The sequence below is a fragment of the Camelus ferus genome, chromosome 3, assembly GCF_009834535.1.
Source record: "Camelus ferus isolate YT-003-E chromosome 3, BCGSAC_Cfer_1.0, whole genome shotgun sequence".
Lineage (NCBI taxonomy): Eukaryota > Metazoa > Chordata > Mammalia > Artiodactyla > Camelidae > Camelus > Camelus ferus.
Genome location: NC_045698.1, coordinates 79,690,130 through 79,749,853, shown reverse-complemented (window position 1 = coordinate 79,749,853; position 59,724 = coordinate 79,690,130). Strand labels below are relative to the sequence as shown.

General features: G+C 39.6%; 1 protein-coding gene across 1 annotated transcript; it reads right to left on the bottom strand.

Annotated features, from left to right (window-relative positions):
* Window positions 1-238: 238 nt before the first annotated feature.
* Window positions 239-57,654, bottom strand: LVRN (laeverin). Its single transcript, XM_032476543.1, has 20 exons — window positions 56,666-57,654; window positions 39,520-39,662; window positions 37,739-37,878; window positions 34,138-34,264; window positions 30,088-30,242; window positions 28,543-28,656; window positions 24,679-24,822; window positions 23,649-23,714; window positions 23,489-23,554; window positions 22,866-23,038; window positions 21,217-21,293; window positions 20,717-20,856; window positions 18,572-18,627; window positions 15,407-15,557; window positions 13,977-14,071; window positions 11,951-12,058; window positions 10,965-11,132; window positions 10,605-10,742; window positions 5,689-5,764; window positions 239-1,888 (listed from the first exon to the last, which is right to left on the bottom strand). The coding sequence occupies exons 1-20, from the start codon at window positions 57,361-57,363 to the stop codon at window positions 1,748-1,750; spliced, it is 2,976 nt and encodes a 991-aa protein (XP_032332434.1). The 5' UTR covers window positions 57,364-57,654; the 3' UTR covers window positions 239-1,747.
* Window positions 57,655-59,724: the final 2,070 nt, after the last annotated feature.

Here is a 59,724-nt window from a genome sequence, read left to right as displayed (position 1 = left end):
AGAATGAGAGCACAGGAGACTGGGATGATCAAAAATAGGGGACCGGGACAGCCAGGCAGAAGGAAGGTAGAGGTTACTGGAAAGGGAGAAAGAAGACAGGGGAGCCCAAAGGAGAGGGAGGGGAAAGCAGCAGAGAGGACACGTGACATGGCTTTCTAAAGATAAGACTGATGGGAGGAAATACAGGAAACACAGAACAAACGTGTAAGAAAACACAGGAAGAAATCACACATAACCATTTGAAGACATGGGGCTATTTTATTGCTTAAATTTTAAATTGCCAAATTTAAAGAAAAATCTCTCTGACCTATGATCAAAGGTCAAGTCTGAACAGACTGTGCTTTGATTTGTCCTCATGGCCAAGTCCCGTGGCCTCCCAGCCCCACTCAGGGAGTATCTTCTTGTGAAGTGAATATGGAAGTGAGCTTTGGTATTGCATTTTAATTTGTGGCTGCATTAACTTACACAAGACAGAGGGGGAAAAAAAGCGTTAGATCATATTAGTGCCTTGAGTTTATATAACATATTAAAGGCTTTTAATTGATATATTCCTTAAGCTTTACAATTTTACTTTGAGGTAGATAGGAGATCTGTAGTTTTTATTTCCATTCTATAAAAGCAAAATCAAAATTAAAACAAGAATTAAATTGTAAACACACAAAATCGAGTTGGATGATTTGCCTTAGCTGTCCTGATTAATTCAGGGGTGACAAAACTGAGCTAATTCCACACATTGTGATTGATGAAAAGGTTTAACGTTGTCCAAACTACAAGCAGCTTCAATCTGGCCAAATGAAACCACATTTCGAACTTAATGCCCTGAGTGCAAAGCTGTAAAGATCATGCTCTGGTGAGTCTTTTAGTTCTATTTCTATTTGACCATTTCCATTTGCGTTGGAAATTAGCCCATAATTGCTATTGTCTGTTGACATCATTATTTTTGCTGCTAAATTTTGGCTGAAAGAGTGTCCTTCCCACAGGTGATCTGCATAGTCAAGAGCTTTCAGGGCACAGCCTTGCTCTCCATCTGACCTCTGCAGCAGTGACCCTAAGGGCACTTCGTGGATCCTATAGTCCTGGGCCTCTCTGTGACACCTTAAAGTTCAGTAGCCAGAAAAGTGTGGCACGTGGAAGCAGGCACTGGGGAGAGGTGGGTGGGAAAGGAGAAGACACATTTCTTGCCTTTGGGGCACTTAACATGGCTCATACAATTGTCTGTTTCTTCTTTTTCAAACCTGCATGTCTTTGGCTTTTCTGTCTTCTAGCGATTGCTGCTTTTCTAGTCTCTGTTTCTTTATACTGTTGTGTTATTTGTACATTACTCTTTTAAATAAACCCTAGAGTATTGCAAATCGGTATTTCCCTCAGAGAAGAATGTGCTTATTTAGCCAATGATGTAATATTCCACTGGCCTTCACAACAGAAAAAGCAAGGCTCTCTAAGGTAAATTTGTTTTTACAAGGCATTTAAAGTAAATTATGTGGTTTATAGCCCAACGTGAAGCAAAATCTCCCCCAGAAATACAGCAATGTTGGCAAAATCCTCAGCCATCACTCAGCCTCCCCCTCTCACCCAGAGAGTGCCTCACAGCCAAGTGTGACAACATGGGGAGAACGGGACTCTGAGTAGTAAATGTGACTGAAATACAATCACAAAACGTGTGCTTTTCCAGACTCACAGGGGATTGGAGGATAACACTGTGAGCACATTATAATACGCCAGAGGAGTGCCGAGAGTCCCCGCTAAGTTAGGTGTTTTTCCGGAGCCACGCAGCTATCCTGGCATTTCGCTCTTTGCTTTTCAGATTGTCCTTCTTTATTGTCTGTAATTGGGCGTGAACTGTGAGTCTCTGGTGCTCCTCCAACATATGACTACAAAACTGCTGCAGCTGGAAGGACAAAGAGACAGTCAGTGCCATCGAACTTCTCACTCAGACACAGCAAGACAAGGTTCATGTCAATGACAGGCTCGTGCAAATGGGTGGTAACAGTTGGGATAAGTAGAAATGTGTCTATTTTACTCACTGCTCTATTCCCCAAAGCACATAGTACGTGCTCAGTAAACATTTACTGAATGCATATTAGATATACAAGACTTGTGGACAGCAATAGAGTGAGATCTATTATCTCAAAAGAAACTTTGCAGGGGGTGGAGGGGAGGGTGGACTATAGCTCAGTAGTAGAGTGCATGCTTAGCATGCTGGAGGTCCTGGGTTCAATCACCAGTACCTCTATTTAAAAAAAAAAAGAAAGAAAAGAGAAAAAAAACTCAATAAAATAAAAAAATTTTAAATGAAAACAATGTATATATATAAAAGAAACTTTGCAACTTCCAAAGCCCAAAACTGGTACCCAATATCCATGTCTTCACAAATGTTATCCTTTATTTAAGAATGTTTATAGTGGATTCACCCATTGGCTGAATTCCTTCATGGAATCAGGTCATTCAGCTACTGGAACATCTGCTGCAATATTACATACAAGCCAGACCCCAAGTGATGAATAAGTTACATTCCAAAAGTCTATTGTGCTGTCATTGGATTAGAACTCAGAACACATATTACCATAAAATGATAGTGTACCCTACCGTCCCATGAAAGGTCACTTAAACCGTAATGTACTTGAAATTAAGTAGTAATAGGGCTGGCAAGCCTAACAACAATGCAAAAGAAAATTCTGCGAATTCTGCAATTCTGCGAAAAAGTAGGTTAAGGAACCAGGAACAAACCTCCCACGCTCTCCCACACCTGCCAGGCAGTGGGAGCCACAGGTCAGCCGCACCATTCTGGTCCTGTGCCCACGATCGTGTACCTACCGTGGGTGGGAGGGGAGCGCTGGCTTGTGGGACTGTGGGTGGGGCTTCACGAGTGCTTGAGAGCATGAGTGAAGCCAGGCTCCAGCAGGGGGCAGTATAAAGAGCAGAGTAAGAGATTCGGAGACTGTCTTAAGACTGTGCTGGTGTGGAGGGAGAAGGGATTCATGTGACTCTTTTCATTTTCTTTTTTAGTAATTATTTTCGTTATTATCATGGGAACTGATACACTCTAGTAGAACTATTGGACATTAATAGTTTTTTGACAAGGATATTCACAGTAGCTAATCTACTTGTTTTCGAAGTTGCAATAATTTAACCACTGCTAAATCCATTTTTTCATTTAAAAATTTAAAAAAGTTTTTTTATTGTATTTATGTTTTAATTGGAGATACCGAGGATTGAACATAGGATTTCGTGCATGCTAAGCATGTGCTCTACCAATGAGCATTTTTCCATTTTTTTAATGAACTATCAGTGAGTATAAAGTTTTGGAACTTTGAGGATTGCTTAAGTCATACAAACTTCATTCATTAAACACCAACAATAAAACTTTACTGGGTTCTGTAGGGACAGAGATGAACTACTGTACTTTTGAAGATATCAGCACAAACTCAATTTTGATCCTTGGAGCTTTTGTTCTGATATTTTTGGGTGTGCCCCTCACTCTGTCCAGGGAATCCCTGATAAAAACCCAAATAAAGGTAATTCTTTCAGGAATTTCCAGTTCTTTGTCCGTCTCCTAGTAACAGCTCCATAACTGTTTCTCCTTTTTTTGCTAAGGTCAAATTTCAGGCATTTACCACCTAAACATCTATTTGTTCACTTGCTGGGGTTGGGGAGTTGATTTTCCGTTCTTATTACACAGGCCATTTCTGATCTTATTAATATAGTTCTAGGCGCTGGTGTTTCATTTTCACTCATGTAATTTTCTTAAAAATTTTAATCAACATCAGCAAGACATAATCAGGTATAACTAACTGTATCCACTTAAAGTGTACAAGTCAGTGAGTTTTGACCACTGTATACGCCTGGAAAACCACAGCCACAATCAAGAAACAGGGTATTTCCATCACCCACAAAAAGTTCTTCAGGCCCTTTTGCAGTTCATCCCTCCCTCTGTCCCCCCAACCACTGACCTGCCTCTTGTCACTATAGATTAATTTGCATTTCCTAGAATGCGTCCAGTTTCTTTTATTCATCAGAACCATCTTGAGATTCATCCATGTTGCTACACGAACCTGTGCCCTTTTTTTTTTTTTTTTTAATTGCGGGGTAGTAGTCCCTGTGTGGATATATTACGTTTTCCTTATCCATTCACCAACTGATGGACATTTGGATGGTTTCCAGTTCTCGCTAATGTGAATAAAGTTGCTATGAACACTCAAGCACAAGTCTTTGTGTGGATGTAGGTTTTCATTTCTCTTGAGTAAAAACTTAAAAAATAGACTTATTAGGTCCTATGTGTCTAGCGTTAAAAAAGACCAACCGACCAACCTGCCTGTGTCCAAACGTGGTTGTACCACTTTACATTCCCACCAGCAGGATAAGAGAGTCCCAGTTTCTTCCCGTCTTGGCCAGTGTTCGGTATTGTGAATCTTTCTAATTTTACCCATGCCACTGGGTGTGTAGAGGTTACATTTGTGTTTTATTCTTGTTTTACTTTGTGTGTGGCTTTTTTGCAGACATTTGCTCTTGCCTCAGTCTAATTTCTGGTTATACGATCCTTCTTTCCTTTCCAGAACTATCCCTCCCCTATTCCCGGTGCCTGTGGTTTGCATGGGGCGGGCACACGACTCAGGCCAGGCCAATCAGAGTTCGTCAGTTCTTCTGGACACGGTGATTGGTGCATGTGACTCAAGTCGAACCAGTCAGAGTCCTGTCTTCAGGTCCGGAAGTTGAGGCTGGGTGAGAAGGGGTTCCTCCCTCGGCCTCTGAGGGTGGGAAGGGTCACACAAGCCTGCAGCTGTGCTTAGCTTGATGTGGGGAAAGCCTGCCTAAGAGGAGGTTCAGCCTGAAGAAAGCAGAGCCTAGAAATGGCGAACCCCATGTGAGGTTCTCCAAGAGATATGTGACTAAATTAGGGTGTCGGTCCTCAGGGAGCTCATTATAGCCTCAGAGCACAGACATATTCACGCAGTGATTACAGTATAATGTGGTCGGCGCTATGATAAAGCTCTTCATAGGATGATTTGGGAGCGTGGAGGAGGAGAGTGTGTAAGTCAGTTAATCGAAACATTCCTAGACTATGTGGTAGGAGCAAGGTCTTGAAGGATGATGAGGAATTTTCCAGGCAAGGACAGGCAGGAGGTGGACACCCGAGATAGAAGGTAGAGAGTTTCTGAAATCTGGAGAATGTGCAATAACACAATAATTTAGGAAATTCTGTAAGTGGCACAGTATAGCTAGAGGAAGAGTGTGCCTGTCTCTCTTACCCTCTGACAGCTGGTTGTGAAGTGGGCACAAGTGAAGCTAGGAAGTAAGGCAAGGGCCGGATTATGAAGGGCCTCATGTGCCGAGGAAAAGATTTTTAAATTTCTTCTAAAAACAATGAGTTACGGAAGCTCTGGGGGCAAGGCAGCAAAGAGAGGAATGGGATGGAGGGAAGACCAGCCTGGGCCAGGGAGCCGGGGCCATAGTCTCCTGCAGTGATTTAGGTGAGAAAGGGTGAAGTCCAACCCTCCATGAACCAGAATGGTCTCTATTTCAGGAGCAAGATAGAATGAAGAAATATTTCCTGCACAGTGATAATAGCACCAGTGGAGCCCAGAATGTAACAATTCAGATAAGCATATTGTTTTTAATTTTAGCAAATTGAATTACACAAAAAATCATTTCTAAATTACCATTATAATTCACAATATCTGTAGTACTTACCTCTGTGATCTGTAAATCTGTGCTTATGGTTCTTCCTATTACATATACTAGAGAAACCAACAACTTTGTTCCATACCTACAAAGCAACAAGATGCTAATCAGGGGTGGGAAATGTTTTGCAAGATAAAGCCACACAGCAGATAAATGCTGAGTACACAATCCCTATTATTCCTTCCTCCCAAATCTAAGCAAAATCACTTACGAACTAGGTTAGCTTCATCTTTTAATAGAAAAATCTTTTCTGTAGAAAAGCCTATTAGCACAAAGAAATATTTGTAGTTACTGATTTGTGAAACACATAGTTCTAAAAGTTTTATTTAAATGTAAAAAGTTCTTAAAACAGTAACAACTTTTTAAAATCTTTTTACGTGAGATAGAATAGATGTCACATACCCCAGATTAAGAACATTATAAGAGAATAAGGAAATATTCAAAGTATGCCCCTTAAAAAAATGCAGTTAATAGACAACCAATTTCAGAAACTCTAAAATACTCTAAAAACTTATTTGAAATTTTGTATTTGTATATGCTTTTTGGAAAGAGGATCCATGTCTTCAGAGATTCTCAAAATGTTGGTGCTCCCTGAAGGCTGAGTACTCTGGCCTTCTTTAAGTGCCCTCAAATGGGTACCATAACTGAAATTTCCCCTTTAGCTTAGTGACCTCGAATATTCAACGAGAATGTCTGAAAACCAGCCATGAAGTGTTGCTGTGGAAAAACAGCAGATACATACCTGCTCAAAGCGTTGCTGTAGTTAAAAAAGTAAAGAAAGATTTTTGGATGCATTGAAAAAGAAAGAAAATTAAAATAGGGTTAATATAATGGGCTGAACAAGAAAGGGTTGAAAAACTACCATTCTGTCTTGGGGATAGTTGATAGTTAATACACACAATTGATTTACTTCAAAAATGTGCACTTGAATTTAAAAATTATAAGAGTTATTGTTGGCATAATATGCAGACAAAGGTGAGGGCATGTTTGCTTTTGTCCTTTTTAAGCTCCCAGCTGTAACTCAGGCTGTGTCTGCTTCAGCAAAGTGGAGGACAAGAGACAGTCTACATCTAATTCAGGCAAGCAAATCTGTTTCTATGGGGAAAGAGGAAATATTTCTTAGTGCTTCATTTTTGTTGGCCAGGTATAAAAAGCTTGGGAAATGACTCAAGAAATTTGACAGAATTGGCAAAGAAACTGAGTTCCAAATTAAAAAAAAAAAAAAAAAGTAGAAAACAGAAGAAAACTACCTACATTGCTAAACGTGTGATTTTTCTACCAGATATGGGAGAAAGATTACCCTAGAGGCAGGGCTGGGTTTGAGGTCATCTTGGGGAAACTTATAAATTGTAAAAATGGGGGAAAACATATAGTTAGAAGCATTGGTGTAGAGATTAAATGAGGTGATGTATGTTGAAGCCCCTATCAGGATGCCTGGCACAGTTCATTCTTTCTTGTTCTCAAAGGTTTCAAGAGGAGGTACTTTTGAGACAGATGATGTGTCGTTCAGACAACAATCTCTTTGAAATAGTACTGAACAAAAGGAAAGCAAGGCCTAAATGTTAATAGGCACATGATAACCAGGTGTTGGTCTGGCTCCAGTTCCAGATGAGAGGGCTGGAGAATTTAGGTTCTCATCTGTGTTTCTCTTGGAACAAGTGATCTCCTGGCAGAATGACATTTTGTTTACATCAGCATATACAGTACATAGTAGGACTACAGCTATTAGATGCTGGGCTAGATGCTAGATTTCCTTCTGAAGGGCTTCTTAAAGCTTTATGATGCTAACATATCCTGTGAATTTACAAAAGCGGAAGTTAAAATGGACAGTTTCCAAACTGGCTGGGCTACTTGTTCACAGAAGAGTTATCAGTGTCTTCCATGAATAATGTTCAGCAGAACATACTGGAAAAACACCAATTTCAAAGTTAACTTGCTAGTAATCAGTCACATTTTAGCAAATTCAGAATACATCCTTTTCACTTAAATCATATAAAATTTAATTTGTCATAGCATGTGTTTACTTATACTTTCATACCATCTTTATCATTTTATGAAGACTGGTGACATACAGATATTCATGCCAGATATAACTGTTTAATAAATGATAAGTAAATATTCTGATGTACAAAGAATAAAGTAAGCATTCCTGTGCCATTTTAAATGTATAGAACAGTTTAATTATTAATCTGAACTTTTATTTCCTCTTAACAACCTGTATATATTATCATTGTCTATTCAAAATCATTTGCAAAATTCAGCAAGACTGGTGACTAGAAATTGAATCCTAAAAATAAAAAAGGATTATTTGTAGAAAGGAAATTTATTTAAGTCTCAAAGACTTCTTTTAGCAGAATGTCCAAGAGGAGTGAACTGAGATGAACTTACCATTAACAGAGAAGGCATCTATTTTATGAGCATGGCATTTTGTCGATAAAAGATAAAAAAATTTAAGCCAGGGTTAATAGTGAATGCATATATAATTCTAAGAACTTCTTGGGGATAATTAAATACCCATTTAAAGTGTTCTTTTTTTTTTTTTTTTAAAGGAATTCCTTCTATATTCTTGTTTAATACACCTAGATCATTTACATAAGTTGCTAGACAATGGACTTTTTAGAGAGCGTTGCAAACATGTTCCTGCTCTCTAAAGGCAGAAAAAAATTCTTCTGAGGAATAAAAATTAAAGTACACTTAAATTAAGAGCAATCTTTCCCATGGGTTGTTCAAAGCCATTTGGAGGGCTTAATTACTTACATGTGCTGTGTATGGTATAAAAAGAGAGGAAAGATGAGCTGAGGGGCTGTTTTACCCCTTAGAACAGTGCAGCCCAGCTAAATTCTCTCAATGATAGAAATGTTCTCGACCTGAGCTGTCCAAGATGGTAGCTACTGGCCACAATGAGCACTTAAAACAAGGTGAGCACAACTGAGGAACCGAATTTTAAATTTTATTTCATTGTAATTCATTTAAATTTAAATGGCCATATGTTAGCCAGTAGCTATCATGTTGAGCAATGCAGCCTTAGGTAATTTTTTAATCCAATGTCAACTGGTTCCATGTTAAACTATACTGGAGTCATCTGGGGGGCCAGTGAAAGGTATAGATTTTGCTCTCTATTCTGTCAGATTTTGATTTTCAAGGGGTAGGTGGGCTTGAGAGTCTTGAGGTGTATTAGCCACTCCAAGTGACTGCAAAGCTCTGCTATATTAGAAAGTGTCTGAGGTGCACTTAGGCTCACCTGTCTGAGTGTGGATGAGGTCTAGGACTGACAGGTGCCATGTCACCTTGAGCCACAACAACAATATGAACAATCCTTAACACATACAAGTGCACACCAAGGGCCAGGCACTACTGAGCACTGAGCCTGGGACGGCTGTGAAGCTGGGTCTCCCTCAGGGCCAGGCAGTGCATCAGAAGGAGCAGAGGTGCCAGCCTGTGGTGATTACAGGCTGGGTCCTCAGGCAGATCATCACACTTTTCTTAAAGAACTTGTTCTCTCATCATTTTAATTTCAGAATTGCTACTAGATTGTTCAGCAGGATGCTCTGGAAGAAGACAGTCAAGGAGTGTAGCTAAAGTGAACAACCTCGGGCACAATGATTCCAGGAGCAAGAAGGCAGATGGCTTCCAGTCCAGGCCACACCAGGCACATCAGACCGAGAAGGGGCAGGGGACAGAGCCTTTGATACAAGCTCCAGCGAGAGAGAACAGAGACTAACAGACAGACCTATGAGGCTGGAATCTCTGAAACCTCATGGAACAAGGGAACCTCTGTAAATAATTCTGATTTCTACCCAACTCCCAAATTCCCACTGTGAAGCTGGACCTGGAGAGGAGGGCACCACCTTGAATGAGTTAATAAGCAAAAATGGAAGACACCATTTACCCCCAAGGCCTTAGGGATCCCAGGAAATTTAAGGAATTCATAAGACTCTCTGAAGCAAGGAGCCTAGAAAAATCATTTAAAACAAGAGATAAGGACATTTTTTTTTGACACTGAGTATTCTATGCATATTCCACTGATGAGCCAGAAGAATGTTACTATACAAATGAGCTCTTACCTACATATTTATAATTTTTTATTTAAAAACACATTTTTGTGTGTTATAAAAGTGTTCAATAAATGGCTATACAAGAAAAACATGCTATTATTCTGCTCTATAAGAGAATTATATTCACTTTCTTAAATATTTATAGTCTAAATATAGTTTCTGTTCCAAAGAGGTGAGCCTATTTACAAAACGTGTCTTCCAACTCTATAGGCATGTGGACTTCAACTGTTGACTACTTCGTACCTGCCAACGCTCCAGTACGTGAGTAGTTGTAGGACAGATTATTCTAGGCTTTTAAGAATGTACGTTAAATACTGTTATAGAAAGAGCAGCTATCAAGGGCATGCTGTCTGATTTTTGTATTTCAATGGATATTTTACCAAACAGGCTGAGAAGTTAGTAGACTTAATCTTAAGAAGTTGAAGAATACAGAACCCAGATCTATAAAGGGTATCTGATAAATAAAAGGCACGGGCAACATCCAGGCTTATGTAGTAATGAGCGTTGCTGCTTCTTAAGGACACGGTGATGCACTTCACAAAATAAATGTGTGCATGCCGTACACTCACACCAAAAAGCATGACTTGCTCTAGTCTGTGTCTCTGAAGACAAGGTTCTTAGCAAGCGTAACGGGGAAACTGAGGTAGATAGGTATCCTGTGCAAATCTCTACTCACACAGAAAACCAAAACTAGGTAAGTGACCTTATCTTCCGTAACACTGCCAGTTTGTGGTGAGACTAAATGCACAAAAAACGATCATTTTTCTAGTCAATGCAAAGGACATTAGTGGAACTAGCCAGACTACAGTTGAGCCACTAGCACCAAACCAATGACCTAAATGAAAAAGACATCTCACATTTCCTTCTTACCTTTCAATCACGGCTTGCCAATTGTTGATTAAAAAGTCCTTTGCAATGTATCGCCCAACTTCAGATGCTGCCACAACTTCGATTATATTTGTTTCATTAAAAGAGAACAGAGATGTAGTGACGGCATACTCCATGTATCTGCAAAAGTGCATTTGGCAGAAAATAAGCATGGAAAAATTACTCAGTGGAAAAAGTTAATTTAAATAAATGGAGTTAAAATCCCATATGGTTCTAAGTTAGTGACACACAAATACGCTTTGTATTTATTCTTATATTAGTTCATTTCTGTTTTTCTCCCTTTGGTTTATCAATCGCATTCCTGTACCAGGAACCCTTTCCAGGTAAGTTGATAATAATCACCTGTTAAGTATCCATGGGTCCTTACTGCAGCTCATTGCATAAGCAAGTTGAATCCTTTCTTCTTCCTTTGTTTTATTATTGTAGATGCTTAATAGAAAATCCCATTCTTTATCATTTCCCAAGGCAATGCCATAACACAAAATCACAGTTTTAATCGGATAAGGTATTCTGAAAGGTATAAGATGCAATGATACTTTTCATAGCAGTTAAGTCATATGTTTTTCTAGGTTGTCACATACTTAGAAGTATAAGCCTAGAAAAAACAATGTTTGCAATCTCAGATATAAATATCAAAAGTAGAATCTAGAAAAGCAATTGTGAAAACTGTTATTCACATTACTCTCTTGAGATCATCAAATTAGTTTAGCAGCTAAAGAGTTTTGAGGAAGAAGTAAGTTAGAATAATACAGTGTATGTTGATATCTTCATTTAGTTTCATATCTTATCACATTTCTAACAGTCCATCATAGGTGATACATTAATGGTAATATAATAACACCAAAATGACGGAGTCTTGGTCTCAGCTCTCAATGAGACTGCAAACTCGGAGAGAAAGATGCTGTGATGCACTTAAATGTACATAATAAGAATAAATAATCAGTACACCAGAAGTTGACACAACATTGTAAACTGATGATACTTCAATTTAAAAAAGTAAAAAAAAAAAAAAAAAAGGAATAAATAATCGTAAGTAACAACCTAAGAAAGACTCAAAATAAGCACTGGTGAATAGGGAATGCTTTGGCGATGAGTTCCTGGGTGAGAATTCAATGTATAAATTCTAATCTATTGTTATTCACATACCTACATGAGATAACTGGTTGGCTTTTTTTTTTTTTTAAGGATATTTGAAAAAAAAATAGTAAAAGAGAGAGATTAACCAAGTGAGAACAGAATGATCACTCCCAGAGTAAGAGCATCAAAAAGGTAGAGAAATTGGTGCCAAAACAGGCCAAAGAGCAGGACAATTACAATATTACTCTTACTCATTCTCTGGGTGGTTCATCCAGTTTCTGAAGAGCTCTCGTGACAGCTGAAGACAGTCCTCGAGACCCAACCAACATGCCGTTTCGAAAAGTTTTTCCAGTGATATTCTTGAAGGAAAAGTAAAAGAAAAACATTTATTTTTCATTACTACTTTTACTTGTTCTACCTCCAAGAATATGTGCTTCATGAAAAGATGGGTATTTAAAAACATCCTTCCAATAATATCAGGTTTGTTTAAAAAAAAATAGACTCTGTGGATGGCAACTGTATTTAAGGTTCAGAGAAATAATTGCTGAGAGGCTCTCAGGCACCAGCTCTAAGACTGGTATTTTTTGAAAGTAAGAAATGAATTACTGCCATCCTTCATCTCCCTCAAATACACATGAATGTACACATACTCCACATCTGTTATCAATTTATTTTCCCTCCTTTTATGATTTTAATTGCCTTATGGATTCAAAACACAACGACTTTAGTTTATCTGATCTAATACACTGAACAACAAAGTTCTTCCCCTACACACGAGAACGAGAGGGAACGGTTTGTTTCTCTTCCTCAACAGTGTGCCTTCCCTCACTTAAGCTTCTGTTTCTTCCTCTGCTCCGACTGGCTATTAAAGTCGGGTTCTGGAAAAAGAATGGAGGTTTCTCTTTTGTTTTTGTAGCTGAGCAGATGTACACATTATGATTCCAAACAAAATAATTTCAAAATACAGTGAAGAACAATGATAAAACCAGATGCATGGTCCCTTGAGTTGTGTCTCCTGACACCCTCCAGTTTGGAGTCAGAGGTAAAGAAATTCAAATGGGCCAGAAGTTTCCAGCAAATGCAAGAGCCAAATCTCTATTGCTCCACCCTCCCTCCAGTTTCACCCCAGCTTGCCCTGACCTTCTGACAAGCAGCAGTATGATGTCCAGGGGTGGAGGCCCTCTGATAGACAGTTCTGAGCACTCATTCACACATTCACTCTCTCTCCCCACCCATTCCAAGCTGGCGGCAGCAAGATGGAATGCTCTGGAAGCACAGTCGAACTCCCCAAGGTTGCTCTGAAAAAACTGGCCCAAGGAGGCCACAAAAAGCACACCACTTCAGTCCAATTTAGGAGAGCCAAGGCCACGGCTGGGCACAGGTGCAGCCTGGTTGGGCTTTCCGTGCACTCACACAACCTGCCCACCCACTTCCCACCCCAGCTCGTCCTCACTGCCTTCCATCCATTTGCACGTAAACCCTATGTCTTTCCAGTCACACGCCCCAGCACTGAAGTCTCTCCCCTCTCAGAAGGGTACTCCTGAGAGACAGTAATCACCTTGTGTATATTTTGTATTCCTCGCTTGGTCTAATTGATGACCTGATGCTGACTAGAGCTGCAAATATAATCCCTGTGCCATTCACTGTTCACAAACTCCCTCCCTAAATCTGGAAGCCCAGCCCACACTCACAATCCTTTCGTCAGTGGCCCTGCAGCCCCATTTGCCTTTTACCCCTTCCCAGCGCAGCATGCTCCCCTCACCAAACCAACGATGGGAAAATCATTTGCAGTACTTAGTCATGCTCACACACAGTGACAGGTAAGAGTTCACTGTCAACCTCTCGTCGTATTTGCATGATGTTAGAATTTCTGTCTGACATAAATAATCGAACTTTTCCCTGTTGTCAGTAATATACAGAGGGGAGTTTTGTCCCCTGTGGCCTTCCCGTGCCCTTCAATTCATGTGTATAGGCCGGTTTTGCTTGGCACAACCCTTCACCAGTAGTACAACATACTTAAGATTTCAACCAGGAGCCTAAGATTTGAGAGTATAAAGCTATACGTTCTTGTGTGCACGTGCATGTGCTTTGCAGGTGAACTAAGGTCCAAACCTATTATTTTACAATAGGACACATGTAGCTCACCAGCCCCAAAGTGACTATTCTGTAACTGCACACAAATCTCTCAATCATCAATATTAGGATCTTAGAATCCAGAAACTTATCCGAAAATAGGAATCATTTTATTCAATTATCACTGCTCAAAAAAATACTTACAGAGCTAAATAGTCATCCTGCAATGCTGCCACATTTTCACGAATTATAGTTGAATAAATATTCCATATAGAGGTAAGTCTCTTTAACAGATACTTCTATAAACAATACAGAAAGTATATGGTTAGTTCTGCTCACCACACTCAATTTGCACTGCTTTTCTCTTTGTCTGAAAAGACATTAACAGAGAGGTGGTAGATATTTCTTTAGAAATAATCTTTGTTAGTAAATGTATAACTGTTCTTTTAACCTCTAGAGTCAGTTCCCTCATATGTAAGCAATATGTAATATGAAGTGTAAGCACACTGCCTGGCACGTAGAAGGAGCTCAATAAATGTTAACTGTTCTCATCATTTAATATCACCCAAATGTTTCTAGTTGTCTTTAAAATATTTATGCCTTGGACAAATTTAAGCCCTGAGTCTGAAGTAAAGTTTCTTCAGCTGAGCCATCGGCTGATAGATAGTAGGATTATAACAGTTATACATTTACCAGTACATTTCTCAGAATAATAAACTAATGCTATTCATTGAAATTCTTTAAAAACAAACATTAGCTTTTACTTCTTTCCTCAGAACCAGTGATCAGATGTTATCAGTGAGCCACCTCGACCCTCCGGACATTCGAGTGCCTCCTTCTGTTGGTTGTCAGGCCCACATTGAAGTAAGTTCCCATCAGCACTTTGGACAGTAGATAAAGGAAAGGCTGGAACCCCAAGGTGCTTGTGATCTTGTCCTCAAACTGCCCTGGAAACTCACTTGGGATCCTCACCGAACACAATCGTCATTTCGTTCGTGGCCACTAACTCGTCACTGCTCTCAGAATTTTGCTTCTCCTGTGCCATCTTTCTTATGATCACTGTTTAAGATCTACTAACAGAAATTTCCCCTTTAGAGATGTTGCTTTCCCCTTTTATAAGGACATGATAGTATCTCACTTCTTCATTCATTAATTCTAATTTCCCTGTCTCTCTTCCCAGTATCAAAAAAAGCTTCAAAATGTTTACTTTTTCTGGAATATAACTCTCTGATTTTAAGTGCTGGCCCTGTAAATCAGAGTATTTCAATCATGAATATATAGGGTAGTTAAAAGTCCTTCCGTCTGACTAACAATCTTTTAGGGGAACAGCTGCTAATAGGCATTATCTTTTTTGTTTAATAAGAAAAAAAGGCATGCTACTTCCATCCATTTCTGGTTTCTTAAGACATATTGACACTTGACCAAGAATTAAGCACCTTTCCAAACTTTCTCATATTTGTCTCCAAGACCAGATCAATGACTAAGGTATTTTCTTCTAAGAATCCTTTCCTAAGAAAATGAATAGATACAGAATGAATGAGGAAAGACCTGTTTCATAGATGCTGTCTAAAATACGGAAAGAGGGAGAAAAGGACTTTTTTTTAAAAAAACTACCTAACAAAGAATAAAATTACCTTTAATAATGTGTATATATCATGGTTCACATCAGAAATAAGATCCTTGGTCACTAGGTTCACCAAAACTGCATGCCATACTATGATTTCATCTTCTTCAGCAAGGTACTTGGTTAAATCAAGTGCTGTTTCAATCTCGATATACTTGTTTCTGTTTGGTTTAAAAAACACAAACTCAAAAATCCTTCCCTTGCTAGATGATTTGTACACTTTCCATATTTGTTCCATGTTTTGATGCCTGACTTCAGTAAGGTATATGGAATCAAGAAGCTAGAGGGTAAAGGACCTATGTCATTGATAAGGTGGAACCCAAGCAATGTTGACAGACCCTCTTTTTCAGTTTGACAGGTTCAAGTGCCCAAATTCTTGGAGACTGTAGAAAATCCAGGCCAAATGTTGGACTGTTGAAAGGCACTAGAATATCTGTGCATTCAGCATGCATTTTTAAGAGAGTATAATTTCCATTCAACAAGTATTAATTAGAAGTCATTCTCTTTCTAATGCTCTACCAGCTACCAGTGGGAACACAAACTAGTGAACACAAACAGGACGCTACTCTTGCTTACCGCTGAGGAACTTACTACTTAGTGAGGAGCTGAGATTCACACATAAGAAGCTATTAACGGAAGCCTCTAGCAAAGGCAATGAATATAAGAAAGTAGTGAAGAAGAAAAGCATACACGTGTGATGGGACAGTCAGGGAAGGCCTTCTGGAGGAGGAACTTAAGGGCAACGAAGGGTGGGTAGGATGGAATGGGTGCAGAGATAGAGGAAGGCAGCTTAGGATAAAGAAGATAAAGTGGGAGGGAATCAGTGTGGTGGGCAGACCAAGCTAATGGAGGCAGGGGATTTCTTTTATGTACAGTTGGAGCTGGGGGCTAAGGGGGTAAAGGGAGCCTGAAAACTGTGGGGAGCCTTGAATATCAGGATGAAGAGTTTACATATAGTGGGAAGGTGTTTAAACAACTAGGGTACTATCATGAAATTGATGCCTTAAAATTTTGTTGCAACCATGCTGCAGAAGACAGAAGGGAATGCTAAAGGACTGAAGGCTGGAAGCCAATGCAATAGGCCGGCTGAAGGGTGATGAAAGCTTGACGTAGTACAGAAATAGTGAAGGTGGCAGGTAAAGTGAGAAACCAAAAGACACTCCCCAGATCCCCAAAATGAATAGGTAAGACAAGGTGACTTGATGGAAGATGAAGAGAGAGGGAAAAGTCAAGGTTATTGCTGATGTTTCAAGTTTGGGGGATGGGAAGAATAGTAGTACCTTTGACAGGAAGAGAGAAATTAATAGCAGGAGCAATTTAGACTCAGAAGTAACAGTGTTTAAGGTACTGGATTTAAATGACCGCAGGATAAACAGAAGATGGAGGAGACAAGGAGAAATGTAGATTTAGAAGTCACCAACATATCCTTCCACAGACATTTACTGAGCACCTTGTATCTGCTGGGCGCTGTACATATACATAATAAATGATCCCTGAAACCATCAGTGTGTGAATTATCCAAAGGAAGGATAGATGAAAATAACATCACCATAATTGGTCTCAAGGATGCTCACAGCAGCAGGAAGAAAAGTTATACTTGAGGAGAACCAGGTGTGCATATTAGAGTCTCAGGAAACCAAAAAACAGGTTTGCAGGAGGATGTGGTTAACAGTATCAAAGTCATTGTAATCTTAAGAGAAATGTTTCAGCAAAGCAGTTGGCAGGGGAATGTGCTGTACGTCACGGAGGAAAAGCGTAATAACAAAATGAAGGATGAAATGAACAGACAGTCATTCAGGAAACATGACAGGCCAAAGAAGGAGAGAACACACTGGATAATTAATTATGTATACTCCTTAATTTCATTGTCTGCAAATTTAAAATCTCCCTAGTTAAAAATTTAGCAGCACAGCTTATACTGAGTAAATCCAATGGAAGTGAAATCAATGATGTTAGTATATTATATTATTTAGTACATTATACTAAAATTCAGGCTCATTAAAATTATACCTGCAGCCATCACCCTTGCGTAAAAGAATCACTTCAAAATCTTAATTGATAGTCTATTTATTTCCAGAAAATTTTTTTTTTGGTTATGTCAGTTACTTTATTTCGTTAACTTCCAATGTCTTAGAAAATATAAAGATGTCTTCTACAATCTTCCTAAATTTATCCATTTTAATGTTTAACAGTCTTTACAAAAGCAAGTCTGAATCACTTGGATTTTACCTGAGTTTTCATTCTTGATTGAGACATTAAAAGTCATGATTCTTATACATTGTACGATAATCCTATAAATATTTAAATACTATTATTTCTGTTTTATTTACATCTTCTCTGTCGCATCCTTTTAAAAGTTTTCCTTTAAGGGCTTCCTTTTAAAACGCTGAATTTTCTTTGCTGCTCTTTTAAGATTCTCTTAAAAATTCTCCATAATCAGTTAAAATCTTATTAAACCAAAGTTAATTTGATTGAAAATATGTAGGACTTTCAAATAACTGACCACCAGGTTTTGACTTGAGGAAGAACATACTCCTTCCTCTCAAACTGTTGTGAAAAACACTATTTTCTGGAGCTTTCATTTCTCACAGCAGTAGGTAGGTGGTGTTGCTCTTCCCCAATAATGACTTCCTTTGAATTGTCTTTTTTCTTATTTTTTATTGTTGCAAAACACATGCAACATAAAATTTGTCATCGTGACCATTTTTAGGTGTACAGTTCAGTGGAATTAAATACATTCCTAAAGTTGTGTAACCACCACCACCATCTATGTCCATAATTCTTTCTGTCTTGTGAAACTGAAACTCTGTACCCATTAAACACCACCTCCGCATCCTCCCGCCTCCACCTCTGTCCAGCCCTTGGCAACCACCGATTTTTTGTCTCTCTGATTTGACTGCTGCGGTACCTCACATAGATGGAATCAGACAGGATCTGTCTTTTTGTGACGGGCTATGTCACATAGCATAACGTCCTCAAGGTTCATCCATGTTGTTGCATATAGTGCAGTAACTTTTACAGTATAAAATTCCACAATAACCACAGAACTTGATCCTAATCTTATTAAGTTAGGGTCTGTAGATAATAAAGAACCAACTTCAGAGTGATGAGGTTATTATTTTTATAAATTTCTCAAGGTACATTCTAAAACCATAAGAGAAGAAAATATACTCACTTAGACAAGGAAAAAACGTCATCGACCAACTGCAGTCTGTGAATGACAGGAATAGCCTGCACACGAGATCCAAAAACGTGCAGGAAAAGATGGGAGCATTCTTTAATAAAAAATCATTTTCAAAATAATAATGACATTTAATGATGACATTTCAAAATGACAAATGACATTTGCTGCTGACAAAGCATTTTCACGTGAAATACCTCATGGGCAGAGAAATGGTAATTTCTAAGGATAGTTCCCATAACTTGTTTATTATACATCTGTTTTTGATAAGTGGTCCCTCTGGACATAAATCATAAGGCTTAAATATGGCTGAGAGTTTTGCCAAAATATTCTGCGAAAAACAGCATGTTAAAAAATAAAACAGGAAGCCAAGTGTACAGGGCCTCTGCAAAACAAAGAGTATACATTAACTTGTATTACAATGTCCAAATTACTGTCAGGGGAATTTTTGGCATAGAAAGCCTTAAATAGCACTATTTTGCCAATACTGAGGTACTCTTTTGAATGGTATCTTCTCCAGATTTTATTGATTCAACACACGACCAACAGAGCCCTTTGAATCATGGAAAGGCAGGAATCAATTGTCAATCTCCCTCCTCAGGCTTCTGTTTGAGCTCCCTGGCACTGCCAGGCCACAGGACTCTGTCTCAGCTTGTGCCCTAAGGCTGCCAGCGTTTCCTACAGCATTATTTCAACATCCCCCAGCATGTTCACGTATGTGGTCCCAGAAAATGTATTTTTCCAACATCCCTTTGAGCAGCTGAACAAGCCAAGCTTAATTCTTTCCTTGGTAGCAGTCTCCTATCTCTCCTGGCAGTAATAACACATTTTCTAGATTAATATTAATAATAGAAATGTTTTATTTGCTCACCAGTTATGTTATAGGAATAGCTGACCTCAGCTTTTCAATAAGTAAATCTACAATGGTTTCAAGAAATCATTGCTCTAATGGCATGACCCAGTGCTTCCATGGCTAAGAGCGCTCTTAGAAATTAAAAAGAATTTAGCTAGTATGAAAAAGATTTTAAAATAAAATACTATTATAACTGGATTTTATACCTTTATTCCAAAGCCCTATAATAATTTATTTTTGAAAAGTTACAGAACATGTTGTGAATGCCAGAATTGTGTTGGGCCTTTGTTAAATATAATGCACCCACCACCTTATTTAACCTTCACAACCACCCTTTTTAAGGCTGGTCTATTATACTCATTATTATACAGATAAGGAAACCAAGGCATGACAAAATAAGAGGCCCAAGGTCACGCATCTGGTAAATGATGAACAAAAACATGAACACAAGTCTATGTGACCCAGAGCCCAAGCTCTGGACCAATACACTGTGCACTGCCTCTTCTGCTGTGTGACTCAGAACCTTCAAAGAGACAGAGACCTAAGATACCTCTTAGTTCAACATCTGGTTTTATGAATGGAGTCTAAGTGAACTGCCCGAGATGTCACAGCAGAGCCAGCTCCATACACTTCTAAGCCAGCATCCATCTCCACCAGTGGAGACTTGGTTTAATTCAACAAATTAAAATCTGACTGATTAGAACTAGACAACATTTTAGGATTTATTTATTGCATAACAATTTAGAGTTGTTTTACAATGTAAAGTAATAATTGAATTATTATTGATACCCTGTAAATTAAGTTCTCTCCCTTGAGGGAGAATGAGTATATAATTTTTTTAAATTAATAATTTCTAGCATGTATCTATACTGAGTACCTATTATGGGCTTATAAATTTTAAGTATATGTTTACCTATATTGTCTCTAATCCTTATAATGAATAAGAAAGATATGATATTATTCCCACATTAAAGTGAAGAACTTGAAGTAGAACATTTAAGCAACTTGCCTAAGATCACAATAACTAATGGTTAACAGGAAATTATTCTGATTTTTACCTTGAAAGGTAAAATTATTGTGGAAAAGTGAGATTAATGTTTAAAAACACAATATATTCAACCAAAACCTCCCCTAAGAATAAAGAAAATAAATCCAGTATGCCTTGGGATGAGGGATGGCAAAAGGGGTCAGGTGGCAACCAGACAGGTTAGTGAAGGGTCCACCTCTAAAGGCTAGAGAATGCAGCAGTAATGACATTTCAGAAAAAGTATAAAAAGTAGCCTCACCTTAGGATCTTTTTCAAGCTGTTGATTTAATTTCTTCCAACCCAGCCTATCATAGTTAACTCTATAATATCCAGTCATATTCAAATTTAAAATCACCCAGTCAGAATCAGAATCTGAAACTTGCATTTCAGGGAATACTTCTACAAAGAAATATGTGAAAAGTTTGAAGTGGTACATTTAAAAAATACTTCCCTACACGTTTGCACTATATCCTTATCATTCTAAACAATAAACTCAATAGAACAAAAAGCAAAGAAATTCTAAATTATGTGCTGATCTTACGATATCATTATATTTTTTTCACATATAATGGATTTGACTTGAAACTTTTCTTTAAAGCTCTGTGTTCAACAAGAATGATATAATATTTTACTTTTACACAAGATAGCATTTCAAAAGACAGACATTTCAACATTTTGTTCTCTGACTTTATACACACGCACATATACATATATATTCACATATACATGTGAAGATATTTTTAAAAATGTGTTACTTACTGCTGCTTTTATCTAGCCAGACTAAAGACTGTGTAATTCCATTTTTTATCCAAAGAATAGGTATGATCCATGTGTCACTTTTGGGAAAAAAATTAAAAATTCAGTTAATGTTCACACATAAGCACATAAACTCTGAGCCAATATTGAAAGAGAGTAAAATAACAGACAGAACTAGAACTCTTTGGTCATTCCCTGTGGGTATGGAGGACTTGACTCTTAGAATTACTCGCTGTTGTTTTTACAAGCCAGTTTCGCTTTGGCTATTTGTTTGTTCTCTTGCTGTGTCTTACAGATTTGCTTCTTCTTATAACTTAAGGTAACTACTAAGACTCTTGTATCTGAAGCTCTCAAGGCCTGTGTATATTAAATTATAGCCACCTGGCCTTACTCAGGGGTCATTCAAATGCCGCAGACAGACCCAAATCCATCCGTGCCAAGAAAGGAGAAGAATCATTTAAGAAGAGAAAGCTTGACAAGCATTTCAAAATGCTTTTCGACCTCAAACTTTCTCCCCATCTGAAAAGTGTTCAGCACAGATTAGCCGGATTATTCATATTTACTGAATGCCGGCATTCTTCCCACATCGGTGGACGTGACCTGGAGGAAGCAGCTGACCACAGAGGACATTAGTCATCGGAAGAGACACACTGCTTGAATTTGGGCAACACTTTCAATCTTGTCCAGATGCTTTCAAGTCTAGTTTCTCAAAGACTCTGAGTTGAAGGTCTATGTTTAAGTGATTGCTAAGGATACCTCAAAAGTCTCAGAATATCGCAGTGAGAAGGGACCTGTGCATCTCTCGTTCCTCTCCCCTGGGGTTTTAAAGGGAGTGAGATTATTTGAAAATTTTCATGGTGGTATATGAAAATGAACTACTAATTTGTGCTGATACTTATTACGGTGAGATATGAGGATCAAAACTTTATCAAAAATAGTTGAAAATGATCTAACGAGTTAAGAAAGAGAAGGGATAGGAAGGAGAAAGTGATGAATGCTGAGCCACTTCATACATATTATTTCATTTCATCTTTCAAACTGGGATACATGTTATTACATTTACTTTATAGGTAAGGCAACTGAAAGTCAGAGGTTTTAAATAGGACTTACCTAAGGCTTGAATTTTGGATCTGAAGGCCATAACTCTAATATTTTAGGTATGGCTATGAATGCGTGTACAGACATGCACAGAACTAGTTCTCAAGGGTCGAGTCACCATTCAGTTCCGTTTCGAGGGAAGGGAAGATGACCTTGCAACAGGACCCCTCTTCTCCCAACTAACATGAGGCCGTCCAGCCTCTATCTTATTACCTCTCACACAGAATTCTGGATAACTCATTACTGCTGTCTAAAGGACAAAAGAGAATACATGACACCCGAAGCTCTGGTCGTGGGCATGGTCCTAAATCCCAGGGGAGGAGTGCTGCGTGAATCCCTAAATGCAGGTCTTTGGCCTTGCTCAGAACTCTAGGGGCTCTGCTCATCTGAGCTCCCCAGTGACATCCTGTGTGGAGCACCTGGTCATCATCCCAGTCACCCCAGGGAAGAGTGTGTACCCAGGAGGGCTTGTGCTTCCTCAACCAAAGGCTGGTTTCCATGTGGTCAGAGCTCAACCCCAAGGGAAGTGAAGACAGGGGAGTAAATCGACCTACTTGCGGGTTAGAAGAGTCTGATTTTCAACCTTTCCCAGGTAAAATGGCTCCTGTTTCATGATGCCAGTAGATACATCTAAGGTGATAACTGGAAAGCCACTCTGGTGTGTCCAACTGTCCATTATGCTTTTTACTGTTGCTGGCAAAAGAATTTTACTCTGATCATCTATGGCCTGTTTTAAAAAAATCATCACAAAAGCAGATATTTATCATCAAAGTCTTTTGAGGTAGCAATCTCCTAAAAGAAATCACACAGCTATCCTATTCCTACTATTCCTATTATAAATTCCTACACCTTATATAGTAATTCCCAGTGGATATTATGGGCCAAACTTAATTCTGTTCAACTCTCTATATATGGATGGTTCCTTAGTTCATTCATTCATTCATTCACTCATTCATTCAGTGAACACATATTTGTGGACCTAATATGTGCAAGCTCTCTTCTGGGCACTGGGAAGACAGTGGTAAAGATTGAAGAAGCAACCCTTGACTTAAGAGAGTGTCACAAACAAGGAAAGACTGTTTTCCTGGGACATTTCCATACACATATGGCCTCCCAATCTTACACTGTGTCATACAGAACAGCTCAGCAAAAATCTGGCTGGAAGTGGGACAATTACCATTTGAAAATGCCTCCACAGATCATCTTGCTCAGCATTCGAGTAAGAAAATGTCTCCAAATATGACTGTAAGAATAGAAAAGTTAAGGTCAAAATAAATAGCATGCCAAAGCAATTTATGTTTACTGTCTATCAGGTAACAACAATTTTGTAAACTCACCTTAAGGGCACTGATAAAGATTTTCTCATTCAGGAAACTAGAAAGCATCCGGGCCATAGAAGCTCCCTAGGACATAAGAAGCTGTCCATTATTTGAATAAAGTTCAGTATCTAAATACTGACACATTCCATTCGACATGTAAGACTCTGGACTATGCTCCTGATTGCATTGTGTACTTCAGCGGAATGTCTAGGTTACTGCCAAATGTGCTAATAAAATAGTAGATTGATATTAATTACTAAGTAAAAGGTGAGCAGATGCCCTACATCTGAAGAGTTCAGGGTACACAAAAGTTTTTAGGCTGAGATAATCACATGACAAGCATAAAGAAAAGATGCTGCCTGCCTTTCCAGTTCTACAAGGATCAAGACATCAGCCACCGCTGCTGCCCACTGACAGTGCACCCAGAAGGGAACTGAGGATGGAGAAAAACATGAAGGATTCTGTGCTTTGATATACCAGCCCCTACATAGTTAAGATACATATCTAAGGAAAAATTTCAATGACCTCAGATTCTTGCATTTTTTCCATACATAGAAAAAGTACTAAAATCATTAACTTGAGATGTTTGTTCTTTGTAATTAGCAGTAACTTTTTTATGCTTGACAGAGTGTTTTTCCCAGCAAAAACCTGGCCTCTTAGGAGCAGTTTCTCATAGCAATCTGAGAGGCTGTCTTCAAGGCTATAGTCCTCAGTAAGATTCCCAAATAAAACTAAACCACAACTTTTACGTTGTGTGTTTTTCTTTCAGTTGACACAAGAACAAATTTCTACCAAGCACCTTAAAAGTAGCAAGCTATCTAAGCCTGTATTTATAAAGGTGGATGGTGTTGAGCACCTATTGTGGGTTGATTAATGTTTACTAATAAGAACTGATGTAACTATGTTTTCTGAAATCCATCTATTGAATAATATTAAGGTTTTTGTACCAAAGCTGTGTAGTAGCACATTAGTCTATAACCCTTAGAATCCATTTTATGCAGCTTTCTGCAAGAGTACAGAACAAAAGAAAGTATGTGACTGACTTTACCTTGTTGTAAGTAAACAGGTCAAAGAGATCATTTATTTCACTGGTTTCTGTGAAATTTTCCATCTTCATGGAGACGGCTCTAGACACCAGGGCATTATCTTGTTGGAGGATATCATGTAAAATGTTAGAAAAAAAGACCTCATTCTGAAAGGAAAACATTGAGCCACATTACCTTCCGAGGTGTCACAGAAACACAAAGTTCAATGTTCCTAAAATCCTTTCAAAAACTAACACTGAAGAGGGGAAAAATTAATAATTGGGAAGTCCTCTTTGGGCTGCAATAAGCCGAATAAGTCAGGATTCCTTGAATAACAAAACTCTAGGATACTTTCCTTCCCATTCTGTAGTCGTTCTTATTTCAATTAAAGAAATCAATTGAAAAGTTAATGTGGCTTCCAAGAGAACCATCTATATTCCCGTAAGGAGGTCCTCGGCCACCCAGACATGTCCTCCAGCAAACAGCAGCTCTGGGTCCTTTTATTTATGTATTTATTTTTATTGAAGTATAGTTGATTTACAGTGTTGGGTTAGTCTCTGGTGTACAGCATAGCGATTTAGTCATACATATATACTCTTTTTCATATTCATTATAGGTTATTACAAGATATTGGATGTAGTTCCTTGTACTATGCAGTAGGACCTTGTTGTTTATCTATTTCATATATAGTAGTTTGTATCTGCTGTTGGTGGCTTTAATGCTCTAGAATTTCATTGGTAGTTGATTAGTAATCCCTTAAAATTTATCAGTCTCTCTAACATGAACATTTATAACCAAAAGCATGACAGATTAACAAATTCATAATGATATGGATGTAATAATATTAGTTACTAGAAATAAATCCACAGACTGGATACTGCAGTTTATAGCTCATACATTAAGAGAAGGCAGTTTATTACATTTTAGCAAGTATAAAACTCTCCAAAAGACTAGATCTCTCTTAGACACACGACAAGGGCCATTTCTTTCTGAAGGAATGCTAGAAGGGGAAGCCAAGAATAGTCGAGGTACACGAGAAGACACAGCCGAAGAAAGGGCGGTGGAGAAGCTGCAGGAACACTCACTCATACCCCGACCGTGACCTGTTCGTCTCATGTTTTAATGGCTTTCAGCTGAAACTAGACCAGAATTAGAACAAATGGAAATCTGTTCCTGCATATAGTTCTGTGATGCCCTTTACTCAATTTCAATTTAGTGACTAGATTAAAAAGAAGACAAAGTTTTGATCTCTCAAAGATCACTCAAACAAAGCCTTAAACTTTTAAAAACCAAAGAAGTTCAGGGCAATTTTCTCAAGCTCCAGGATCTGATGCTCTTCTGGTAAGGGTTCTGCTTCACTCAGCTTCACAAGTGATTGAGAAGTATAGGCTCAGAGAAGAGTGATTAGGAGTCAGTGATAAAAGAAATAACTAAATGGTGCAAAAGAAGATAATCTTTCCATCTTAGACTATCAAAAACGTTGGTCATATGTTTTTATCAACACTTCCCAGATAAATCTTAGCCATTTTACTTGCATTAAGAGGTCACTGATTGATGTTAGTAATATAGTCTATTTAATTAAGACCCTAGGTGTTTTACGGGAATGGAAATTCTTTCCCTATTGACTCTAAATGCAGAGTTAAATTGGGACACAATCAAATGCTTTCAGAAACAGTTACAGATGACACTAACCATGTGTAAATGCTACTTTATAAAAGAGATAGAAATAATTTTTTAGATGTAAAGTATATGGAAAGGACCTTTGAAGACAACCGAGACTTACTGTATGTATATAAAGTTTATATATGTGAAAAGAGTCATATAATGAACATATATACACACACACACTCTGAGCTCCTGGAGAACAAGAACACTCCTGTGTTTTCTCTACAGAGCACAGTGGATAAAGGCATGGGCTTTGCAGTTAGAGAGACCTGGAACCAAATCTCACCTGGAACTGAATCTGAATCTGTGACATTTAATAACTGTGAGACCTTGAATGACTTACTTAATGCTTCTGTGCCTCAGTTTCCTTCAAGTAAAATAGAAACATTAACAACTACATTCATATGATTATTTTGAAGATTGAGTAAGATGATATACGTATAGAACTCACACTACGAGGCAATTAAGTCCTAAGTGCTCAGTGCATGAATGGTAAATACAGTATTAGTGTTATCATCCTTATCCTCCTCATCAGACTAGACCTGGATAATTGGAATATAATCACAGCTCTGCCTCAATTAGGCAAATGACCTTGGGCAAGTCAATTAACCTTTCAACGCTGCATTCTCCTGATCTACATAAGGACGTCCACTCCAGGAGAGGAAGAGCTGAGGCACTGCAGAGCTCCTGGACTGTGGGGCGGTGAGCGTTTTACAGAATATTCACAAAGGGTAGGATGGGTGACATGGAACTGAGGCTGCTACGTCAGTGCTTTCCAGAAACTGCAATTTCATAAACAGGGGAAAAAGGATTTTTTTTAAGTTTCTGTGGAGCCAAGATAGGTGGGTCAACTTTTTATTCTGCCAACGGTTTAATTAACAAAAAAACAAAAACAAAAACAAATATCTATCTACCATTTCCATCCTTTCATAAAAGAGGGAAATTCTACAACCAATATAATAGAAAGAAACACAATCTTAGACTCTCCTCCAAAGTGAATAAATTTAACTTGTAAAGAAGATCTGGCCAGAGGAGATCAGCATTTCAAATGTCACTACACTCTGAATGGGTGAGGGTAGGGAGAGGAGAAAAGAGGCCAACAATGGAGCCTTGAAAACACTTGGAAGGGGAGATGAGAAGAGGCCAGCGAAGGGTAGCAGAAAGAACAAGCTTGAGCATCAGAGAAATGGCGGGAGGCAGGAGCAGAGCGGGGAAAAGGACCTGTGGCACCGTGTGAAGAAGTGAGGTCGGTGTCAAAAGAAGATATTAAATCTAAACACGTAAACACACTTCAATCAAATAAAATCAATTTGGCTTTATCATGCCATTCTGAAAGCACCATCTAATTACTGTAAATAAAATATCAGAAATACATTTTGATATAAACATAAACTGGAATGTGGGACTGGCAGATACAAAGTACTATGTACAGAATAGATAAACAACAAGGTCCTACTGTATAGCACAGGGAACTATAGTCAATGGCTTGTAGCAACCGGTAATGAAAGAGGATATGAAAAAGAATAAATATAACTCATAGTTAAAATAATAAGATTTACATATTGATAAACTTATTTTTCCATATTACTATTTACTTAAAACAGCAAAAGAATATCAGCTATAATAGATATAATATCTATTACTATTATATGTAATATCAGCTATATTATATGTAATATATAATATAGCATATCACTTATTAGTAAAATCACAGACGACTGATTACAAGTGCTTTAAAATTCAGTCTAGGTAGAAATAAATGAAAATAACGTAAAATCTAACAAGTAGGGAAAGGTTACATACATACACCTTACAAGGTGATATGATAAAATGTTAGGCAACCCTTAAAAATCTTGCTTTCAAAAATGATTTAATGATCTGTGGAAATGCTCTTGAAATAATAGGAAGTAGGAAAGGCATTACATATTTCTGTGTACTTCTCATTTTTATGAATATTTACAATAATAAAAGCCTGGAAAAAGAAAACACATCAAGAAGATAACACTGATTATCTCTGGTATTAGAGATAACTTAATATTGCTTGTATTTGTCTGTATTTTATCTATTTTCTTTTTTTAATTAAAATCTTTTAATTTCTTTTTTTTAAATGGAGTATGTCCTGGACTGAACCCAGCATGTGCATGCTAAGGATGCATCCACCACTGAGCTATACTCACCCCCTACATTATCCATTTTCAAATAAATTTAACAGACATACTTACCCTTGGGAAGTTAGGATTGAAGTAGTTAATTACTCCAAACTCAAAATAAGATGCAAAACCTTCATTGAGCCATATATTGTTCCACCAACTCATGGTAACCAAGTTTCCAAACCACTTTTGGAGTTGGGAGAAAAAAGAACATTCTTAAATTCAATTTCAGCAATATTTATTGTAATCACATGTTAAGCAAATGTAAGGTCAGAGACACAATTAAACTTGAGATTTGCTATCAATAGTCAAACTTGAAACCAGGACTCCAAAATCACGTTGGCGTTTTAACATCAAGAGATGTCAGTCATGCATTTCTCTAAAATAATCATTTCACATCCAATGACTGAAGCAATTTTTGTTTTAAAACCGTGATGTTGAAAAATAAGGTAAGCTGGAGTAGCATTTCTTAAATTGCCACTTTGTCCAAAAGTATGCTCAGTTAAAGTGGAAGTCCTAAATGTTCACTTAACAGCTACTAACGACAGCATCTTATACTCCAAACAGACTACAACAGGATTTTTCTGTAAGCAGTTATTGTGTTTTTAAGGACATGATTTGATCTGCACCATGTAAAAATCACTCAAGTATTCATATGTTCTGCAGAGTGGTCCACCTATAATTATTTTCTGTTTGAGCTTAACAGAAAGTGTCAAACGGATGATGAATAGAATCAGGAAAGAAAAACACAGTAATTTCCAAAACCAACAAATCCACACCCTGGTATTTAACCAAATTCTTATAATAGCTGTGATGTACAAATAGTTAGCAGCCTGTATTCCAAAACAATGTGTCACTTAGACTATAATGAAAAATGACACTTTGGGGTGACTGACCAAAACTTGAGAAAGTGTGTGTTGATTATATAACAGGGTGTTATTCAAACCCAGTAAATCACTCATCTCCAAAACTTCTTAAGGGTCCGTATAACAAGAAGATAACAATTTCAAAGTTTAGATGATTTCTTTCTTGACAAACTTGTATTGATAAAGGTCAAAATGCAGATGTGAGATTCTTCATCAAATCAAATAACTAAACTGCTAAAAATCACAACCTAAAAGTACATAGATCTAATGTAATACAGCTTGTTTGCATCACCTGTGGGTCTATAGCTCGAGGATTCATTACTGCTCATGTCACTGACGCCGATACGTTGACTACAGTCCTTTAACCTGTAACTTCTTCATCTACTGAAGAAATGTGGATATCTTTCAGTGACTGTTTTGAATATCCCTATTTTAAGATGGAACGAAAAGCAAATAATCATAGTTCTGTTTGGCTTACTTTTCCTGAAGAGAAACTCTGTAGAACAGAGTTGCTCTGCAGATATGAATACATGACCAGTGGAAGGACGGTAAGTTCTCACCACTATGATCCATCACCAATAGTTCGGATCCATCCGGGATCTGATTACACAGATCCTTCCTTGTTTTCATTCAGTGGCTCGCTTTTCAAGTAATTTTTTAAAATTTGGTATACGGCAGGGTTTTGTTATTTTTGGTACAGCAGCTGGAGAATATCTTCATGTGAAATAAGAAAGAACATTTTACCACATGCCTGATGTCCGATCTCGTGGGAGACAATATGGGAGATCACAGACTTTTTTTCTGTTAGTTTATCATTTGGTTGCAGCAACAATAATGACTCATCAAACATCAACAGTCCCCAGTTTTCCATGGCACGGCTGTCAAAAGTCGGCAAGGCAATTATATCTAAGTGGGTTTAAACGGAGGGAAAAATGAAATCATTTCTTCCTCAAAATTTGAGACTTCCAGATACAAACATCTCAAAATGAAATCATATATTACTGAAAGAAAATACCAGTGAATGTTTACAATTTGAGGGGAAAGGAGGCTTTAAAGACTAATACCAAAGACAGAAGGCAGAAAATAAATTGTTTTAACTATACGGAAATCAAATACTTTTGATAAAAGACCTCTATCTGAAATATATAAAGAAAGCTTGAAACTCAGCAATAATAAAATAACTTTACAAAAGTAGCAAAAGATCTAAATACATTTCACTAAAGAAGCTATACAAATGGCGAACACATGAAAAAATGCTCAACATCGTATGTCGTTAGGAAATTGCAAATTAAAATGAGATACCACTACATGCCAATTCAAAATAAAATACCAAATGCTGGAGAAGATGTGCAACAACAAGAACTCTCACTTATTGCTCGTGGGAATGCAAAATGGTACAGCCGCTTTGGAAGACAATTTGGCAGTTTCTTATAAAGCTAAATATAGGTTGACCATACAGTTTAGCAATTGAGCTCCTAGATATTTACCCAAAGGAGCTGAAAACTTGTATCGGAAACATGCGTATGAATGTTTATAGCAGCCTTAGTCGTAATTGCTAAAACTTGGAAGCAACCAAGATGTCTTTTAATAAATGAATGGACAAAGAAACTGTGATACAACCATACAATAGTAGTGGTAAAAAGAAATAAACTATCAAGCTATGAAAAGACACAGAGTAAACTTAAATGTATGCGACTAAGTGAAAGAAGTCAGCCTGAAAAAGCTATGTATGGTATGATTCCAATTAGTATATAACATATGGAAAAGACAAAACTATAGGAACAGTAAAAAAAAAAAAACAAAAAACAATCAGTGGTTGTCAGGGACTTGGGGGAAAGGGGGAGGGTGAGTAGGTGAAGCACAGGGGATTTTTATGGCAGTGAAACTATTCCATATGACACTGTAATGGTAGATACATTATACTCATAGCGCTGTACAGCACAAAGAGTGAACCCTAATGTAAACTATGGACTTTAGTTAGTAATAATGTACCATACTGGTTCATCAATCACAATAAAAAGTAATAATTCCCCAATGTAACATGTTAACAACAGGAGAAACTGGGGGTGGATGAGGGGAGGGAGAGGAGGTGTACCATGACTCTATATTTAGGGCACAATTTTCTGTAAACCTGAAACTGCTCTAAAAAATAAAGTTTATTTAAAATTAAATATTTTAGTTCACCAGAAAACACCATAAACAAATTTTAAAGGCAAAACACAGATTGGGAAAAATATTTGCAATATGTATCACAACTAGACAATATTTTTTAATATTTAAAGAACTCTGACACATCAAAAAGAAAAAACAAAAATGTGAACAATTCACTAAAGAAATCATTTAAACAGTCAAAAATCTTATTTAAAATGGTCAACTTCATTAGTTATCAAAACCAAAAATTAAAACAATGATATCATTTAATCTTTCAAACATATGAGAAGATTAATAATTAGTACTGGCTATAATTCATATTAATAATTAGGTATAGGTAAATTGACACATAGTCTGTTGCTGAGGATGTGAACTGGTACAATTTTTTTCTAGAGCAACTCAGCAAAATTCTTCATAATCTTTAAAAATGTCCTATCCTTTCAACTTTTGGAATTTCTACTAAGGCAAATAGCATGGATATTTGTAAACATTTCCTTATGTTTTCTTTAGTGTTTTAAAAGTGCCCGCCCAAAGGTAGAATCAGTCTAAATGCTCAACTACTGAGAATTAAATTATTTTATCAAATTGATATGTAGGCATCTGATGTCCTAAAAATGAGAATAAAAAAAATAGTTAGATGGATCATGCTGCTACAGACTGTTAACTTACAAAAAAAAAAAAAAAAAAAAAGGCCAAAAACAGTCTCAATTCCATGGTGACATTTTTGTTAAAAGCAAAGAAGCAAATACAGAAATTGAGATGAAGAGGCATTGGAAAAATATATACCAAAATGCCACCCATGGTTATCTCTGCACGGTAGCATTACAGGAGATTTTGCTTCCTTTTTTTTGTGCTTTTCCCTATCTTTCCAAATTTCTATAGTGTGATCATTTACTACTTCTAAAAACAGAAGAACAACAAAAGTTTTAAAATTTTCTTTTGCTAATGGAAGAAATATTACTCCTAAAATCCATGCTACACTTGCCTAATGAATGGTTTATGCTACGCTATGTTCAGTAATTTAAGTTGACTTTATACTTGGTTGAAGTTGACAGTGTGTAGTTAAGTGTATCCAAGTCATTACATTGCCTCCACCAGGTAATGCTCTGTTAACTTTGGGCATACTTAGATGCCTCAGCTTAAGTGTCAGAAAGGGAGTCAGGGAAAACTTCCTGGAGGAAGGGGCACTGAGTTGAGAAATACAAGAATCAACCAGCTGGTTAAAAGGTACTGCAGGATGTGAACACAGCACGTACAAGAGCCTGGAGGAGAGGAAAGTAAGATGAAAGTGCAGGAGAGGATAGAGGTGGTGCCAGAGCATCGCTCCCACTCTGAGGAACTGCCTAAAACCCCAAGAGGTGGTCCAGAGATGCACTGTTGTAAAGACTGGGTATGGTGTTTGGACTTTATCCTCAGGGCCATATGAAGCCACAGAGAGGTTATACAGAGGACAGTAACTTGATCAGATCTTGCTTTGGAAAGATCCCTCCAGCCTCAGTGTGGAAGATGGATTGGAGGAGGCAAGAGGGAAGGTGGTGGTGAAACTAAATGAGGCTGTTGTGGTTGAGATGGTGATGCAAACTCAGGAGAATAAGGGGGGTGGGAAGTAGAGATAATAAAGAGATGACTGATTGGATGGAGATGCTTTCACAGAACAGGATATTAAGAATAGCTCTGAACTTGTCGGTATCCAAATAAAGACAAATGGGAATCTTCTTGCCTAGACAAGGGTCATCTTGAGACCTTTTAGCCACAGACGTGATAGAAACTTGGTCTCCCTGCCCAGACTCCTGCTTCCTCCAGCTGTCAAAAAGACAGGTATCCCCTCTGGGACCCATGAGTGGGCTGAGGCTTGTTCCTGTTCCTTCACTCCCTGTGCCTCCTTAGCTAGAAGGCTCGAGCTGCAGAGCACCTGGCTCCCCCAGTGTTCAGGAGGCCCAAGCTCCCAAATTTTTACTGCCTGTTTTCTTCACCATCTGCCAGTATAGGCTGAATATATTTTTTCTCCTAAGACTCAACTAACCTCTCAGAGGAACAAAATCCATTTACATGATACCCTCAAATTAGAGAGAAAAAACACTGAACAACTTTCTGAGCTGAGTGGCTCAGACAATTTTAAGACCATTCCATGCAGATCTACAAGAAATAAAATGTTTACATATTTCCTCAAGGATCATATTATGTTCACACATGATTCCAATCTTAAAATTCACAGATGGGACCCCCCAAGTCCTAATCCAATGACTCACAGCTAAAGAATATTTTTTTTAAAAACCAACAAATCTTACTGAAGGGAGCTGGACTAACTCACACAAGCCTGCTAAAAGAATGCAGGACACTGCACTGCACACTAGTGTTGAGAGGAAAGGCCAGAGAGAAGGCAGAGTCTGGAGGAGGTGGGCTGCTGCTGAGTGCCCAGGAGGCAGCTAAAGCCTGGGAGCTCGCTAAGCACCTGCTGGGCATATGGCACGTGCAGAGACAGAACAGACAGTCTTCTGTGTGTCCAGGAAGGTGTAGGACATGATGATGAAAAGCCAGTGCAGCTAATTCCAAAATAGCAAAAATAGCAAAGTGCACATGGGACCCTCTGATCTCAGCCCAGGGCCCCCATAATAGGAAACTGAATGCACTGTAAGGGAAGATGCCTCACCTGTTTTTGGAAGAGGGTAACTGATATTAAATAAATCTTCCAGAAAAGAGAAGATGGGACCTGTGATGTTCAAAGCAAAGTCTGCATCTCCGTCTGCAATGGCATCTTTCCGGGCCCAGATGCGTATCTAAACAGAAACAATTAAGCAAGAATTAGGAAAAGCTGTAGTGATTTTGGAACATGGTCGCCTGCTGGCTCCAATTCCCTGATGCTCTCGAGCCAAAAACTTTTCAGAAGAAGCTGCATAATAAGATGTTTAAATGTGTCCACGCAGTGAGAAAAGCCCAGAAGGCTTTTGACTAAGTTGTGAACAGTGGGCCCCCAGACAGCATGCTATTTCAATCTTCTGCAATAACATGTTAAACTTCGAAAGATACCTACCCCCACAGAAAAGGAAGATTCCCTGTTAGAGAGCAAGGGCCCCTTGGATCCTTGCTTCCCTCTTCAGGACATATTTCCAATGATTCAAAACAGAATTGTGCAGTTAGTGGGGCTGAAACGGTATGGAATGTATCAAATAGCTTTGAATCATGCAAATTTAAAATGGTTTGTTTGTTAACAAAATCTTGAATCATCCCATCTTATTTTCAAAACTTGCAATAAAGTTAATTTCCTTAATTTAAAAAAAGTTCATCGAAAGTCTTACGATTTTATAGTTGTTGAAGCAAGCAAATTACAGTCTTTGTTTATGACGCGCCCACGTTTGCCACGTTTTGTTAGCTTAATGACATAACCCGTGCTGCTGTCTGGGTGCCTGAACTTGTTTGTGTGATTTTGGTGACTAATTTGATGTTGTTTTAACATCCATTGTTATTTTAATATGAAATCACTGTATCCCCTACAGCAATACCATCCGAGCACTTTTAAATGGAGTTGCTAGTGTTAACGCCAAAGAAAAAATATGTATGAGACTCAGTGACCCTGGAATGAAAATTAGTGATGAGGGAGTTAAGACGATTGTCCTGATGTAAGTACAGTTAATTTGAGAAAGAACTTCTCTGCAAAACAGAGAAAATGCTAAGACAGTGAAAAGCAGCACAACAATATGTGCAGACTGCTGCGCTCCAAGAACACGTTCACCTGACTCTGCTTTTGTTTCTGCTGGAAAATTTGTCTTGAATTGTGTGACTTTTGAATTACGTGAGGTCTTCAGGAACGCTCCCCTTTCACAAAATGCAACCACCTGTGTTTGAAGAAGCCCTTCCCGCCTTCTGGCCTCCCTCGTGCTGCTCATTATCCCAGGAACTACACTTCCCTGCCCCTGCTCAAGCTCTAACCTCCGAGGCAAAGTCAGACATCTAAACCAAAGCCCACACCACTGAGTGGAAATGACAGTCACCTCTCCCCTCGGTCAAGATAATGTGTGTGCAGTAACTGTAGCCTTTTGGGAAACAAAGGCAGTAACAATTCATGTTTGTACATAAATTTTTGGTTTACAAAGCTCTTCCCATAAACTACCATTCTTTAAGCTGAGAGGGAGGCAAATGATGAAGAGTTCAAGCTGGGGGGTGGGGCCAGGCGGGGGAGGAGCGGCAGGGCAGCAAGGATCGCAAACAGGTGGGGAGTATTTTGGAGATGTGGCCATAAAGTTCCTTCTGAGTCACATCTAGCCCACCATTGTGTCCCAGTGGTCTCCCGAGACCCAGGGGCCTCAACATCTAAGAGAGTATCTTTACACATGCCCATCTGTGCTAAATTCTACTCAAAAATGTTACTTCCAACCTTAGTTATGTGTTTCTGACGTTTACCTTCCTGCCACGCATGAACCACATTTTCAACTTTGCTATATTTTTCTCTCTTATTTAATGAGTCATTTTTGTAGAGTCTGGATACTATTCCAAGAATACATTCTGATTCTCCCGTAGAGTATATAGTGGACTCCTTCACTTCCCTAGAGCTGAGCCACAGCCAAACGCAACATTCCACTGATAAACTCATCCCAAATTTCAGTTTTCTGGCTAAGACCATTACTTTCTTAGGCATATTCCATTTCCTCTTTGCTTCTATGGCAGCTGGCTTTCTTTCCAGGGTGATCTTTCATGAAGAAACAGACATGATCCTTTTATAAGGATTATTCACTGTGCAGCAGCATTGAGAGCAACAAGCCACTGCGATGTGGCTGCTGACAGCCACCTTGGGTCACTTGTGAGTTCCGGGCCCACTTCTTCACGCCAGGTACAAAGCATAGGCTTACAAATCATCCCTGAGGAGATCAATCAGTACACGTCATGAATGTTTGACTTGGCCAGTGTTATATCTGCGACTATTAAGGATCGACTGAGTGATTACTCAATAAGGGAAATCAGGCTGGAGCCAACAGCTGAGGAAGATAATGAGCTGTGGTTTGCATCCAACACAGTGTTATTAACTCATCCTTCAGAGAAGGACCTTTGAGTGATTCTCCCCCTGTGATGGACTTGGCTCAGCCACAGCTTCCTTGTCTCCACAGGTCAGTGGCACAAGCCTCGAAGATCTTGGGTCCAGGAGAGAGCCTCGGCCAGCTGTAGGGCCTGATTCTCCTCAGCCATGTGAAACCGATCTGACCAGAAAAAACCGGGCCTGAAGCACTGGCCTTACTTACATCCACCCTCGAGTGTCAGGAGTGAACCGGTCCATAAAGCACTGCTACAATAACCTGGATATTTCCGTTAAGCATCATTATATAATGAGGCATAATTGGGTGAAACTAGCTAGGTGTTTCAAAACAGAGGCAGACTCACAGACATAGAAAACAAACTTACAGTTACCAGGGGAGAATGGAGGTGGGGAGGGATAAACCGGGAGTTCGGGATTCACAGATTCTAACAACTACATATAAAATAGATAAACAACAAGGACCTACTATATAGCACAGTGAACTATATTCAATACTTTGTAATAGCCTATAAGGAAAAAGAACATGAAAAGGAATATATGTATGTATATGCATAACTGAATCACTATGCTGTACACCAGAAATTAACATAACATTGTAAATTGACTAAACTTCAATTTAAAAAACAAAAACAACAAGCCTAGGTGTCTCAGGACCGAGTACCTACTTACACAACTGGGGAAGTGTTCATCCCCCAGAGCTGAGGGACCCAGCAGGCCTGCTCCTTGAAAGGGCTGATACTTAACCTGCACGCATTTCAGCCGGAGCGGTCGTCCGGGCTGGTGTCAGTCTGGGGTGTTCGGTTTCCACACCATAGTGGCTGGTAGACATTTAGAGCAGCACCCCGGCTTCAAGGCCGCATTAACACGTAGGCGAGGAAGACATCAGGTAAACCTGAGCTTCAAGGGGCAGTGTGGCCGCTTTCCCTGTTCTCTCCTGTGCTCTGACAGACAGCGACAGCCTGGGAAGAGGGGGCTCAGAACCTGACATGAGGGGGCTTAATGTGCAGCCTTTCCATAGAAACCCCCCACAGAGCCACAGTGGGAGCTGCTGCGTTCCAGTCTGCAACCCCACGCTGAGGGCTTTAACAGGGCTTGGGGGAAGTCAGAGCGAGACCCAGGAGGGGACGACGGGGTGGTAGGCATAGGCCCTGGTGCAGAAGGAGTGGATGGCACCCTATAGCCAGTACAAACATCCCCGTATACCTGGAGAGTCTCCCCCACTCACCTCCTTGCCCCGCTCAGTCCTGCTGACATGCTCACAGTCACAGACAGCAAAGGCGGTTAAATAAGTGGGCATGAGGGGCGTGGTGTAAAAGGTGGTGACAGTCCACTTGCTCCCATTCACATCTTCTTTTTCAGACTGACCTACAGAAATTGATTTTAGTCCAAATCATTGTAGATAAGCAATAATTAGCAATAACATCTAAGCAAAACCTTTGAAATAATTTGTCAAGCCAACTGTCAGCCAACTGCTTCTTCCCAACTACTCCCCATAGTCCAGCAGTTTGGATTTCTCTACCCTAAGTCTTCAAAACCATGTTAGGAGAGGGGAGGGTATAGCTCAGTGGTAGAGGGTATGCTTGGCATGCGCGAGGTCCTGGGTTCAATCCCAGTACCTCCATTAAATATAAACAAACAAATAAATAAACCTAATTACCTCCCCCTCCAAACAAAACAAAACACTGTATTAGGAAGGTCGAAGGACGGTATCTTGGTCCTGAATTAGCACCTTGAATAATATGGTCTTGACTGAGGGCAACTCTCTGAGCACTGTAAATTAGGCCTGTGATCTGCCTGCTCTCTTTTCCATTTACTGCTGTTTCCTAGGCCAGCCTGGGTCTCACAGCACTTAATCTAGAGCTTCCCAGGCCCACGGTAGGTCAACAAGGCACAATTCTGGTTTCAGGCAGGTTGTCAGTGGAGGCAAGCTGGAGTCTTTAAGCCTGAAGTCACAAACTCAGATGCCTGTGAGGGCCGGGTACTTGATGTGAACTGGGCCGCTGCACACTAACAGGGACTGGCGGGAGCGTGGCAGGCGGGCGCACAGGCTCAGGCTGCAGGGGGCAGCCTCTTCTCAGCGGCAACTACCACCGGCACATAGGAAGGGCAGGTCCAGTGTTGTTAGATGTTCTGAGTGTCCAAAAAAGTAAGAATTTTGATTTCTATGAGAAATCTCTGAATTTTTTAAAGTCAGGTACTAATTCAATGAAAAGAAAAAAGTACTGTGAGCCAAAAACAAAAGAAACAAAACAAAACCCACATCTGTGAACCAGATTCAGACTAAGTCCACTAGCTTGTTATCAGTAAAGATCAACAGTTGAAGCCCAAACCAATGGGCAGACAGGCTGCCAATGTATGAGGACAGAATAATGTCCCCAGCTCCTCATATATAAGAATCAGGATTTACCATCTCCAAGATGTCGGTGCTAACACGTCCCCTGTGACTGCCCTCCCCAGTTACAGCATAGTACAATTATAATACACTCTCAACGGACTGGCTAGGAAATCTATTGATATAAAATCCAGTACAGAGATAAAAATATGTAATATACATAATTAATATATAAAACATAAAAATACATACTTCAATAAAAAATAATAATCTGTTTTGATTTAAAAAAAAAGAGACAGAAAGAAAGAAAGGAAAAGATAAAGAAAGATAAAACTCTGAATTTTGCCAAGTAGCACCCTTCTGGGCAGTATTTGCCAAACATGAATCACTCGATTAACGCACCACTTTTCTGACCTTTGCCATATCCGTGTTCCATAATACAATGATCTACTCAACGTGTCTTGGAAATTAACTTCCTTTAAAAGCTTAACCTGTTTTAGCCTTGTTTTAAAGTTATTCAGGAAATGAAAAAAATAAGACAAAAAATACAAATACAAATCTATAAACATATATTTATATAAACATATTATACATCATATATAATAGTTACATATGCATATGCATATATGTGTGTGTATATATATATATATAAAACAGTACGAAACATTACTTACCTAGCTTTGGCATGTTGGAAAGGGCCACATAACTTGGATGATGAATAATTGTAATATTAAAAGTTGCCTTCAGAGCTGGCTCATCAAAACAAGGGAAAACACTCCTGGCAAATGTTGGTTCCATCTGAGATGCTAACAGGGCCCTGAAATACATTTTTGGAAAAATTGATTTATTTTTATCTCAAACCAGTGGAAGCAAATATATATATATATATATGTATTAAGGGATTATGGCTTATAATTATCTGCAGGCAGGAGCTGGAATGTTTCCCCCTCACCTCCTGGCTCCCCCCCAAGTAATACAAACACACTCCAGTTCTCGCTGCACCTTAGAATTCCTGTAAGACCTAAAATACACAAGAACTCTTTAATTTTCAACCGCAAAAAAAAAAAAAAAATTACTTCATTACATCATCTGCCTTTTACAAACAAAATAGGAAAAAATATAACAAATATGCAATACCAGGCTTTTGAGATCCAAGGAATTTTTAAGCTAGAATTACCTCTTTGGGGAGGATCTATGGCTTTCATCCTCCACTACAGTGCAGGTCAGATGAAGAATGTCTACATTTTTGTCTTTCTTGCACGTTCTCCCTTTTTCCTGGTTGAACACTTCACAAAAAATTTTATCTTGCACACCCTTGGAGCTGAACAATATGGATACGTGCCAACTGAACAAAACAACTTTCATTTACATATGGGTAGGTTTATCAGGTCCATACTGCTCCTTGCCCCATCTCATGGGAATATACAAAAAGTGACATTATCCCACCATGCACTGGTGATTTATAGGGAAAATTTTAGGGACAAGAGTACCCTGAGAAAACAAGGAGTTGCCAGGTTCACCCTCTATAAACCCTGCCCGATTCTGGCAAAAGCATGGGTCCTAGAGAACAACTTTCTCCTCCCAAGAAATCTGCGGGCTCATGATCCCATTTTCCAAGACTCTGTGACCTAGGAACTGTTTTTAGATGACAACTGTGGATGCTAAATTCCTTTCTTCTCCTAAGGTCCTGAGACTTTATGTCTCTCATGTGTTTACTCTTGCTTCAGACCCAGTTCTGAGATAAACAGAAGGTGAATTCAGCAAAGATATCTTGAGACTGCGGTCCATCCATCATCCACCTCTCTGAATCCCCCTCCACCACGATAAGGGCCCCGCTCGTGTAAAACTTCACACGGCCTTAGGAAGAACACACAGAACAGTAGGCATGTTCAAAAGCTTTTCACAGGCAGCTTGTTTGATGTGCTTATAACCTCACTGGGACAAAACTGTCATTTTCCACAAGCCTATTTTGTCCTATTTGCTTTTCCCCACTTTATTATACTCTTGCTTTCATGGTCTGAACGGAGGCCTGTGGGCTCTGACACCAGCCACTTTGGCTACAAGACTCTGCTCCACCTAGTACTAACTACTGACCAGTCCTGAACCACTCACATAGTTTTGCCGAGCCTCAGTATCCCCATCTAGAAAATAATGACACTAGTTACCGTTTCTCGTAGGAAAGGTACGTTTCCTAACTTTTATATTATTAGTAATTAACTTAGCAATAAATCACCTTTGAATTCTCCTACATTCCTTCTAACCTCACAGATTGTTCTTGGTACAGATGAACTGCAGAAGAATTCAAGGGGGGATGAGTTACAGAGTAGGGGCAGGGGGAGGGGTGGAAATCACTAATTACAAACGCATTTTAAAAGGTTCCAGAGATCACAGTTGGCCACAAGCTGAATATAACCTATGTTTGTCTCCCCAATTAATTTTAAACTACCAGAAATTAGGGGCTGTGTATTTTTTTCTTGTGTGTTATTTAAAATATTTAGCAAAAATATAGGTTCATAGCAATTAAGTAAATATTTTCTCAGCCTTGGAGGTACTGTAAACATAGCTTGATACTAGTATATACAAAAGAATATGAAGTATTTCTGCATAGTTTGTTAAACTGGCATTCATTTATTTTGTAGTATTGGTTGCTATCTTTAAAAGGGCTGGGATAAAGTAGAGAAAACTTAAGCAACTGACAACATAGTAAAAAGAAAAATGAGCAGGGAATTCGGTGACTTGAGTTGTCACTCAGGCTCTGCAGTGTAAACATAATGGTGTCACTTTGGGAAAGTTGCTTAAACTCTCTGGATATCTGTTTCTAAAAAATGCAGGGATGAGACTAGATGATCTCTAAGTCCACTCAGAACTCGAAAACTGATTCCAACAGAGATGAAGACTCCAACAGGACGGAAATAAGAGCCCATGAGGTGGCCATGACTGAGTCATCTAGGATTGGAAGAAACAGGCCCTTGGGAGTTTATTATACATGGCCTTGGGAAGATCTATGAGCCTTCTGAAATCACAAGACACTTGGTACAAATGGCACTCTGTTGGCATGAAAAGTGCAACATAAAGTAAAAAAGCATGTTCAATTATATAATATGTGTTCATACATTTGGAAAGTCAACAAATGCCTATTGTTTTTGTAAAGGAAACTATAGAAAGTAATGCTTGATAATATCTTCTCTGCTGCCATGACTTCCCAAAGCACATGAATCTTGGGGAGGTTGCAAGGTGGGGAGGAGGGAGAAAATCAGACTGTTCAAGGAGGTGGGAAACGTTCATGCTCACCAAAGCAGGTACAGGTTCAAAAAGGCTAGGGGACACCAGCTTAGACAGTTATTGCTTTAACAGATCAAGCATCAAGCAAGTCCTTCCAATTCCATGATTTAGATCTCCAGAGAAGTGAAATAAAAGAAACTCTTGGATTTTACTCAACTATTTCCCTCCCTGGTTTTATACAAACAAACAAAAAGGGAAAAATCCCTACAATACACAGCCTCTCTGGCTCTCAGTCTTAACTGCAAAGGTCAGGGCCAGCCAGCATCAAACACAATTGGTGATGCCACATCGGGACCCATGACTGTTTTTTATTTCCCTTCTCTCTCTGTGTTGGACTCAAACAACCCTGTAAGAATATCCTGACCTCAGAAAACAGAACCATCCACCACCCTCTCTTTCCTTCAAACCTCACTGTTAACATGCTATTACAGTGCCTGTGAAGTCTGGGTTTAGAGTGGTCAGCTGGTGAGGGAGTTAACTGGGGAGAATCTGTCTCCTAGTGGCTCACTATTGCAAAGCCACTTTCCTGCCCTCTTGTACAGCCAGAGAATGTGGGGCTCTCCACTTTCTTGTGCTGGAGAAGGTCTTACCAGGCAAGACACAATGCCCTTGGGGACCTACTTACTACCATCTAAAAAATATCCATTCAGTAAGGTATTTCATTCCAAATTATTTTATAAACTCCATATGCCTACAGCTCTGGTTAAGAAGCACTAAATACCATAGCTAGTCAAGGATGAAGTAAAACTCTTTGGAGAGTTGTCCCCCCACCACTATTTTTTTTAACACAATAACAACACTCAGAAATGAAAATGTTTAGTAAAGACAGATGTTACATCACTGGACTGTGGTTCAAAGATTGGCCTATGAATCATGTTTGTTTATTACTTGTGTAATAGGATCTTAAAACCGAAGTTTCTACCAGACAACAAAACATAATGGATGTAAAATTCCAAAGAAAGGTGCCAAACCATGTCACGAAGATTTTGAAAGTAAATGGCCTTGAGAACCCCTGGGCTCCTCTTGGGATTCTCAGCTCCATCAAGGACATAGAAGAAGGGTCAGGGAACATAAACAAAAGAGATCAGAGAGACGATTCCTTGGTGGACAGCGACATTATATTGCCAAGCCCTCCTGCCCTCAGAGGTTGGGAGGAGGTGTAACTCTAACCCGGAGCTAGTGGCAGAAGATCTGTTGGAAAGCAGTGGACGGTTTCCTGAGGCTGAGAGACTTAAAGGCTGGTGCCTAATTCACTCTTCTTTTTCTTTCTTTCTTTTTTTTAAATTGAAGTATAGTCAGTTTACAATGTTGTGTCAATTTCTGGTGTTACAGTACATTGCTTCAGTCATACATGAATACACATATATTTATTTCCATATTCTTTTCACCATAAGCTACTACAAGATATTGAGTATAGTTCCCAGTGCTATACAGTATAACCTTGTTTTTCTATTTTATATGTACCAGTCAGTATCTGCAAATCTCAAACTCCCAATTTATCCCTTCCCACCCCCTTACCCCACCGGTAACCATCATATGGTATTTTCCTTTCTCTTTCTGGCTTACTTCACTTAGAATGACATTCTCTAGGAGCATCTATGTTGCTGCAAATGGTACTATTTTATTATTTTTTATGGCTGAGTAGTATTCCATTGTATAAATATACCACATCTTCTTTATCCAGTCATCTGTCAATGGACATTTAGGTTGTTTCCATGTCTTGGCTATTGTAAACAGTGTTGCTATGAATATTGCAGTACATGTGTCTTTTTGAATTAAGGTTCCCTCTGGACATATGCCCAGGAGTGGGATTGTTGGATCATATGGTAAGTCTATTTTTAGTTTTTTGAGGAATCTTCATACTGTTTTCCATAATGGCTGCACCAAACTACATTCCCACCAACAGTGTAGGAGGGTTCCCTTTTTTCCACACCCTCTCCAGCATTTATCATTTGTGGACTTTTGAATGATGGCCATTCTGACTGGTGTGAGATGATACCTCATTGTAGTTTTGATTTGCATTTCTCTGATAATTAGTGATATTGAGCATTTTTTCATGTGTCTATTGGCCATTCGTATGTCTTCTTTGGACAATTGCTTGTTTAGGTCCTCTGCCCATTTTTGGATTGTGTTGTTTGTTTTTTTCTTATTAAGTCATTTGAGCTGTTTAGAAAGTAAAGAAACAATCCCTTTTAAAATTGCACCCAAAGTAATAAGATACCTAGGAATAAATCTGACCAAGGAGGTGAAAGACTTACACATGGAGAACTACAAAACACTGATTAGGAAATTAATGATGGCTTAAAGAAATGAAAGATATTCCATGCTCCTGGATTGGAAGAATCAATATTGTTAAAATGGCCATACTGCCCAAGGCAATCTACAGATTTAATGCAACCCCTATCAAATTACCCAGGACATTTTTCACAGAACTAGAATAATCATATTAAAATTTATATGGAATCACAAAAGACCCAGAATTGCCAAAGCATTCCTGAAGAAAAAGAATGAAGCTGGAGGAATAACCCTCCCAGCCTTCAGACAATACTACAGAGCTACAGTAATCAAAACAGCATGGTATTGGTACAAAAACAGACATATGGATCAGTGGAACAGAATAGAGAGCCCAGAAATGAACCCACAAACTTTTGGTCAATTAACCTTTAACAAAGGAGGCAAGAACATACAATGGAGTAAAGACAGTCTCTTCAGCAAATAGTGTTGGGAAAACTGGACAGCTGCATGTAAATCAATGACGTTAGAATACTCTCTCACACCATACACAAAAATAAACTCATAATGGCTTAAAGACTTAAACATAAGACAAGTAAAAATAAATCTCCTAGAAGAGAACACAGGCAAAACATTACCTCACATACATCTCAGCAACATTTTCCTAGGGCAGTTTACCTAAGCAATAGAAATAAAAGCAAAAATAAACAAATGGGACCTAATTAAACTTACAAGCTTTTGCACAGGAAAGGAAACCACAAGCAAAATAAAATGACAACCTATGGAATGGGAGAAAATATTTTCAAAAGATGAGATAAGGGCTTGATTTCCTAATTCACTCTTGAGAAAGCTGAGATTGACCATGGCTGGAGTTGAACTCCTAACAGATAGGAATTTTGCTGACTGTTGTGGAGGCAGAACCAGGAGAGGGCTGCTTTCATGGGACCCACATCAGTCCTGCGCAAGGGGTGGATGAGTGTTCCTTGGAAGAGCTGTGGGCCCTGAGATACAGAATGAGCCAGTATGAAGACTGTCTTGGGTTCTGTCCAACAAAGCCACCTGGAGGAGCTTTGGGATACACTGCTCTATGTCTACAGATTGAGGAAGGAGTTACAAGTGACCATCAGAACAGAGAAATGAGAGAAGCATCCTGCAGGGACAAGAGAATTACAGAAGAAAGAGAAACAGTGAGAAAACTCTGAAGAGTCCAGGAAAATGACATCTCAAGGGAAAAGGCTTCTGCTAGATCAGAGGGAGACCAAATGATGAGAGTACTGGTTCAAACAAGAACTGCCCTGTGTGTCACTTCTACCTGTCTCCCCCAGTCCCACTGGACCTGATAGGGTTGAAACAACAGCTCTCAAGATGGAAGAGGAGGACTAGAAATAGGAGGTGGAGAGATGGAAGGACCACTACCCTCTACCTTACTGCAGACCTCTATCCTGAAGTCAGCCCAAGCTTGAAGAAGTGAGGTTGGAGGGAGAGAAAGGGAGATTTAACAGTAAATTAAGTTCAAAGTTCTGAGTATCACACAGGACTGGATATTCTAAATTTTTGCATCTGAACAGTATTTGTAACTTAGTGACCATAGATCATCTGTTACCTAAGAAGTAGCAGGAAATTATGGGCTGGTGGAGTATTCATGCAGGAGCAGGAAATATTACCCCAGAGGCTAAATTATAAAAGGACAGTAGGAGAAAAATGATGGCATTTTTACTGAACTATGTATGAGGTGTGCTTTTTCAATATGCTAGTTACTCTTTTTTTTCAAAAGATGGAGGATCTAAACCTCTGATGAGCAAATAATCTCCCAGAAAAAACTGGTCAGCCGCATGAAGTACATGGGCTCAACACTTCTATAGGATGGTGAACTGACCTCTTTTCTCTGTGACACCAACGATATCATGTGCCTGGCACTTGAGTTCACTGAACTTGTTTTGAGACTTTGAAATTCTTTCCTAATACTACTCAAATTTCTCTCTTGTGTGTCATACCCTGAGGACTGTGCCAGGTTTCCTAGCATAAACAGTGACTGGAAGAAAGTCTTTTTCAATTCACTGCTCACTCTTTCTACACCTGCACAAAATGATTGGTTTAGATCAGGCTGTTCTCACCTTAATTTGTCCCAAATAATATTTTAATTTTCTCCAGCCATTTCATATTAACCAGTCACTCCTACCTCCTGAGTTTTCTGTTTTCCTTTCTCTAAACATTTCTACATTTTCCTTATCTTTTATAAAGGAAAATGCATGATCAGAAATGCAAGAAGTATTCCTAAAGGATACTTACAGTAATAGGACTTAAACTTTCTATCTTTCATTGAATTTCAAAATTGGAAGAGACCTTGGAGAGTTCCACCATGTTAATTTATAGATGTGAACACTGATGCCCTGGGAATTTATGCAAGTGATTAGGTAAAAAGTAAGTGGTAGGGATGGTACCAGAACCTTGGCTTCAGCTCCCAAGCTTGGGGTCTTTTCCATGCACTGCCTGCTTTGAAGTATATAATGTAATAAATACTAAAATTAAATTAACATATCATGAAGCTGATTGAGGATTAACTTTATAATTAATAGCATTACCAGATAGGGAGATAATAAGACTTCTGTTTTCTACCATGGATGGATAGTATAGGCTAGAATTAGTCTTTCGGTAACAACTAAAAAAAATCTAACAAAGTAACTGTTTTCAGGCATTAGATAACAGGACTATGATTCCCAAGGGAAGAGAAACGAGCAAGATGAACTCGATAATCATGTTGTCTTTCTACCTGGAAGTAATTTCTAAACTGCAGCACAGGGAAAAGGAACTGAAGTAGAGTTCTGGTGTCTCACTGAGTTGAGGAGACAGATGGATACTCAGAGAGACCCAGACAGCTAGAATTTTCAGGCTATAAAAAAGGAGGTAGCCATGCAGGGAAAGCCATCCAGAAACCTGCAGAAACCAGAATCCCATTCAAGTCTTTGGTCAAATATTAATTGGCACTTCTGGAGGTCAAGCAAAGAAATGCTGTCAGTAAAAGAACAGCTATGGGGTGGACGGGGAGCTGAACAATTCCCAGAGGTCACATAGTACTAGGAGTTGTTCAAGCTCCCACAAGCCAGAGTATAGACATCTCCAGAATATTTGGATTTTTAAACAGAGATCAGAAGGGTCATGCCTGAGTAGTGAGCTAAGTAGCCCTACAGTAAAGGCGGCTTCAGATCCACTCTCAAAGGGCTCAAACGCAAGCCTCAAGAGATCAAGCAAGGATCCAAAGGATCATTAAGTAACTTACGTGCCTATCCAAAACAGGCCAGCATTTGTTAAGCAATATAACAAATACAGCACTCTGCAACATAAAATTTAAAATGTCAGGCATTCAATTAAAAAATGAGAAAATACACAAATATTTGGAAACTAAATAGCACAGTTCTAAATAACTCATGAGTCAAAGAGGAAATCAAAAGGGAAATTAGAAAGTATTTTGAACTGAATGACAGTGAAAAAACAACATAACATCATTTGTGGCATGTCACTAAAGCACGAGTCAGTGGAAAATTTATAGCACTAAATGCCTATATTAGAGAAAAAAAAAGATAAATTAATGACTTTGCACCCACCTTAAGAAAACAAAAAAAGAAAAGGAAATGAAGCCAAAGTAAAAAGAAAGGAAGTAATAAAGATTAATGCATAAAGCATTGAAATAAAAATCAGAATAACAATGGAGAAAATCTATGAAATGAAAAACTGGTTCTACAAGAAGCTTAATAAAATAGATAAATCTCTAGGCAGATTTATCAAATTTATTGACTATCAGAAGTGGAAGAGATCTAGAAAGCCCCAATCTCTTATATAAAAGCTGAGGCTCTGGGAGTTTATGCAACTGATTAGACAACCAGTAAGTGACAGGGGTAGTACCAGAACCAGGGCTCCAGCTCTCAAAAGAGAGAAGACACAAATGACTCATTGCAGAAATGAAAGAGGTGACATCACTACAGATTATACAGATATTAAAATAATACTAAAGGAATATTTGGAACAGCTGTACACTTATAAATTTGACAACTTTGATTAAATGGACACATTCCTTGAAATACTTGAGCTACCAAAACCAAAGACATTGCAAGAAAAAAAAACAACAAAAAGCCACAAGCTATATCTCTCATGAACATAGACAGAAAAACTATAAACAAAATTTTAGTAAATTAAATACAATAAAATACAAAAAGGATAATGCAAGACCCAGCAGGGTTTATCATGGGAAAGTTAGTTTAATATTAGAAAGTCAAGCAATGTAATTTACCACATTAACAAATTAAAAAACAAAAACCATACGAAATCTCACTAGAGCAAATCTCCTATAGAGGAACAAAATTAAAATTCCTAGACTTCTCTACAGAAATTATCCAAGGTATAAGGCAGTGGAATAGCATTCTTGAACTGCCGAAATTAAAAACAACAAATACCTGCCAATCTAGAATTCTATACTAGGCAAAAATATCTTTCAAAAATGAAGGAAAAATAAAATTTTTCAGACAGACAAAAGCTGAGAAAATTTATCACCGTAGACCTGAACTTAAAGAAATATTAAAGTCTTTTAGGTAGAAACAGAATCATACGACATGGAAACTTGGATGTACACAAAAGAATGACGAGCCCTGGAGATGGTATGTATGTAAGTAAATAAAAGAGTGTTTTCTCTTGTAAAATTTTAAAGTAACTAATTGTTTAAAGGAAAAACAATAACAGTATGCGGTGGGGTTTAAAACCTATGTAAAAGTAAGATGTGTGGCAGCTATAGTGCAAAGAATAGGAAGGGAAAAATGGAAGGATACGGTTCTAAGATTTATACATTATCTGTGAAGTGGGTAAATATCATTTACCTGTAGTCTGTGATGAGTTAGAGATGCATATCGTAAACTGTAGAGCAATCTTCCTCCCCTGCTCCTTACCTCACCACACACAAAAAGATGTATCTAATTAGCCAAGATGATATTAAATGGAATATTAAAGACTATTCAATCCAAAAGAAAAGAAAAATAGGATAATAACCAGATGAGACAATAGAGAACAAAGAGCAAGATGGTAGATACAAGTCCAATCAACCAATAACTACATGAAATGTAAATAGTCTAAAGGACAGAGATTGTCAGACTGTAAGACTCAATACTATGTTTTGATAAGAAATTTACTTTTAATATCAACACATATAGGTTAAAAGTAAAAGGTTAGATAAAGATATATCATGTACAAGGTAATCAAAAGAAAGCTGGAACAGGAGATGGGGAGAAGGCCATTAGTAAAATGTGTGGCCTGTGTAGGGCACATTCTCTCAAAAGTGCTATGAGCAAGTTAGGCAAGGGTTGGCATTTCTAATGCAGATCCAACCTTCAGAGTTTTCAAACAAAAGGAAGACATTTTCTTCCCAGTAAACTTAAAAGGTATCATTTGTTAAAAACAAGACAATAGGCCCAAAATGGAGTCATTTGTGCTGTGCCCCATGTCACCAAACCAAGACTTGACACTTAATTATAGTTTCAGCCTCAGCCAGGAATGGAAACTTAAACCAGTCGATCTGAAATTACCTAGTCAGAACTAGTGAGGCTATTTGCCTGACAGACCCCAGTTGTCCCCCAAAGAAAGGTGGCCTTACCATACACAATCCTTTCTTTGCTAGCATAACTTCCTTGTCCCACCTTCTTCTGCGTATAAAAGTCTTTCAGTTGTACAGCTCCTGGGAGCTCCTTTCTGTTTGCTAGGTGGGATGCTGCCTGACTTATGAATCACTGAATGAAGCAAAATAACATCTTTAAAATTTACTCTGTTGAATTTTTTTTAACATATTCTAAACCTTCTCAATCCACTTATGCCAATAAGAAAAGGAGTTGGCTCTAGTGCTGTAATGTTTTAAAATTGTTTTTCATGGAGTTAAATCCCATGCTTCTCACACCCATCCATACCTTACATAAATCTTGTACCCAGTAAATGAAGAAGTGCATTTTAAAAAATTATCCTAACTAGTAACAGTTTAATATAACCCCAATGAAATGGCTCTCAAGGGTGTGTATTTATTAATTGGGATTAGTGGTTATGGACAAGGGTCTCAGGGAAGGCCAAGTCCATCTTCAAGAGATGTAAGTGGAGGGGGGAAGGTATAGCTCAGGGGTAGAGTGCATGCCTAGCATGCTTGAGGTCCTGGGTTCAAACCCCAGTACCACCGTTTAAAACAAACAAACAAACAAACCTGATATTCCCCCCAACACACACAAAAAAATCCGCTTACTTACAAAAGAAAGATCATTAAAAAAAAGAGAGATGTAAGTGGAACATGGTCCCCTAATATTCTCAGTACTGCTGTAACTAATTTTACTCTTAGGAAGGTATTTCAGAAAAGGCCTCCCTACATCTTTAAAATAGCCAAAGTCAGCTTGTTAGCCATTCTGTAGTCCAAGGCCTTTTGAGTGACTTGTACTTACCAGGAAAGAAAAGAACACAAGACATTTTTAACTTTAATTTTCCCAGTGCATCTATTATCAGATGACTAAGCAACCTTTAACGAACTGAGAGACTGGCCTTTAACAAAATTATTCTCTGCAATGGATTCCCCAGGTCAGAAGCAACTGGTATAAAATATAGCTTCATAGGACATTGTTTAATGGTATCCTTGATAATAACTGTTTGGAAGCCTTGGCTGAATCAGAATGTTATAAGTGCGAGGCTTCTGTGTGGGAGTAAACATTCATTTTACATAGAGGGAATGAACTGTCAAAATTTACTCACCAGAACTCAAATAGATCATAAGGACTGCTCGCACTATCCCAGGCCCACTGGCCTAGGCCATTTCTACTCTATGAATTAGAAGTCACACTGGCTGCAGACCTTGCTCTGAGATCTCCCTCAGGCACTAATCTGGTAATTTTGCTGTGTGCTTCATTCTCCATTATGTTCTGTCCAGTAAAAGGTAATGCCAGTGCTCTGCCCATATCATCTCAAATCTCTTTATAATTTTTCCTTTCTCACCCAACATTCAGCACCTGTGTCTTCTTGCAGAACTGCATTGCCTATACTCCTAGAGCAGACTGCCTGGGAATTAACTGGGCCCAAGGACCAGCCCATGATCAGTGACTTACAGATGTGGGGGTACCAATGTTCCTACTCCCTTGCTCCTGATGGGGATGATTTTGAGGTGTGGCTCACACTCCCTCCTGAACTTACCTCTACAGGACTCTGACTGATCTCACACACCAGCTTGGCTTCCTTCTCTTCCCAGTAACATTTTCCCATTCTCTGGTTGTCTTTTATTTTTCCTGGGAACACTTCCTAAGGAATTACTTTCACAGAAAAATTTGTCTCAGGGTCACACCCTGTCAGAATGAGGAGGGTGAAAAGTAAAGACACTTGTCCTCTCCATCTGCCTGTCTCTCTCTCTTCCCAGCCCTCCTCCCCACACTGGAAGGGCTTTCTACTACTCTTCCTTATTACACAGCAACTTCTCTTATCAAAAAGTGAGGGGACACTAAGGATTATTCAAAAATCACTCAACATAATACACTGTATTAACAGAATAAAGACGACAAATCACATCAACCAATGCATAAAAAAGTGTTTAACAAAATCCAATACTCATTCATGATTTTTTAAAAAAGGCCACTCAGAAATAATATGAATAGAGGGGAGCTTTCTCAACCTGATAAAGAACATATACGAAAAATCTACACATAAATCATACTTAATGGTGAAAGGTAAAAACTTTCTCCTTAATAGTAGGGAAAATGAATGTCCACTCTTACCATCCTAATTCAACACAGTGCTAGAAGTTTTAACCAGCAAGGTAAGGCAAAAAAAGAAAATAAATGGCATATGGATTGAAATGGTAGAAATAAAACTGTCTCTATATGCAGATGACATGATGATCTACATAGAAATTTCTAAGGAATCTATAAAAAAACCTCCTAGATGTAACAAGTGAGATCACCAAGTCCTAGGATACAAGATAAACACACAAAACTCAGTATTTCTATGTAGTAGCAACAGACACATGAAAACTAAAATTAAAAATACAATGCCATTTACAATTGCTCAAATAGTGGGGAGGGTATAGCTCAAGTGGTAGAGCATGTACGAGGCACGCACGAGGTCCTGGGTTCAATCCCCAGCACCTCCATTAAAAAAAAAAATACTAAATAAATAAATAGACTTAATGACCTCACCCTGAAAAAAATAAAATAAAATAAAACAATTGTTCAAATAAAATTAAATACTTAGGTATAAATCTAACAAAACAGCTGTAGGATTTATATACTGAAATGATACAGCACTGATGAAAGAAATCAAAGATCTAAATAAATGAACAGATATTCTGTGTTCATGGATTGAAAGATTCAACATAGTAAAGAAAGGCAGAAAAATGGGAAACAAAAATAGAAATAAAGACAAGGGCAAAAAAATAGAAAACTGTAATAAATATGGTATACATTAATCCAATTATATCAATACCAATATCAAAAATAAAAGAGGGGATATCACTACAGACCCCATGGACAGTAGAAGGATAATAAGGAATACTATGAACTAATTTGTTCCTGCAAATGTGATAATCTAGATGAAATGGACCAATTCCTTGAGAGATACAATCTGCCAAAACTCACATAAGAAGAAATAAATAATCTGAAAAAGCCTATATCTACTAAAGACATTGAATCAATAATTAATAACCTTTCAAAAGAAATCACCAGGCTCAGATGGGTTCACTGGTGAATTCTACCAAACATTTAAGGAAGAAATTATACCAGTTCTCTTTCAGAGGACAGAATTGGAGAGAATACTTCCTAACTCATAATTACCAACGACCAAGTGGGATTTTTCCCAGGTATACAAGACTGAACATTCAAAAATCAATCAATGTAATCCATCAAGTCAACAGTTTAGATAAGAAAAATCACATTTTTAAGTGTACAGTTGAGTAGTGTTAAGCACAATCACATTGGTGTACAACTTTAATTGCCAGAACTCTTTTCATCTGGCAAAACTAAAACTTTATACTCATTAAATAATAACTCCCCACTCTCCCAACCTATAAATTTGACTACTCTAGGTCCCTTATATAACATCCTCAAGGTTCATCTACATAGTAGCATATATCAGAACCTCCTTTTTAAAGCTGAATAATATTTTACTATATGTACTTACCACATTTTGTTCATCCATTCATCCACCAATAGATACTTGAGTTGCTTCCACCTTGTGGCTATTGTGAATAATATTACTACAAACATCAGTGCACTGATCTGGAATTTTTGAGGGTGTTCCCCAGGAAGCTGCATGTTTAATAAGCTCCTTTGGTGATGCTGGTGCACATTAAAGTGTGAACGACCAGTCTAATGCAGGATTTCCCGAAGTATAGGTGGAGAAATATTTGGAATAGCCTTCAGACACTATTACATGGATCAGACTCACCCATGGCAAAGTCAGTCCTTTTTTAATTTTATGAATCATTCTGATTAAGTCAAGAAAGAGTATTAGTTTGGTGTTATTTATGTCAAATATCTAATTCTAATTTCCCTTTTTAACAAAGAAAAATCAGCCTTCAGATGGAAAGCCTTCAGATCCTTCAGCAGATAATAATAATAGGTAGAACTTGTTAACATTTTGTTCCCATTGTATTAGTCTGTGTCATTACTTTCTATTAATTTCAAGTGGTTTTCCATCTACAATAATGGTGTAGAGTTGCTTTTCAACAAATCTACTTAATACTTTTATTTAAATCAAGTAACTTCTTTTAGCAAATAATATGACCAGGGTTATGTGAACATGGCAAAATCTGAAAATAGTCATATGCCAGCGAATGAAGTTTGGGAAATACTGCTTAGAGGGACATTAATGTTTGGATCTTGCTCTCAACTTTCTACACATGGAATAAGCACATGTCCAAGGCATCCAGGAGATGGCTCCCATATGGTAGAAATGTGAAGTCACCTGTCAAGTGAAGAAAGGCTGAGAACAGGTGGAAAGCATCCCCAGCACACTCTGAAGCTAGAAAATTGTAACCTAAACCTCAGAAGTGTGCAATAGTGATGCTCTTTGTATTTTCTGGATTGATTTTCTTTCTCTTTTCCCTTTTGTGTTGAATAAAATTATTTAAAAACATGAAACTGAATTGTAATAAGGGGCCATCAAAGAACAGAGGTAAACGTTTCAACTGCTATAGCTAGAATTAGAGACACCCCAAGAAAAATGTGAAACAGTGGACAGTTTCTTCCCATCTGGGAACCTTCTTCTTAGAATCGTATCTACCAGGAACACGGCAGGTTACATGTGCAGACAACAGGGCTGCTCCTAACCATTATACCCTGAGCTAATGAGGGTAGCTACCACTGCACGGGTTATGTGCCAGTCACTCTGCTCTCTTCCGCATTTAATTCTCACAAGGCTCTAAAGGTTGTCTGTTCCATGAATGAGGCAACAAACTCAGAGAGGTGAAGAGACTGGCTCGAGTCACATGGCTCAAACTCAAGCCTGCTGGGTCTCCAAAATCTGCCTCACCACAAGTTACCATTTTGCTCAGGTTCTTTGTGACCCTGGCTTCAAGTTCAACTGCAGGTTTCTCTTCCACCTGATTTCAGCAGCAGAGACCTAGAAGAACAACTTCCAGGCAACAGCTCCTCTCAGATGCCACAGCTCTGGAGCTCCACCTAGTTCTATGAACACCTGTAAGACTTTATTAAGATGTCTATTTCTTTGAATTTTAATGCTCTCAAAATAAGGTTTCTAGTTACCACTAGAGTGGTCAGCACAACAGAAAAATGGAAAGGGGCTTCTCTTTCCTGTGTTTGCTAGGGCAGTCTGTCTGGGCCATAGCCCCCTTAAGAAGGGAAGAATGAAGAGATGAAGATTTACTAACTGACAGCAGAAAACACTGTCAGCTGGGCATGCAAAAAGCATCCTTTTTTTTCCCTCTGAAAAATCTGGCACCTTGAACAACACATACATTTTTTCTCAAAAGGTCTCCAGAGCTCATACGTCCAGTAACACTGTGATCCTCATGTGAAACTTCTCAAAATGCTTTCTCAAGCACTGATGCATTTTCGAAAGATATATCAAGCATTTTGTCCTTAAAGACGAAAGTTAAAGATTACACATCCACTTAGGCAGCTTATTAAACTTATTTTAAATCCCCGAAGTTTTGAAAATGGTGCAGGAGAAGATTTAGGGGGTAATTTAGTGGGTTTCTTTCCCTCAGAGAACATCTGAGAACATTTTCTCTAATAATAAAGGGCAAAGTACATGCAGTTGTGTAAACCGCAAACGCTCCACTAGTGCGTGAGTGAAGCAGGAGCTCACAGTTGGAAAAAAGACCATTTCCCTGGCCCTGGCCGGAGGTCAGTAATGTAGACGCAGAGCCTGAAAAGAGGCAACTCTTGAGCTGGAAACATTCCGTGGGGGAGACACTATCGCAAACGACTGTAGAGAACACATGTACACTACGTGAGTTTGCAAATTCAGAGGGGAGTTCTCTTGCCATCGAGTTTACCATTTTTCCCCCAGGGGAGGAATCCCCGAACTCTTGCACACTACTGTTCAAAGAGTGGGGAGGGGTGGGGTTGCCACAGCTCACCAGCAAAAAAAGACAAAATGAAAAGGGGATTCCGAAAGTTGTGTAGAACCTCAGTAAAAAGGAACAAATGATGAAACAAACAGCCCCGACGTGGGTCTATTTGTCGCAGGAGCAGCAGTTACGGGGAGCCCAGGAAAAAGAGGCAGAGCAGGAAAAGCGCAGAAGGGCGAGAAAGAGCGGAGCGGCAAGTGTGCTCTAGACCCGCCCTTCTCCAACTTTAACGCCGGTGAATCACCGGAGCTTCTGATCCCTTTGGTCAAGGGTGGGCGTCTAAGAGTCTGCATGTCTACCAAGTTCTCAGATTTTACCGCTATTACTGGCCCGCGGACCAAACTTTGAGTAGCAAGGGACTGGCTCACTGCCCTGAGGAAATTCTGGGTTAGAGGACAAAAGGGTTTTCTGAAAAGGACGATAAACTTCTGGGGTAGCAGCGACCTTAAAAGAGGCCACGATAGAAACAAACTGGATGGACAGGTCTGAGAACTGGCCAGAGGAAGGACCACCATCTCGAATCCTAATCCGAGCAGTTTCTGGAGGGGAGGGGAGGAAAGAGGCTCTCGCCCTCTGGCTTTATCAGAAAATGTCGCGAGGGATGGGATGGAGTTCTTTGGGCAGGGCAGGAGACACGCAACCAGGCAGCTGGACCAGCCAGCAGCTTGCGCTGGGGACACCGGGCGAGGGCCAAGGAGGCCGGGCTGGCCTGCCCTTACCTGCGCTCACCCTGGTCCGTATAGACGTTGAGGAATAGTCCCTCCCTGGTGTCCTGGAACACGGGGCCGGTGAAGCTGAGCTGCAACTCATAGCGGCTCCCGGGCTGCAGGGCCTCGCCAAGCTCCAACACCATGTACTGCATGTCCAACGCGAACCACACCTCGTCCACGGGCACGCGGCCCACAGTGGGGTCTCTGGCGTCCGAGGACAGGGGACCCCGCACCTCGGCACTCTCACAGTCCAGGAAGAGGCTGTGCAGGAGCAAACGTGAGGTGGCCGCCGTGCAGCGCACGGTGATGTTCACGCGGCCGGTGAAATGCAACGCGGGCGCCGAGAGCTCGTCTGGCCGCAGCTGGAGCCACAGCTCCAGCTCGTAGTGGAGCGGCACGAGCCAGGGTGGCAGGCGCAGCTGGTCCCAGGGCCCCGGGGGTCGCCAGTTGCGCGGGGTGGTCGCCACCTCCGGCTTCCGAGTGGGGCTGGGCTTCGGAGTCGTTGGCAGCTCCTCCTGCTTGGCCCGCGGGAAGGACGCAGCGTCCGGGATGCCGCGGTCGTAAAGCTCCGACGGCGGGACGCGCGCGCAGTGGCCGTACAGGGCGGCGAGCACGGCCAGCACCAGTAGGAGCGCGGCAACCAGCCCCGCCAGCAGCAGGGCTACCACGCGGCTCACGTAGAAGCCGGAGTTGGAAGGGGGTCCCATACCCGCGGCCCTTGGCGAGAGCGGGACGGCGGCGGCGGCGGCGGCGGCGGCGGCGGCGGCGGCGGCGGCGGCGGCGGCGGCGGCGGCGGCTCAAACCCCCGGCCCGGATGCTCAGTGATGGGACCCCCCGCCCGTCCTCTCTTGTACCGTCCCTTCCTCCTCCTCGAAGAGCCCGGGAGACAGGAGAGAGTGGTTGGGACCGCGCTTTCCCTTCCAGCTAATCAGATCCAGGTCCCTGCCTACCCACCCCCGCCCCCGCCGGGGCCCGGGGAAGAGGCGGACCCTTTCGCAACCAAGCGCGCGCTCCTTTGGGTCTGAAGGGAAAGACTTCGCAGAAGAGGCTTCCACAGTCGGCGCGGGGAAGAGAGGGTCGAATCAAACTAATTTGGGCACCTTCGACGGGGATATTTGGATTCACGGGATTTGCTAGATGTGCCCTGGTGCGGTTTCCGGTGTTGTGGGAAAAGAGACAGGTACAAAGCACCCTCAGCTCCTTGACTGTAGCGACAAGCTGCTGGCCGCACACCTGCTGGCCACCATCCAGAGATTCTTGCGCTAGGGAGTAGGGTGGAGGGTTACGGACCTGGCCTTTGGAGGACGTGCTCTGCAGTGACCCTGCAAGGGACAGCCGCTCCCTCTGAACTAACTTCCGAGCCAAATTTTGGCCCTAAATTCGCCTCCTGAATAAATTCGGGATTCAGGCGGCCCAGGCAGCGAGTGCAAGGCTAGACACAGGGTTGGCAGTGTACCGGAGCCTTTTCCAAGCTTGGAAGTGGGGCTGGAATCGGGGACAACATAAGCCAGAGAGCATGGAGTGTGCGTCTCCGGGTGAAGGAGAGGGAAGGACTGCTTTACCTCGGGAAGGGACAGGGCGGGAAGCCGTCTTTTAGCTCCGCAACTACGGGGAACCGGGTTTCCCGTCCTGGAGCTGCGTCTGGCTCTCCACATCCCTGTCCGAAGAAAGAGGACGTCCTGCTTTCAAAACCCGCCGGTTTCAAGCAGAGAATAAGACAGTTCGGCGGCCAGCATTTCCACTCGGAAACCGCTGGCTGGAATTCATCTCCCAGGCGGTGCCCTAGTCGGTGAGGTCTTTGGCATCCTGGGCATCTGTTTGCTATTTATCGGGTACTCCTGGGAGAGTTCCCCGTCCTGTGAGCCGAGTTCTGAATCTGCACGCACGCAATCGGGTGAAGACGGAATGGGGCTGGAGGTGCTAGGGAAGAGGGAAGAGGGGTACTTAAGGACCCTACTGCTGGCTGATTTATTTGAATTTATCCTGTCTTTAGTCTCCAGTTCTTTTTTTTTTTTTTTTTTTTCAAAATGGAGAGAATTTTTCCGTCTCAGCCATAAAACGGTATTCGTTTTTCCGCTTGGACCTTTATCTCCCTTCCAATGAGGAAACCCTTCCAATCTGAGGTCAGAGACAGGGTAAACCCAGGTGATTCTCCTGAGAAATGTGATCGTCCCCACTCTTAGAACTGAAATTAATCACATTAACAAAAAGACCTCCGAAACAAGACATAGAGGAGAAAGCAGATTTGGCACTAAGTTCATGCAGTTGGTTATACTGTAATCTATGGACCAGTTTCTTGATTACAGGTTTGATTTGCTTTCCTCAGAAACTGAACAATCATATTTAAAAGTAATTATGACCACATGCATCACTCCTAGAAGATTCTGGGTAAAGCTGAGGGAGGAGAAGCTCCATCTGTTTCCCTCTGCATGACTGACCACCAGTCAGGCTGTCAGAATTGTGATCTACTAAGCTAGCAGGGGCCTCTAGGTGTAGGTCATTGTCAGATGGGGGTTGCCACAGACACAGAGCTAATTAATTACTGGCCTTACCACTCCCTGGACAACTTCTTGAAGGATTTTGATGGATTCCAGACTCCCAGAGAAAGGTTAAAAAACAAAGAAAAGAAAAGAAAAAGTAACAGAACTACTTCAAATTCGTATTAGAGGTGTCCCTCCCCTCAATTTTAAATTAAAACACTACTGAAAGTGTATACACGAAAGGAATTATTTAATACCCTTTCCCTAATATTATTAAAGAAATAGAGATTGGTTGCTACACGGCTTCAAAGTAAGAAAATCACATCAAATGATTGAGCAACTTAAATATATTATTAAAGGGAAAATATTTTTGATAAATCATTAATGTCACTCAAAAGAAGTTGCAAAATAACATACTGGCTGAATCACGCTTATGTTAATAATTTTAAAAAGTACTGGAAAATACTGTTATATGAAATAGTTGATGTCTCAATGAACAAGTAGTTGTGGGATTACTGTAAATTGCCCGGAAAACATTCACTGGAAAATTAAAAAGAAACAAATTTTAATGAGTTGCTCAGAAAATCT

Bases quoted from the DNA above. Each gene is read 5' to 3' on its own strand.
- LVRN (XM_032476543.1), bottom strand. From the start codon at position 57,363: ATGGGACCCCCTTCCAACTCCGGCTTCTACGTGAGCCGCGTGGTAGCC. The intron at 24,823-28,542 runs GTAAGTATGTCT...TTTTCCTTTCAG, and splicing joins TCAATCCTAACTTCCCAAGG to AATGAGGTCTTTTTTTCTAA. The intron at 1,889-5,688 runs GTAAGTACTACA...TTGTCCTTCCAG, and splicing joins CAGATTTACAGATCACAGAG to CTGCAGCAGTTTTGTAGTCA.